The following is a 72089-nucleotide window of genomic DNA, read 5'->3' on the forward strand; positions in this document are numbered from 1 at the left end:
AAAACAAGTCAATAACAACAAAGGATTCACATTGGAGAAAAAACACAAGGGAGAAAATGGAAAATGAAAATGCCTACCTCACAAATCTAAACCTTTGGAACAAGATAACTGAAGTGAATGACATTTTATTTATTTATATGAGTAATTTATTTGACTAAAAGAGGGGTAAAAATTTTATTGAATACCAAACAGAGTAGAACAACACAAGAAACAAAGAGAACTACAAAGCTTTATCCTGGTCCACAAGTTGAACTAGCATCTAAGATAAATCAAGGGGAAGCATCATATGATCAATAATGTTCCAATCCAGTCCATGCTCAGAGGCCCATTTAGCCAAACAATTAGCCACAACATTCCACTCCTGAGGGATATGCATAAAAGACACAGAACCCAAAGAATTGCATAACTGAATGATCTGCTAAATAACTAGAGCCAAATGCCAATCCATATGCACAAGGTTCCGACTATTCAATAAATTCACAACCACTTGTGAATTAGTCTCACAAATAATTCTTTTCCAGCCATGTTGATAGCACTATTTCATTGTAACTAGGATAGCTAGTGCTTCCATGAGGTTATTAGTATGGTGGCCCTTGTATATAGAAAATAGAAATTGAATATCACTAGAACTATCAGACCCAACTCCCTCAATACCAATTGGACTAGGATTTCCCCGAGAAGAGCCATTAGTGTTGATATTAAGAATGCCTGCCTCAAGAGGAGACGAATGCCCCTCACAATTAACATGCTGAGAGTGTTGCCTAACTCTATTCCCAAAGCAATTGTGGGGGACTGAGGGAGTGTTACCCTAAAGAGGAAAGGATAGGCATGAGTAAATACTAGCATCTCTAAGATCCAAACCTCCACCAATGTCACATTTAGCTAGGACTATTCCATGAAGAGAATTAACATTTTTCCCCCATAGGTGCCTGATCTCAAGTTGCACATCATGAAAGATCCTCCTATTCCTCTCAAGACAAACATGCCATAATATAAAGGAAGGGCCAATAGTCCAAGCAACCCAAAGAAAAGAAGTCTTGGAAGGGGGATGGTCCAAATGGTCCCCGAATTTAGATAGAGAGGATACATGCCAACATGTGCAACCCCACACACTCCACCAGAAGTGCCAAATCTGTTTGGCAAAGGGGTACTGGAATAAAAGGTGAGAAATAGTTTCTTCACTTTTGTGGCATAAAACACAGATCGCAGGCCCCTAGAAGCCTTTCTTGTAGAGATTCTCCCAAGTAAGACAATGATTGTAAACTAGAATCTAGAGGAAAAAGTTAAACTTAGGCCATGAAAAACCATTCAAAACTTTCTTCCAGCAAGAGACCTCCACGTTGCCAAAAAGTTGCTTCGTTAGTACAAGGTACCTTGAAGAAACATAATACTTACCAAAAGAAGCACCTCTCCAAGCCAAAACATCAAGGTCCTACAAAGAGCTGTACTCCCTAGAAGCTAATATCTGAGATAGTTCCAACTGATCTCCCAAAGAGCCACCCAAGCAGCCAATCAAAAGAATTCTTCCATCTGTAACCCACAACAACACCTGGATTATAAGCCTCCTTATAATGAGCCACCTTATTCCATCCAAAAAAAAGGAAACAATCACAAAGAGAATACAAGTGTGGATGAAAGGATAAGAGAGGAGGATGCCCATTCAAAGAATCACTCCAAAATAGAGCCTGAGTGCCTCTGTTACAGATCCAAAATAAACTTCTCTTCACCAAGTGAGCACCAATCTTGAGGGTATTCCACACCGTAGAACCTCTCCCCCAAGAGAAAACCTAGAAATATCTGAAGGTTCAACACTAGGTAAATACTTGTGTGACAAGATATAGGCCCAAAGGTGAGACTAACTAGAACACCATCGCCAATAAAGCTTGGCAACAAGAGCTTGACTGCACAAGATAGCAAAATGAATTCCAACGCCTCCTTTCTTTTTGGCCTGCAAATAGTATCCCAATTGATGAGGTTCCATTTGGTATTTTGCAAATTGCCACTCCAAAAAAATTGGCAAGAGAGAGCATCAAATTCCTTAAGAAAATACACCGAGGTAGCCTAAACCATGCTTCTGTATATGAGAAGGGCCTGAATGACTAATTGAAGGAGTGTCACCCTACCAACAATAGAGAGCCACCTATGCGTCCAATGATTGAATTTTTATCAAAGTTTGTTGAGCAAGCTTTGCTAGAAAAGCCTAGGCTATCTACCCACCATAATAGGGACCCCCAAGTAACTTAGAGGGAGATACTTAATTTGAAATCTTAGTATATTAGCAATCCTCCGCTAGATAGGCTTAGGAGTGTTGAAGAAAAAAATAGAGGACTTGTGGTCATTAATTTTCTACCTAAAGGTAGCCAAATAAGTATCCAAGGTGAGCAAAAAGGCTTTAGCTTCTCGAATCTGAGCTCTCCAAGCAAGGGCCATATCATCAAAAAAATGGAGGTGGGAAAGAGATGGCAAACCAATTCCCCATTGCGATCCTTGAATCGAATTTTGGGTAACATGAAACTTGATAAGTCTACCAAGTCCTTTAGCCATAATGATAAACAAATAAGGAGAGAGGGGGTCTCCCTGGTGAAGACCTCTAGATGTCCCAAAAAACTTTGTTGATTCACCATTGAGAAGGATCAAGAAGGAAGGAGTAGTAACATAGTTAAGAACCCATCTAACCCATTCTTGACTGAAGCCAAAAGCTAGAAGAACTTTATGCAAGAAACCCCAATTGACTCTATCATAAGCCTTAGCCATATCAAGCTTAATGAACATGGCCAATTCCCTAGAAGTAGACATAGAGTGAATAGCTTCAAAAACAATAACCACCCCATCCAAAATTTGTTTTCCTACCACAAAACCCCCTTATTCCTAAGAGATAACCATGGGAAGCCAAAATTTAAGCCTCTTTGCTAGGAGCTTAGTAATAATTTTATAGACCACATTACAAAGAGCAATGGGCCTAAAGAAGTCCAACTAATTAGCCTCTTCCTTCTTCAGAATAAGGACTAAGAAAATAGCATTCAAGGCCCAGAGCATTTCTTTGTTGCGATAGGACTCCTAAACCACATCCAAAAGGTCATGATTGATAATATCCCAAAATTCCTAAAATAATTCAATAGGGAAGCCATCAGGCCTTGAAGCTTTGCCCTTCTGCAAGTTGAAGACCACCCCCTCCAAGTTAGACATACTAATAGCCCTCATAAGAGAGTCATTCATCTCCTTGATCACAATAGAGGGAATACAAGAAAGGATTGTAGTCACCTCAATCTCTACTGGAGGTAAATCATGTGAAAAGAGAGTAGAGTAAAACTAAATAGCTTCCTTGGAAATAGCTTGAGAAGAGGTCAGATGCGTCCCATCAAAAGTAACAAGAGAAGAAATGTAACTACTATTATGTCAAGTCTGCATAGATTTATGGAAAAAAGTGGTGTTCTTGTCCCCTTCCTAAAGCGAGTCAACTCAAGCCTTTTGCTTCAAATAAATTTCTTCTCTAAGATCTCACTGAGCTAAATTAGTAGAAGCCCAAGATTTTTCTATGCCAAGAGCTTTAGAAAAACCCAGATCCCAAATCTACCTGGTAATAACATCAAGACGATCCTAAGCCCTCTTCTTCATAATGTGGAGATTACCAAAACAATTCCTGTTCCACTGCTTCAACTTCCTTTTAACATAGTGAAGTTTTTTAGAGAAGGAGAACATTGCAGCACCATAGGCAGGGCCTCCCTGTCTCCACCAGTGAGCCATTAAGTCATGAAGAGAAGAGTCTCGAAGCCACATCAGCTATAACTTAAAGGGAAGCTTCTTGGGGACAACAACATAACTAGCTATGAGCTTAATAGGCCAGTGGTCAAAACCTCTCCAATTAAGAATTTTAGAAGAGAGCGAAAGAGAGCCAAAATTCCAAAAATAAGAAACAAGGAACCTATCCAAGTGTTTTGCGATAACATCATTACCAGTCCTTTGATTTTTCGAAGTGAAGAGCCCATTAAGAGGTTTGACATTAGAGAGATGTAAAAGATCAATATTTTATCGAAGAAGCTCACAAGAAGGACCCAAGCAGGCCAACCCACCCCTCTTCTCCTCCAGACTGAGAATAGAGTTGAAGTCTCCAACCACAATCCAAGGCAAGAAAGGATGATAGCTTTTGAAATGCCTAATATGATCCTAGAGCTTAATCTTGTCAGGGAGATCAATAGGAGGATACACATTAGTAACAAGAATCATCTCTCCAATTTCTAGAGAGGAAGCAACCATTGAGAGAGCCGAGAGGCAAGTGACCCAGTAAAGTGGTGTAACTTTCCTTGGATTCCAGCAAATGGCAAGACCATTAGAGCTCCCCAAAGCACCAATATATTGACATTGTCCTAGAAACCAAATGTTAGGAGCACATCTAAACATGAAGCCCACTAAAATTTTGGTCTCTTAGATGCAAAGGATATCTAGAGAATGCTCAACTACCAGCTCGTGAATAGCTTTTTGTCTAGGGATGCTATTCAACACCCTCACATTCCATGAGAGAATAATCATTGAGTAGAGTGGGGGAAATGCTCATCCAAGGTCCTGATAGCCCCAAACTCTACCAGTAATCTCCTATAAGTTTAATTTTTTCCTAATCCTACTTTCACCCAACTCTTGAGGGAGTAGCAAAAGAGACTTTCTTAAATGGTCTTTGCATCAGTCCCAAAGCAAGAGAAGATCCCTTTCCTTTACAAGAAGCAAACACATCTTTAACCAAATTTGCTAGGAGAACATCCTTTTCCTATGGAGCAAGAGAAACCACAAGGGCACTAGACTTAGGGCCAATAGAAGTCTCTGGTAACTGTTGAACTACAACATCCTGGTTGCCAATAAGAATAGAACTCCTCCCCTTTGAGCCAATAGCTGCACACTGAGCCTCTGCAGGAATACCTTCTTCTATGACCATGTTGTCAAGAACCTCAAAATGATTGAACCCTAAGTCCACTTGCCGATCTAGATGACATCGCTTCTAACCCCACCCCTTAGAATGGTTTAGAGCTGGGATAAAACCATCCTTATAAAGACCAATAGTACTAGATGGTCCTTGCTGCTGACTTGAAGTGTTTATTTGATAGTGTGTTTTGTAATGTAAGTTTTTGAAAAACTTACATATTATTTAACATGCTTTATTTTATCACTAAACAATAATATTGTAATGATCAATCAGATATTAGGGTACTTTTAACTATTGAGATCTTTCTTATGACATTTTATCTTATATGGTCTTAATGAAATTGCTCTCTTTTTTTGTATTGAGTAATGATTGGAGGGTTTCTTGATGTGTTATTCCCTCCATGAGCCCTTGAATCAATGTTTATTAATATATATATTTAGTGGTTTGCCACTTTGGCCAAAACAAAAATTCAATGAATGAAAAATAAATGACATCTATTTATTTATATGAGGAAACTTATTTAACAATGTATATTTTTAATTGCAAGATCTCATTAGCCCATTGCCTCATTCATATTCTTTACAAGATTACAAAGAAAATTGGCAATTTTTTTTTTACAATACTAGATTATATGTAGGAATTCATTAAAAAGTAAATTATATTTGTAGATCACACTTAATTCTTTCTTGATGATAGCCATGTTTGTCTAGACTCAGAAGGGATCTTGTCACATATCTGCCATGTAAATATTACTAGTAGTCAAATAATATTGTTATCCAATTATTATTTTAGTCATTATCATTTTTCCATTGCTTTGTAACATTTGAAATATAGGAAGAGCAACTTTAGTTCCTGTCTTTTGTGACTAGTGGTTTAAAGGAAATATGGATAAAATAGATATTACTGAAAGCATGGCAACTCAATTGTAAGTTGTAAAATCAGACATTGTGTTGGAAAGTAGATCTTTCTTCATATTTAAAGGTCTATTTTACTTGTGGTTATAAATATACATGGGTGAAGCATTACTATTTACATTAGTATGATATTATGAATTTGTTGTATAATTTCTTGATTGCTATCATGTTTCAATTGTTATTTGAAATAAATTTTCTATAATTTTTCATATTACTAAAAAAATTGAAATCAACATTGTTTAGATTTTATATTATTTATTTAAAAGAGCTAGCAGCTATAATTGATATTTTAAGAATAACTTTGTATAAATAATTAATGATATAAACATATAGATTTATATATTGCATTTAGATGGCTAAGATAGACGAAGTTGAGAGCTAAGATCATGGTGGATTGTATGTAAGAGCCATTCTACTAACTTGCAGTCATATAACATAAAAAATAGTCTTCTAAGCAGTAGTCATAATTAGATGTATGACTGGAAAGGAAAATGGTAGTACTATTATAGGAGAATTAAATCTAAAAATTGATAGAAAATGTTAAAAATGAATGGAGTGAGCTCATAGAAATTGTTTATCAATACAAAAATATTCTGGTCAAGGTAGAATTTGTAAAGAAGACTGCTAAGGATATCAATAGTATTGCTACATCAACTAAAACAATGACATGACCCTAATGCTTTATACCAAAAACTATTTATTGATGGCAGTCAATCAATGTGAGCAATTATTAATATCAGTAGAGAGAATGCTCAAGTTACAAATATTAGAAAGGAGAAAAATATAAACCATAGAAAGATAACTGTAAGTTTGTAGTTCTCAATTGATGGATTTGTATTTTCTATCTCTTAGATAGCATTATGATCTAATACAAAATAAGTTACGATTTTGATTTGCTTGCAAATTTATAGGAAGTTTTTTGAGATCCATTTTTCAATAAGTGCTTTGATAATATTTTGTGACAACATTGATGCAACATAGTGTTCTGCTAGTTGTGAAGTACGACATCTACAAAAACCTAAATTGTTTGATATCATAAAAAATGTTTGAATAGATCCATGTCGAAACTAGTATTTGGTGAAATGGTATAGTTTTCCATAGGCTATCTGATTATGTTGAATGTTCTTTTCTATCTACCAGGACTGATTTTTCCAAAAATTCTCATCTATAGTTTGGGAAGCTCAGAGCGTTACATCACTCGCATCAGGTATCAAAAAAAATTGCTTTTCTATTTATTAACATTGGTATTTTAATTCTTTGAGAAAAAATGGACCCACTTAATAGATAGAAGCAAATCACCTCTAAAGAAAAGAATATACAAGAAACATACATATATCTTTTATTTCAAGAAAAGTCATTGATCCAATAATCATGTTAAATAGCAGCTTCATGTAACCAAAAGTTCAAGTCATGATCTACCAAAAATTCATGTCAAGATCTCAGCAAGGTGTTCAATGAAGAAATTGGTATTGTGTTTGTTTTAGTTTTGTTTCAAGAAGAGATAGAGATAAGTAGGTTTTTTTTTTGGTTTTTTTTAAGGTTATTTGAACTTCCATCTGAAGTTGTCTTCTACATTTCTATATTTTTTTCAGTAAAATAAGGATATTTTCCAAGCAAAAAGAAGGTGAAGTAGAATCATATTTTTGAACCAATAGGCTTATATGTGGGAGCTTTGCTTCCAATTTTTACAATTTCTCACCGAAAAATTGTTAGCCTCACCAGAAAATTGGTTGAAATATGTAAAAGTTTGAATACAAATTAAATAGAAATATAGATTTTATGTCTACATTTTTTTAGAAAGATTCTCTATATATCTAGATTTTAGTTTTAGATTTATATACTAACTGGATTTTTTTTTAGAAAAACAATGTAATTCAATTTTGAAAGTTGAATTTATTTACATGCAAAATGGTAAATAGAATAAAGTGATTATTTATATATGTAGATTAATTTCTATTTAAAATTTCACAATTAAAAAAATATTGTATCTATTTAAAGTCACTAAAATTAAATACCATTGTATAGTATAAGTTTCGTCATAAATGTATTAGTATAAAAAAATATAATAAAAAAATACTAATCACTATTTGATTTTTTTAATGGTATTTATCTAATTCTTTATTCTCAATTATAATAGATATTAAAAATTTACATTTGAATAATCTTGACTTAATGAATTATAAGAAAAAATACATATGGTGAATCTATCCTACAATTTGAAATAAAATATTGTTATATATAAATTGGACAATTTATAAACTAAATACCAAACTTAGATATGGTTATGATGTCAATTTAGGTTATGGTTTTTAGAGAGAGGATTATGGATAGTGTCAAGGTTTATAGTTATAGTTATGATTAGAGTTAGGGTTTACATCATGCTTAGGGTTAGTATTAGGTTTATGGTTAAAGCCAAGTTAGAGTTATGCTTACAATCAAGGGTTAAGAATATGATTAGTATTTACATCATGCTTAGGACAAAAAGTAGGGTCAATGTTAACATTAGGTTTATTGTTACTCTTAGGATTAAGAGTATGTTTATGTTTATTTTTAGGTAAAGCTTGGGATAAGGGTTAATATTATGCCGAGAAATAATATTAGAGGGATACAATAAAAATCAGCATAGTTTTTTTCTCTCAAGATAGTAGTTAGGTTTTTTATGTTACAATGGTAATTACATCAAAAACACCTGTACCGGCATCTCCGTCTCGGAATCAGCTTTCCGGCACATTTTTCGGATTGAAAAAATACGTCCGTATGCTCGAGTTACGGAGAAAAAACCTCCAGAGCCTCTGAAAATGCAAAATTTATTTATTTTTTTTAATAAAAAAATAATAAAAAAAGCAAAAAAATCCACCACCACCGCACCGCCGGCGGAGCGGAGGCCGGGTGGTGGGAGGGCGGAGCGGAGGCCGCCATGGGCGGGGCTGCGGTGGGGCCGCGGCGGGAACCGCCGGCGGAGGCGCTGCGGGCCACTGGCGGACCGCCAGCGGTGACCGCTAGCGGCTCCGCTGCGGTTTCTTAACCGCGGCGGCTTAAAACAGTCGAAAAATAATTTTTTTTTGCAATTTTTTTTATTTTCGCCTCGTATTGCGTGCAGGGGGCCGTACGGCCTTGTCGGACAAAAAAAATTTGCCTCCCAGACCAACGGTGTCCAAAATGGACAAATTTTATATGGATTTTGACTGCAAACGGCCTTCCGAATCCAATGGAAGCATCCGTTTGAGCCCAAAGTGCTCCAAAATTTTTTTTTTTTTGCAATAAGTGCAAAAAAGTTGTCCGTACAGCCTCCCACTGATCTGAAAAACGCAGCTTCTGAAACGCTTCAACAAACCACGAACAGCAAGCAGCAAGCTGGCTCTGATACCATGTTAGATTAGGTGAAAAACCAATCTCCCAAGAACACCTGCATGCATAAATCTGTCACATGGATGAAGCAAAGAACAGAGGCAAGGAAAAATCAAGGAGGCCAAAAAGCCAGATCCATCTTATGGACATGCAAAGAGCAATATCTCATATAATCCAATAAGTGAATGAATAAAATACAAAGAGGTGAATCCTTATAAAGGAATCACGAAACCCAAAAAGGGAAACTAAAGCCTAAGAAAGCTAGGGTTGCACAATATAATTAATAAAATATTAATTATATGCACCTACAAGATAGCTTAAGAAAACTAGAGTAATAGGCAACTTAATTAATTAAATCAAAGTGATTTAATTAATAAGTTAGAACAAATAATTACTCTAACAAACCTATGCTTAGGATTATGATTAGTAATTTTGCATCATTCTTACCACTAGAGATAGGGTCAAGGTTAACCTTAGGCTTATTGTTGCTCTTAGGATTAGGACTATATTTTTAGTTATAGATGTGAAAATCTTTATGTTTATTATTAGGTAAAACTTAGGATAAGGGTTAATATTATAGTTAGAAATAATAATAGAGGGATAAATTAAAAATAATCATATGTTTTTTTCTCAAGATCAGAGTTATGTTTTTTAGTGTCAAATGATAATTTTTGTTAAGTTATGAGTTTGATTAGACTAATAGTTATGGTAAATGTTATGGTTATAGGTTGAGATAGGAATAATCTTATGGTAAGCTCTTTATCAAAATGCTATCAACTTATTAAATCTTTGGGAAGTTATTTAATTATGTTCTAATTACTATTTGTGATCAATTTTTCTCATTCAATTTAACAAAATGAATCACTCTTATTGGCTCATCATTGGACACGCAAAATTTAAAATGTGCAATTGCTAGTATATCATTGTTGTACATGTTACTATAATGATGGAGATTCTCAAGGAAATATTTTATGAAGAATACAAATGATGCTTCAGATATGGTTGACAAATCATATGTCAAACTTTACAATCTTAGCCACATGACTTCAGAAATTATGAGGATTTTTTTTTAAAAATAGTACACTAGATTTCATAATGAGTTCAAGATAGTTTATGTTCTTTGAGAAAAGAAAAAGAGGAAATTGATTATTTAGAGTTTGGAAAATATAATTTTTATAAAATGGACATTAGAAATTCAATCTCTCCTCTATTAGGTGTGTTTGAGATAAAGTGATAGTGGTGATTCGTTCTTTCATTAGTTCTCTACTATCAACCTAGGATGGAAATATCTTATCTTTGACTATTTTCTATTGACTTTGTGATCATCCAAATGTAGATTACATACAAGGCTAATATTGTGTTGATCATCACTTTCTTTTTTTTATTGTGTTTTACTGTATGTTATGGATGCTAGCTTTTTTTTTTAATGGTTTATTTAATTGTTGTATGTCTTAGCATATTCTATGGCTAACAATTTTTTTATGTATCAGTTGTAAGGTACTTTGCCCCTAGATAGGTTGTTGTGGTCTTCTTGACACACCTTTAAAATTGTCCTGCAATATTAGGTTGGACAAAAATAAATACACAAATATTTAAAGAAAATATTTTGATAATTTAAAATTAAAGAGAACACTACATGTAACTAAATTGATATTATATTTTATCAGATGTTTCATCTGAATTTCTTCTCATATGTTTGTAGCAATTAAGTAGGTGTTATCAATCTTCTCAATGAATGTAGAATAATATAACTAAGTTTAAAAAGAAATTGTATTGTGATTTTCTTTAAATGTATTGTTGCAACATGAAAAATGCTACAAATTAACATCATTTCATATCTCAGATTTTTACTCCATAAAAATATTTTCCTCTTTAATGAAAATTAAAGTGTGTATGTCTAATTTTAGACTTCTTCAACTAAAGAGACCAAAATGATGGTTTTTTATCAACCCATGTATGACTCTTACATCAATCAAGATATCTTACATAGCAGCATTTGAAAGATATTTTGTTTCCTTGAATGGCCTATACATAAGATTACACCATTGATATTTTTAATGTCAAATTAAATTTCTTGAAAATGTGGGTAACTTCCATTCTGATCCTACAGTCCAACTCTTTGTATAGTTCAATTTATTTTTTGTATTTTCTATATTTCTAGTGTATAATTATTGTATTTTGTTTTATTAGTGACACTATCATTGCATGTTAGATCAAAATACTCACCCTTTATTAAAGAAGATAATTAATAATAATTGCATCTTTATTGTTATTCCAAAGTTGATGCCAATATATAACTCTGTTACACTAGTTGCTAATATCTACTTGGGGTTACATATTAGAAATATCAAGCATTTGAGGTTCCAAAACTAACAGCTAAGGAATGATTGATAATCAAATTTAGTTTTCTATTAGATTAGATAAGTTGGTGTTGTAGTAATGAAAATTTTGATAATATGGAATAGGAACAAAGTGATGTTTTGCTCAACTTAGATTATAGAAACCTAGTACACAAAAATGAAGAGAAAATAAGAGATAACAAAGAAAGGAGGGGTACCCTTGATACCCTAGGGGCTTGTCATGCACGCAAAAATATCATGACCAAGGATTCATCAGATTCCTAGAAACCATTGAGGTGAAGACAAGGCGGCAGTGTAGATGCAAGAAGTCTATTAAATTCTCCTAATGTGTAGTTTGGATGGATAATAATGGCCTTATCTAAGTAATCATGAAGGAATGGCCTATAGATAATAAGAGCCACAAAATCCTCTACTTCATTCACATTTATTTTCTTGAAACTAGTTTAGATTAAGAAAATATTGACATATTGTTTTAATGTAGTCACTAAAGACAAAACTTGTTTTAATACTGACAAAATTTTAGGTAATCATGCAAATATGCTAAAAAATGTAGACTTTACATATAGAATTGAGTACAATTATTTAACTCTTATTTATAAATATTTTACCATCTATCTTTTAATAGTTTAAATCTTCAAAGTCAATGGTTGAATACTAGTTTAATAAAAAAAAAAATTGACTTCATTCTTTATGTAAGATCTAAAAATGTGATCTTTAGTTAGTATGATCCAAATCCACTGCAACAATGAATAACTTGGAGTATTTTATCAGAATGAGAACTATGGAAAGGAAATAGAGATAGCATAATATGTAGGAAGTAGGGATTACCTTCGAAAATGTATATGGTGGAGTAAAAAATTTTGGATGGAGGTCTCTTGCAATCATATATTCTGTAAGTCAAACAAAAGAACATTAGAAAAATCTAAAATTGATAAGCAGGAGATAATTTCCACAGCAACTCAATTTGTGATATTGCCATCAGGATTTTACTATGTGATTTTGAGTCAAACTCATTGACCCATGTTTCACGAGTAGTGATTCAACATGAATTCATCTCTCATGATAATAAATGTAACACTTAGCACTCATTGGATCTAGGTGATGCTCATAGGGGTGAAGCATAACTATATTAGTTGGTGGATGAATACTAGAACTTACATTATCATCTTCCATTGCAGTGCTTTCTATAATATCATTCCTTGCAATTGTGAAAGTGTCATAACTTTCAAATTGGAGTAACAAGTTAATAAACATAGACATGTCTTTTTCATAACTTCAAAAGAATCTTTTTTCAGTTTTAGGAAATGTTGTTCCAATAGTTTACCATTCATGATGCAATCAACAATTTTCTATTCATATTCCACTATACATTATAGAGAAGACTAATATGTTTAAATGTTGTGTCTTTTGTACATGCAATGCATTTCACCATATTTTTTGTTGGTAGAACTAGTGAGGCAAGTGGTTCATGGAAAGTGTTACATAACAATTGATATGGTGGGAGATGTGCAATTTTTTGCCTCAAGCTTCCACAACCCTAAATTTTAAATCAAGATATTAGAAAGATTTATTTTGTGCTAGGCTTTTTAAAATAGAAAAGTAGTTTGAGTTTAGATATTATGTGAGTTTGATACTAATCTATGTACAAGTGGAGACTAATGTTTCAAAAATATCTTTTGAGTTCTCGTCATTGAGCTGATTGATAACTACAGAAGGTGTTGAAACCTAATGATATATTTCTCCAACAAGTTTGCTTCTAATTACTTTTTTGAGAAATAGGATGTGTTTTCATTTTTAGGTGAGTATTCACTTCGATGTTTTGAAGGGTTCATAGTGGTTATATAAAATATCACCTATAATAAATTACAAATGATAAGGATGGACATAAACAGACAATGGTAAATATGATAGTATTTAGACATGATTTAGTATGTAGTGGAAATACCTTACCTTAGTTTTGTCCTATATCCTTGCTCCATCTTTCACATGTAGCTAAATTTCAGACAATGATCAGTGATGGGATGAAACAAGAATGCCTATTTTCCCAAATGGGAAGGAATTTGTTGATTGAGTTAGCTTATAAAGTTTTACATCATGAATGAGCTTAAAAATTTTGCAAACTTTTATACAGGTTTCTATAGTTATGAGGAGATAGTAATCAACATCCCTTCTTTCAAACTAGATTTTTTTATTGATAAAGAAATATGTGAGTTTAATGCTTGAACTATGGCAGAGCTTGGGAAGATTTTTTTTTAATTAGTTTGTTAGTTGCATTTTCTATGATTCTTTTTTGTCCTTGGCTATCCATGAGGTCAACATGGACTATTTGCATTTTGGTTGGACTATTAGTATTTTTGGAAAATGTGGGCATGTAGGTGACAAGTATGTTACCTTTAAAAGTGAGAGAAGGTTGGGATGTGCAAATCTATAATATGTTAGATGGGGAATATTGCTAGGGTTTCTATCATTCATTGATAATTTGCAATATATTTTTGGGGAATAGATCTCCAACATTGCATGATTATATTCTTGTTTCTCCTTTATCTGTTGGGCTATCAAAGGTGCAGGCACAATTACATATTCATTCTCAACATATAATATTTTTGAATTTCCAATTAAATCAATCTGTAACTTCATCAGACTTTTCCATGCATGGAAATTCTTGTTTAACTTGGGTATCTCCTTCATGTACATCTTGATCTTTAGCCTTGAGTCCCTTCAAACCTTTCTCTACAAGAACCAATGCTCTAATACCAATTGTTAGAATGATTTAGAATAATTCAAAGGGGGGTGGGGGGGTGAATGAATTATCCTCAAGTCTAGATTACCAATTAAACTTTTCAACTCTTCAAAAAACTTAGATCTAATCATTAAGTAGTTCAGTCTCTATAGTTACTTATCAGTAACATAAACTTGCAGTACATTGTCCCAATAATAACAAACTTGAAAAATTTAAAACATTAAATACTAAACATCTCAAATAATATCTACACAAGTAATGAACTAGGATTTAATGTGGAAACCCCATTTAGGAAACACCACTAGTAACATGTCATGAATTTTTCACTCTTCTAAAGTGAAGTCTATTAGAAACCAACCCTATTAAAGGTTACAATACACATTGTTAGGTGTTACATTGTTAAAGGATTTAATCACACTATTAGGAGTGCACTTGTAAGAGGACTTAAGAACATTCCATTAGAATGTCACCTTGATTAAATGATTTCGACTAATACAATGGTTTGAAAGTAACAATAGGTTGATCAAAACAAAAATAACTCCCTTTGCAAATATGAATCACAATTTAGTTCCACAACTAATTCATTGACTAGCCTACATTATCCTCTCCATCACTAATTTTTTTGGAAACCCTTCAAGAAAACACTCTTCACCACAATTCTTTATTTTTTAGCCTTCTACTTTAAGTTCTCCAATCAACATAATCAACAACTATTCCAACCTCTTTAGGTTTGTTAACCTTTCTAGGTTAATCCTAATGCCTTCTTAAATAGGAAACTTTGATCCTTTTTTCTTAAACATTATCATTGATATTAGGGCGAAGTTAGATTCATCAAATCCATCCATCTTTTCATTTCCCCCTTCTCATCCTAGAAAATTCTCAAAAGAAATGTTCAAACGTGGTTTTTCTTGCATTAAATGATTTAATTCATCAATTTCTATCTTCAACACTGTTTATATAGTTCAAGAATTCATCTATGTCAGCTATGAATCTAAATCCTTAATAAAATAATAGATGCTAACACTTAGCAAAAACTATGTTCCTCAGCCTCAGTCATCACTATACAACTAAATCGTCACTAACTTTCTCTCTTTACTTACACTGACTTCACTTAATCGATCTACTAGCACTCAAACCAATTTTTTGATACTTTATATTTACTTGCACTCGATCAACACCATATTTTCTTGACTTCCACTATATACTCAATTGATATGAGCATAGCTTGACTTCAACTATAGGGTCATTAATATTCTATTTTGAAGCTCAGTTAAGAAAATGTACTTTTTCCTACATTGATCATCTCTTTTAGGCTTCAACACAATAATCTTCTCCATATAATTTTATGAATAAACAACACATTATCTTGCCAAAGTCTATCTGACCAAGTGCCTATTGTAATTCCTGATAACTCAACCTTTTCACTAGGTCCTCTTATTATATCTTCTTAAAAAATCTTCTTCATCAATCATCTTGATATGAAACTCTATGCAGGTAGCACTTGTCTCACCATTAAGATTTGACATCAATGACAAAATAACAATTGTTCTAATTATAGTTTTCAATAGACAATACATGAAAGCTATTGGCTATAGAAGAGAAAAGAAGATGTACCCTCTTTGATATTAGGTATGATTTTTTTTTCAGCACTTAAACAATCATTGATTATAGAAGATTAATAATTAGTGATTGTAATAGGAATTTTCATAGTTAGTAAGCTATACTAGGTTTTTAACCTTGCAAAAAGATTGAAACTTCATGCTTTTTTCAGGATTTAAGAAAATAAAAAATCTTGTTGGAAATTTTGTCTAGTCATGAATGTTATAGCTACTACCAATTCAAATGCACTTCAAGTTATACTTGATCAAGGCATTGTTTAGGTCTTGCATAATTGGTATATAATAAAATATGTCTAGAAAAACCCTAGGTAATATGCATGTCACTAAAACTTTAAAAATTAAATTATCTTTGAAGAACTATGAATCCTCAATATTCCAACATGACAAAGATACAATTCTTAGTGGCAAAAAACCTAAACATCTAAATGCTTTGACCTTCAGGAAAACCTTTCGTATAAATGTTAGTTAATGTCTTCCTAAATTACCTCAATAAGGTATCTTAGTGAAGACAAAAGGATGCATACAATACACAAACCAAATAAAATTGTGACATAATGATTTCACAAGCATGCAAACATAAATATAAGCCCATAAAAATTAAAGAAAATGCTTTTGAAAATAAAATTGGAACTTACATATTATGGGCACCGTTAATACTAATGGTTTAGGGAGAAAATATGAACCATAAGAAAAAAAAAAATTGGAGCATAAATAGGAAGCCAAGTCTCAAATTTACCTTAGATTACATTCAAATCAGGACTTCAAATCCACAATGCACTTCCTGCACAAAAGGTTTTTATCATAATAGGGATGTAGACTCGAAGAGGTCACAAAATTTATTAAAGATTATTTTTAATTTCAACTTACAAAGAGATCTGAAATTTCTAAGACAAGAAAATTGAGGTCTCCATATGGAGAATACAATTTAGTAGAAACAATCAAAAGTGCCTTCTCCAATTTTAAGAAAATGTACACCAATTTATGCACCATTTTTCTCATTCTACTACCACATCAATACGTGCAAAGAAATATTTTAGAACAAATTGACTTCCTCTACAACTATTATATGGAATAGAACTTGAAATGGATGTGTAGGAAAAATGAAAATTCTTATTTGATGCATGACAGATGTATAGTTTACTTAGATATGCCAAATGTACTTGGGTAAAAGCACAAACATTTGCCACCCGTTTATAAAAGAAAAGGCTAACAAAGTTATAATTGTTTATCTTCAATGACATAAAATTGGCAGTATTATTTCGAATTTGGTAATGAAGTAAACTAATGAAATGTGTAGAAAAGGATGAAGTTAAGGAGTGTAATTCTAAATAATTATTTGGAATAAGAATCCATATATTTTCCTATTTTTTAAAGACAATTTTTACTTGTTGAAAAATGCTAAAATTTGGGATCTAGTTCCCACCACAAAACTATATGGAAATAAACTTATTTCCCTTCGATTTTATATTTTTTTATGGATAACATATACAGCTAGAACAATCAAAAATAAAAATTGGCTTTAAACATATATTTTATCTTTTATAACGATTCAAATTTCAACTCACCTAATTTTCATCTCCCGCCACATTTTTCAGAACAAAAGAAAAGTTATACATTCTTGAAGAGGACTCTCTCCTCTAGAAAATCATGTCTTTTTAATTTTTTTATATGATTTAATATTTTTTCCCTTCTCAAAATTGACAACTTCTTGAGTGTTAAAATACATACATATAGATTTTTTTAATTATAATGTACTATATCTAATTAAAAGATTATAAAATCTATATGATAATATTCTTGACTTTGAGCTCTATAAAATGGTGTTTATATGTTATTAAAAAAATTCATAAAAAATAGTAAGAGTTATTGAAATGTCAATTTTCTGAAATAATTTTATTTCTTTAGTAATTGGACACAAACTAGTATAAAACATACATTTAATAGACATTTCCAATTGGAAATGTTTGAGACCATAAATAACTTAGCTAGAATGAATTTTTCTAGATCATATATTTGAATTTAAAAAAATTAGATAGAAATGCTCAAATTTAGTCATTTTGATAAGTCAACCTAAAAGATGACAAATCTATACTTTTACACACTCATAATATGTTTTGTAAAATTCTTACTAACTAAAAGAAAAGACTCTTGAAAAAATAGCTTTAGCCAATAAGAAAAGTACAATTTAAAATTAATATTTTTGTGAAAATACAACATTCAAAAACTTTGGATTTGGGAAAAAAAATTACTCAACACATTTTCCAAGAATCTAACTAATATGAAAGGGTGTAGTGAAAACTATAGTCTCATGCATCAAATGACAAGGACTAATCGTGACAGTGTATCATTGTTTGAAAAATCTCTTTAAGAATGGAAAACTGATATATAGATGTCATACTTTTATCATAGAGTAAAAATATATAAATGGTGGTAGCTATATAATTATACATTGCACACTTAGTAATTTTATTGTTTATGATAAAAAAGTGTGTCATGATTTCAAAGATTGATGTCACAAGTGATACAAATGAGGATTAATATTAATTTTTCTCTTCAAAATTAGCATAAATTAATTGGTTTTTAGTGCCATGCATAGACAAAATTTATGACATTTTAGCATCAAAATGATTTTTTACACTCAAAAATCTAAATAGGCATATAATGAATTTCCCCCTATTAAATTAAATATACTTTCCACTCACTCTCAAGAGTGAGCTGTGTCTCCTACTAAACTCCTTATGAAAAAGTTCTTTGGTCTTACCAAATTCAAAGATCAATCTTATTAATTTTAGTTCTAATTCATCCATTTTTTCAACACCATAAGTGATGAGGACAATTGTAGTAATGCTCTCTTGTTAGGTATACTCATTGATATCCATTGAAAATTTGGCACTTGTATGATTGGTATATTGCCTAAAATTGGCATTGGTCCTACTAGTCTTGCTACTTCATTTGTACTCTTTCATGGATTTGATAACACTGGGGACCAATGTCTAGCTAAAATAAATTGTTTGTTTTAAATATTAAAACTATTCTAATTTATATTAATTATTTTTCAATTTAATTCTCTTAAATATCCAATGATTAAATCTTTCTTTTCATGCTCAAGTATTCTAGATTAGTTGCCAATAGTTAGAAAACAACTAAATGGTTAACTTTGTCACCAATTTTGGTTACCCAATGCTAAGGAGATTGGTAATTCAACAATAATTAAATCATCCATTAAATTAGTAGCTTTAATATTGTAAAATTAGTACATTTTGTTGATCCCTATAGTGTGTTATCTATTAGTGTTAAACACTTAGTCATTTATTTGGTAGAATTGATTGGTCATCACTATGACCAAGTGATCCTACTGAGGCCAAGAAATGTATATATAGAATCATTCATATTTTAGTTAAGGCCAAGCAATCATTATTGTTGAGCAATTTTGTGGTCAACAATGTTCTTGTACATGCCAAGTAAGATAGATGTCAACTTGTGTCAAGCAACACAAAGTCAATTCATGTTGAGTTATATAGTGAATGTAGAGCATTCATAAGCTAAGGGACAACATGAATATTAGTCATGATCCACTATCACAATGTTCATGTGCTGAGTGAACTAGTTTTATCATATGTGTTAGGAATTTCATAAACACTAATCTAAATAGTTTTTGGCCAACTTATTGCATGATCTAATGATAAAGGAGTAATTTAAGCAGTTGATTACATGTTTTTTAATGAATTATTAATCCCTATGCAAGGTGTTTAACCAATCAAAAAAATGAAATGTTTAATCAGGAAAAGGGAAAAATATGGATCATTGATCTTGATCTAGAATGTTTTCTAGTTGGTTAAATAAGGAGGATCTAAACCCTAATTTTAATATGTTAAGAGTGTATGCACGAGAATAAAATTTTGGGTGCTTGAAGACAAGTTTGAAGGTAATACAAGGAAGAGTGAGCAATAAGAGTAATGAAGTGTAGAAAAAAGGTATATTAGATCAGAGAAGGATCAACTAGTGGAAAGTGGAGATTTGTAATCAAGCATTATAATGGTAATTGAAGGATCAGGTATTGATACATCTTTTAGTAGAGTGAATCAAGGTAAATCTCTTAATAGAGTGGTCCTAACAGGCCTATGCAAACTTCTTAATAGAGTTCTTATTTTTTTGTAAATTTTAAATCCTGTAATCAAGGTAGGCTATACAAGCCTTGTAGCTCTTTATAGGGAAGACCCCTAATAGGGTAGATCATCAGAAGTGGTCAACATTATAGCCCTAACTAGTGAACTTGATTGCTGTAGTAGTGAATATTTGTGGGTATCATCCCCAACCTATTTTTACCTTCATCTTGGAGGGTTTTTGGGTTACCAAACCTTTATGTTATGTGTTGATCATTTAATTTCATGTTTATGGTTGTGATTAGTAGATTAGATCTATTAGATCTAATACATCATTGCAATGTATGTTTATGTGATTTGTGATATTGATGAGATAAGAGTTAGTGGTAAAAGATACTACTTTGATAAATGAATAAAAAGTTAAAGTTTTATAGATCTTGATTCAGCCCTTGAGTATCTCACTTTCCCAATACACTTGCAAAACTTTGTTGTGGTGACACAATTCATCACAATGTTAAAAAAATGTTCTTTAATCCAAACTTCTTTAGAATAGCAGCCATAAATTGCCAATTAACTCTATCATAATTCTGATTCATATTTGTGTCTTCCTTTTATAGCCTAATTTCCTTTTCCCTTATAATTGAATTGTTTTATTAGGAGATTCTAGATGAATTTTTTTAGTTGAAACAAGAAACTTCTTAGTCTTGCTAGAAAAATATGTAATTTCTTAAATCTTGTTGGCAAAATATTCTCATGTTCTTTCTTTCTCTTTTGAAAACCCATGGATTGGTAGTTGATCCTATAGAGATAATTCAAAACAAGTTCCTTTTGATTAGGAACATAGGATTTAAGAATCATATGGATTTAGTAAAATAGAATAAGGTGTATACACCTTATAAAATTGAGGGGATAGAAGTAAAAGAATTAGGTATTTTAACAAAGTTCTTATTGCAAACAAGCGATGACTTCTTATGGAAAGAAAAAAGGAATTGGCTATTTTAATAAAGGTGGATTATCTTTTTAATATAATTGCTAATTCTAAATTATGTAAAAAAAATTCTCTTTGGGTTCTTCGTTATAGAAAAGTATAATCAATGTTAAGAATATTCTTAAGGAAGGTGGCATATTGATCATAGGAAATGGTAAAAAACCTAGATTCTAGGAGGATATATGGTAATAAGATATTCTAAATAACAACCAAAAAAGTGTATCATGAGTATTCATAGAGATAATATTATATATAATAGACTTATCTTCATATATACATTATAATGATAAAAGAAGCTAAGTATAAAATTTAATACAACCTATGGCAATAGGGTTAATAGAGCTCGTAACATAGCTATCAATGAAAAATGAATATGTAAACAAGATGTGATATTTTTCTTCTCTATCATATTAAGTCTATGATTGGAATTAGGTAATTATTAACTATCCATTACAAGAACATAGTATGCTAATGAATTTAAAGTAAAAAAAGTGCATTCATTCCATGCAACATCAATAGTAAGTTGAGCTAAGAAGAAGTAAATAGGTACATGTGTGTTGTAAATAAAACATAAAATTACTCAATAGTAATATAATTTATTTATTTTCAATATCTCATCCCTAGCAAAAATAATAAATAACTCTTCTATTTTTATTGACCAATTATCTAATTTTGATTAAAAATTATCTAAAATAACCATTAACACATACAATGAAATCTTAGTCTAGGGTTTTTATAACATGTAATATTAAATATCAATGAACAATGAAAATGTAAATTATTTTTAATCTTTTTTCTTTCTACGATAATAGGTCTATCACCAACATTAGGTAAGTATTCATATCAATTACAATAATATAACATGCTAATATTTTTAAAGTCACAACATCTCATTCATTTCATAAAACAATACTAGTGGGTAAAAGTACAAAGTTGTGTCTCCTTTCAGGCTGACTTATCAGAATGACTCAGTTTGAGTATTTTTCTCTCAATATATATTTTTTTAAACATATGATCTAGATAAATTCATTCTAGCTATATGTTATATATGGTCTCACAATTTTTCCAATTGAAAATGTCTATTAAGTGCATGTTTTATACTAGATTGTATCCAATTACTAAAGAAACAAAATTATTTCAAAAAAATGGCATTTCAATAACTCTTACTATTTTATATGATATTTTTTTAATAATATAGTAACACCATTTTATAGAGCTCAAAGTCAAGAATATTCTCATATAGTGTTTATAGTGTTTTAATTAGATATAGTATACTGTAATTAAAAATTTCTACAACCACATATTTTAACACTTGAAAAGATGTCAGTTTTGAGAAAGAAAAAAATATTAGATCATATCAAAAATTCTAAAAATTATACGACCTTCTAGAGGAGAGAGTCCTCTTCTAGAATGTATAATTTATCTCTTGGTTAGAGTAGATTTGTTTTGAAAAATGTGGCGGGAGATGAAAACTATCAATTTCAAGTGAGTTGAGATTTCAATCCTTATAAAAGAGAAAATATAGGTCTAAATCCAATTTTTATTTTTGATTGTTCTAGATATATATGGTATCTATAACATAGTTTGAGAGAAAAGGGAAATAAGTTTATTTTCATATAGTTTTGTGGTGGGAACTAGACCCCCAATTTTCAGCATTTTTCAACACCTAAAAAATTATCTATAAACTTTAGGAAAATTTATCAATTATTATTCCAAATAATTATTAAAAATTATAATCCTAAGCTTCATCCGTTTCTACATGTTTCATTAGTTTACTTCATTTCTAAATTCAAAATAATAATACCAATTTTATGTTATTGAAGGTGAACAGTTATACTTTTGTTAGCCTTTTCCTTTACAAAAGGGTGACACAAGTTTGTGCTTTTACCCTAGTAAGTTGACTTAATAAGAAGTAAATAGGTATAAGTGAGTTCTACTTAAAACATCATATTACTCAATAGTCAAAAATGAATAATAATTTAACATATTACTCCTACCAAAATTGATAAATAACTCTTTCTACATATATATTGAAGAATGAACTTTTGATTAAATAATATTTAAAATCACCGTGCTAAAATATATGAGAAAAATGTAATGCAACCCTATGCCAATAATGTTGTTTGATGTGTAATATAAATATCAATAAATAATGAAAACATAAATAATATATAATCTTTTTTGTAGCTATCATAATAGGGTTTCCACTATCATTAGGTAAGTATTTTGTATCTATTTCAAGAATATATTATGTTTTTGATTAGATTAACAAGTTTTATAGGGATTTCAAGAATATATTATGTTTTTGATTAGATTAACAAGTTTTATAGGGATCCTGAAACCCAAGTTTGAAACAATACAAAAGGCTAAAAATAAGCAACTAAAGCCTAGCCAAAGGACAACGACCAAAAAAAAGGCCAGAACAATAGATCAGCAAAAAAAAGGTGATCAAAGTGGCAACATAACAACCACCAATACAGGTTTTGTCTAGCCTCCTGAAACCAAAAGAAGATAAGGGAAAAAAGTCCCCAACCATGATACACAACAAAATACAATAGGCAAAAAGCCAGGGGACAAAAAAAGTATGATAGGCTAAAAAGACCAGTCATGCTTTGCCTTTAGATCCCTTCTTTTAAGAACGTAATGCTATATCAAAAGAGGCAGTGGACAGTCTAATCTTTTTTCCTTTTACTATAGTCCATCCATCCTCCACCAAGCCAACAGCCTTTTTCCACTATAAATCAACAACACTAGAGCCAAGCCCAAAAATCCCTAAGAGTAGGGAAGAGGCTGCAACAAGAATATCTACAACTAGGGAAGAAGGGACAGGAAGGTCCGAGCCTAATAAAGAAGAAGTGGAGGGCATGACCATATTTTCTTTTACTAAGGTCCTTCCAATCCCCACCAAACTATCAACCATCTGGCTCTGAGAAGCAACAATGTGACAACCAAACCTTGAAAGCCCTAAAGCTAGGGGAAAAACTACAGTAGAGAAAGATACAATAGAAACAAGAGAAGGAACATCAACTTGAGAAGGAGCCAAAGAGGTGGTTGCCCCTAGGACACCAGAAGACAGAATAGTTGCATCCACAGAAGGAGCCAAAGGAGGATCCTCCATCAAATTACTAGAAGATGGGACAACAGAAACCAAAGACTGATTTGCTACAACCAAGGTGCCAAAGGATGATCCTTTGCCGAAGATCTAGGAACAGTAGACGAATCCTCCACCAAAATATCTTGAAGAGAGTCATCATCACCTATAGAGAGGATGATCCTTTGCCGAAGAGCCAGGAACAATAGAAGAATATATTATGTTAATGCAACAAGCATTTCATTCATTTGATACAACATTGATATTGAGTTGAGTTAGTAAGTATATAAGCATAAACTATGTACCTTACTTAAAAATATAGCATTAGTCAATTGTAAAATAATAAGGATTTTGTACCTTATCTACCAAACACTATTAACAAACATTCCTTGTTTTATTGACCAATGTTATAAAATAATAATACTAAACTAAAACCCTAGTCATGTCATGAATGAAAATAATGGATAAGATAAAACTATTCAAAATGACAACATCACCATTTTAAGTAATAATTGGACTTTATTCAAGCTAGTGTGGAAATGAAACAAAGAAAAATCTACATTGTCTAAAGATAAAAGGTTTGTTAAAACATTAGTCTTGAAAGTTGACTAATAGAAGATGACCATTTACATTGAATTAGGTAAAGCATAATGAAAATACAAGAATTTCTATGTTATGTAACTATAGCATAACTCTATAAATGAAGTAACTAGATAAAAAAAGTTTTTAAAAGTGAAGTATGAAATAACTTGTTAACTTTAAATTAATTATAAAACAAAATTTAATTACTGCAAAAAAACTTTTTAAGTAAATAAAATCATGTTTTTTTGACTTAAATAACTCTATAAGTAAATAAAATAGTAAAATGATGTTTGAAAAGAGTTTGAATATTACATTTTATATTAAAAAATGATATTCAAAATATTTTTAAAATTATATTATTAACCATAGTTGAAATACATGTTAAAAATAATTAAGTGCACTTGTCCAAAAAAGTAGGCTTCCAAATGTTGCAACTATTCCACATATACGAAAAAAAAACTAATGTTTTAAACTTGAACTTTAAAATCAACATTGGAGCACTGATAATATGATATTATTATTTAAATTCCACCTAGTTAGTAGAGAGGCTTAAGGTTGTTGGTAATTCCCCATGGTCTTGGGTTTGAATCCGATGGTCTGCTTCAATGATGCACTGGTTCTACTGGTGAGTAGGTGCACCCTCTGGGTGAAAAATTAAAATTAAATTAAATTAAAAAATTGATGATCATGTATGCTCACAATAACTAAGAAACATAAAATATATTTATTAATAAAATTTAATTTTGGTGGATTAGTCATGGCAAGAAGCACTGCTATTGAGGTTGTCTTCTAAAATTGTATGGGGAAACTGGTGGTTGCTTATACTAGGGACTATGGAGGGGGTTCAAAAAATGAAGTGGAAGCCCTGGCTCTTCTATGGGGAATGAGAATTGCGAGATCTAGAGGAATTAACATGTTATCAGTTGAGGGGGATTCATTGTTAATTATTGAAGCAGTTAAAGGAGAGGGTTGGAGTAGGTGGAAGATCAAAATGATAATAGACAAAATTTGCAAGTTAATGCAAGGGTGTTAAGAGATCCACATGGGCCACATTTACCATGAAGGAAATGGAGTATCGGATGAGTTGGAAAAATTTGGTCATAATGTCATACAAATAATTGAATGGGAGGATGTTAGCCAAACTCCATCATCAACTCAAGTGATGATGAAATGCAAACATACTTCTCATAATGTTGTATGAATTATTACAAAAGGTTGCACATCTTGATGAATCCATGTGGGCAGGAAGGCCAGTGGATGTGCTTCCATAAATTTAAGTTTTGGCAAGATTGCATGATGATTTTCTTTTGTGATCCTCTTACTGCAAGCCTCAATTATTTCTAAGAAAGGACAAAGGAAGTGGATTTGTCAAGATATAAAAAATTGACAAAGATAGATGACAAAGACTTTAGTCAAACCCCACTCCAACTATAGTTTGCAAGGGTTAATTACAGAAGGAAAGGTACTGATCACGCATGGTGCTAAGAGAGGTTTTTCAATTTTTGGGAAACCTTGCAATCTTATGATGGGTCTTTGTTTCCTTACAAATTTCATCTTGGGTGCAATTTATTTAATCGACCGTGAACACCAAATCTATAATCAAGAGATGCTAGAAAATTCTAAGGAATTGGTGGTTGAGCTAGGTGGAGAAGTGGTTGCAAGTGACTACATTGAACCAGTGGGGATTGAGGCTTTCATCCAAAAGAGTGAAGTTGTGATGGTTTATCTTTGGGAAGGTGGTTTAAGTACTAATATTCATGGAAGGAATGGAAAAACATGACAAGCACATCTCGATGCAATTCTTTAACTTGTGGAATGATAGGAAAGTGAAAATCAATGGGATGGCATTCAAAATCATAGAGGATGTTATTGCTAGGGTTGGAGGGTTTTCCTTGGGGGGCAAGAATTGGCACAACCAAACTAGGGTGAGTCATGAAACTAGTCTGAGGAAGCTATTTAAATTTAATAAGGAGCTAGTTTGCATGTGTGGTGGGTTTTTCAGAGAGGATCTTTCAAAGCCCTAGGATGTGATTTTCTATGCCATTATGAGGTATATTACCCTTGAAGATTGGTTCTAAGTACTATATTACTACCATTTCCCCATTCTCAACCTTTCTAGGAACTTGGATCAAATTTGTTTTCCATATCTTATTTTGAATTTCATGAAAGATTGTGCTTATAAGGCTAGGAAAAAGAAAGAGGAAGGTAAACCATTTTATATCATTCACTAGAGGTTCATGCACAAACTTTACAAATACCACCTTGCCTTAAATCCTCCACTTATGATCAACCTGCTAATTATTGTTACTCCCAAATTCTCCATTGACCCTAGCCCTGGCTCTAAGGTAAAAATAACCCTCATTGAGTCAAATAAGGACACAAGAAGGAGCAAGAAAAATTCTCAGAGAACTAGTAAATGACTCTAATTGGAGAAATTCAAGTCCCCCCTCTAAATATGACTTTAGCTTTGAGTCTACCAAGAGTGAGAAAAATCCCACCAAGAGGAAGAGGCCACACCAAGACATTGGAAAGAAGCCTATCTCTAGCCCACTTAGTCCCTCACACATCTTAGATACCCTTAAAGTTGTCCAATCCCTAAGTAGAACCAGGGGGAGGACATCAACTCCCCCATGAAAGACACTCCCAAAGGTGGGGGGAAGAAAGGGAAGCATAGCCATGGCCAAAGCCAAAGAAAGGATCGATTGGAGAGGCTAAAGGATTTGATGAGGCAAATGATGGATAACCTCATTGGCATCTACAAAAAATTTGACACCCTTACTGAATTCTCCATGAAGTCATGCATTCAGTTTCCACTACATTATATTTCCTACAACTGAATAAGGATGAGAAGGATTCAGGCAAGAAGAGTGAAACTGCTTGCTACATTTATGGCTTCCTCATGGAGGATTTCCTAAAGGCACTCCTAGACAAACCTTTTAAAGAGGAGGGGGTGGACATAAACATGGAAGAGCTTGAGGAGAGGAAGAATGAGGAACTAGGAAAGAATGCAGGCAACTAGCCCTACCTATGTTTTTCTATTTTTTTAAATGTTTACAATCACTCTGAACTTGGTTCCTTATGAGGTTATATATATATGTGTGTGTGTGTGTGTGTGTGTGTGTGTGTGTGTGTGTGTGTGTGTGTGTGTGTGTGATCAAGTACTGGACTGATAGAAACAATATGTCCCCTTGCTACTAGTATGTTTATCCATTTTTTTTGTTGGTTAGTAACATGACTAATGGTAAGGATTGCTCTATTCTAGATCTTGTCTTCATTATTTATAGGGAAAGTAGAGTTCAAAGAACTCCTTCACAATGAAAGATGATAGAAACCTAGATTAAAAATAATTCTTCTTCACCTATAATCATTGTCAAGGGCTTTCACTTCAAACTTAGGCAACCATTTTTGAGGCATCATGGTGCATGGTGGAATGGGTCTCATGTTTCTTATAAACAACTCATCAACCATTTTTTCTTGACTCACATCATTTTACATATTGAACAATGAATTTATAAATGAGTGTTGTGGGGTCAAATAAATATTTTCTTAATTTATTTAGTTAAGTTTTAAACTCAAACAAAAGATTAATTAATCAAATAGAATATTGCAAATTATTCAATTAATATTTGCAAGAAGTGCTAGACAAGCCAACTAAATAATTATAATGTTTTTTAATTAGCATCAAAAGAACAATTATAAAAAATAATTAAATTATTTTATAGATGATGACAAGGAGAGTACATGAATTAGTTAATGAATAGATATATTTGTCTTTATCTCTCACTATGTAGTGTATTCCTTAGAAATTTGAATTAAAATTATGAATATAATTGAACTACCATTATATATAAAAGATGGACCATCATGTCATACATATATGTAACATGGTATTTGTATGTGCTAATTGTGGGCCTCTATATAAACCACACACTTCAACATGATCCTTACATGCTATAAATATCCCAAAATGAACATGAGATTGTTCATCTAGAATAACCCAGAAAACTAATCTGCAACCTTCTAACCAGATGGATTTTTCTATCCACTCTCAGAGTTGAGAGATCAACAACCACACCACTAGTATGAAGGATTTTAATCTATATGAAATGAAAGATTAAACTAGACGAGCATATGAATCTAAGAATAAAATAAGAAAATAAATCTAGATGTATGCATTTAAAACTATATGGAATTGTAAATGTGAAAGCAATAAGCTACGAATGCAAATGATTGAGTAAACAATTTGGCATTAGTTCAGTACTATTCATGTGCATCCTCTAAAATGAGGAGTTGAAGGTTTCTTAAATAGAATCCTAGAATTTAATAAATGGTCAAAGATCAAATAAAATGAATGGTCAAGATTGAAGATGAGATTTAGTCAGGATGGAAAATTCCTTTATGAAAAGGGAGTTAACTACCCACTTCTGAATGTAATAAGGAGTTAATTGATCTAAATCCTTTTCTAATCTTAGTCCACTCAGTGTTTCCAATTTTGAATTGGAGAGAGAATTTGGAGAGGATATTTGATTTAAAAAGGTTAAATATGACCTCATAAATGAATAATTTAGTTAATTGAATAATTAAATTCAATAATTAGAATGAGGATATTTAATTAAATCAAATACATTTAATTCCTCATGTATATTAGCTAAAGGGGTGAATTGAATTTAATTAAAGTACTAGGACTTGTGATTAAATTAAACTCAATTAATAGGTTTAATTTAGCTAATTCGAGTCAATACTTAGGAATAAAATATAGTATGTGATTAATGCAGATTAGGAATTTTCTGCATTTGACACTTAGGTCAAGTAGAGATTATTGAAATTAGAATTGCCTAGTACAATAGGACTTTGAGTAGAATTGATAGACCAAAATTGGTTCATCATACCAATGTGCCAATTTAGGGGTATTACATTTGCTCCTCTTTGAATAATTGTGTGAGCAACATGTTTGATTCAAAGAAATTAGAAGTCTAAGAACATTGACCAAGAAGTGAGATTGGTTCCAAGATTAGTGACATAGAGACTGATTGATGAGATTTTTAAGGTTATCTCTAGAAGGAAGCTTAGCCTTAGGGAATCCAGATAGAACAATTAGATACCGATATAAAAGAACAAATATCATCAAACTTCATAGAATTATTCCTAGAACGAGACTCAATTTTTAGGAGTCAAGCTTAGATTGCCTCAATACCTATCCATTAGAAGTTGACAAGATTAATCATGATTCATAGAATTATCCCCAGAATGAGGCTTAATCCTTGGGAGTCAAGGTTAGATTGCCCCGATACCTATCCATTAAATAGTTGACAAGATTACTCATGATTCATAGAATTATCCTTAGAATGAGGCTTAATCCTCATGAGTGAAGGTTAGATTGCATTGATACTTGTCCATTAAATAGTGATTGAATGAAAGAATTTAGAATTATCTCTAGAACAAAGCTTAATTCTTAGCAGGAATTAGGATTATCTCCAGAACGAAACTTAATCCTCTAGAGCCTAGATAGAATAGATGAATACTAGTTGATAAAAGATATTAAGCCTTAATCACAAGGCATAAAATCATTCTTGGAATGAGGCTTAATCCTTAGGAGTCATGGTTATATTGCCCTGATACCTATCCATCGAAATTATGACAAGGATAGTTATAAGTGTGATCAGTTAATCAAAAGATGAGATAGATGACATATGATGTCAGATAAAGGGAAATATGATGGTCTAAGTGATGAGATGCCCCTATTGATTAGGACATTAGATTTAGATTGAGTTGAAGAAAATTTTGAAAGATTCAATGATGTAATCATCCTACCCCTCGGGAGTGAAATTGAAAGATGACACACCAGAACAATAATGTAGAGCCATAGATTGGAAGACACTGAAGTGATTAGAGATTCAGAAGAATGTAGGATAGATTGAAAGAGCATGAAGAAAATTTAGAGTTGAGTCTAAGTGATTGCGAAGTCTAGAAAACCAAGTTTGACTTTGGTTGACCAAAGTTGATTAGAGTTGACTTTTATTAGAAAAGTTGGAAAATTTGAAGAAATATGTGATTTGAAAAAATTCCAAGATTTGAAAACTATCAGTAAAATGGACTGCACAAGCATTTGGTCATGTTGGTCCCAAAAATTTAAAGTGTGGTTTTGAGCTAAGTGTGTCAGATTTCAAATTTTATTCTGAAAATGAGTTTAGAGAAACCAAATTAGCCAAGGGGGTAATTTTAACGTCAATTGAAACACTTTGAAAAATTAGATCAAAACCTATGTAAGGGCCCAAAAAGTCATTTTCAATTCATTTGTGCATTTTGTCTTTTCTGAAGAAGAGAGCTTTGAGAAGAAAGATGGTGATCATTGTGTATACTAATATATTCGAGCATTCTAGATGACATAGCCAGCTGATGGACTATGAATTTCTGATGAGTAGTCAAATAACTTCCTTTGCATTTTAAATTTTACACATTTCAATCATTTTTTTGACTATTTTAAAATTTCACTGTCGTCGGGTCTTGCACATAAACCCTTTTTTTTGCATGAACCTGTAGGGAAGCTCACATGAGGAAGTACCAAAAAGGTACTTCTTCGCATAGGGTGCTAGGTTTCCTCATGTAGGAGGAACCCATCTCTCACAAGAGAGACCCTAAATTGTGTTATTTTCTCACTATCTTCATTAAGGTTTCTTGCCCAAGGAAATGAAATCTCATGCAAAAGACTGAAATTTCATGTGAGAAAGTAAATGTGTTACAGTATTATATCAAAAGAAAATGACTATATCTCAATATAGCTACCAAGACATGTATGATGAATATTAGTAAAACATGATAAGTAAAGATGATGTAATCTTTTATTGTCTATTGTAATGTGTCTACCCTAGCATGACGTAGGATTTCACTATCTATTTAAGTATTGTAAAATGTTAATCAATTTAATATTTCAATAATCTTATTTATTTGATTAAATATATATAGGAATTTGAATTTGTCCAACTTAAAATTTCAAATTGTGATATTGCTATCAAGATTCAAATGTGTGATTTTTTGAGTCAAATTCATTGACTCATGTTTTATTCATTCTCATGAAATATGGGTTAACAAGTTAGACTCATAAAACTACACAATTAATTCGTTATAGTAATATCACAATTTGATATGTTAAAAAAAAATCTCCTAATTATTAAAACATCATATTACTCAATGGTCAAATAATTAAATAAAAGTGTATACCATTCTTACGAAAAAGTGATAAGTAAATTTCCTACTTTTTTTGACAAAAATTTACATATTGTCCATTAAAATTGATGACATTGTGAAATTGTCATACAAGAGGACACAAACGAAATCATACTGTTTGGTTGCAAGCATAGGAATTGACAATAGGAATTGCTATTTCAATAACAACTTTTTTTTGAAATGGACATAAGCTCATTTTAGGGACAAAATGAGAGTATGTATTCCTATTCCCTATTCCCTTTGGCGCACTGAATGAAAAATAGATAACATATTTTAACTTCCTATTTCTATTCCAACAGCCAAACAGATTGAGGGCCCATTTGGTTGCTGGAATAGGAATAGAAAAGTTGGAATACATTTTCCATTTTCTGTTTGGTTCGTCTCTTGTAATAGGGAATAGGAATAGATATTCCCATTTTGCCTCTAAAATGAGCTTATACCCATTCCAAAAAATACCTGTTATTGGAATAACCATTCCTATTCCCAATATTACATGCCCATTCTCCATTCCCATGCCCGTGACCAAACGGCCCTTTGAAACGGCCCTTTGAAAGAATTCAAAACAAGGAAAAAATGGCGTAGATATATGAAAATAATTTATTCAAAATGACAGCATCACCATTTTTACTGATGACTTGACTTTAGTTCCATGTAATTAGCATGCGAACGAAAAACACAAAGTTATGTGCTATGCGGAGGTGAATAGTCGGTCAAAAGATTAATGTGGAAGCTTGAACGACAGAAGAAAGACCATGTTCATGGAATCTGGTGAATTTCAAAATGTCACCATCTCACATTGGAGATTACATACGAGGAGTGCTTTCTTTTTGGACCTTGAATATATTGTCCACATATCACTAGAAGTTTCATTCCTGTTTACCCAACACTTCGTCCACAAGTAATTGAACACATTTATTTCAAAGAGACACAGCTTAGAAAAGTTGTATAGTTGGTAGGAAGGCTAAGAAATTGTCAGATAACACCATGAAGAAAAGACAAGTCTATGACAAGGAGCAATTGAATTGATCTGTCACATGCTCTTTTACAACCGTGACAAGTGAGGTTGCTTCTAAAGTCCAACCCTTAATTTTCCGTGTTTGAATAAAATTCAAACAAATCCCTCCACTCCTTTAAGAAACTTCCAAGAAAATCCAATTGAGAAAACACATCTCTCTTTCCTCCTCTAGTCTTTATTAAAAAGCCCATTAACCTCATCATTTCTTTAAATTCACACCCTCTGGAGAAGAGAGAATAATTCAAAAGAGAAGTCATCCAGATCATTTTGCTTAGATATATCTTTCTTCTTCCCCTTTGTCAAACCTTTCAATCTTTTCCATCTCACTTTGAGGAGTAGTGATATGATGAAAATGTGGGTACACCTATTATGTTTGCTTCTTGTTGGGTTGAATGTGTGTAGAGCAGCTAGGCTTGTGCCAGAGGATGAAGAATTGTATATCGCCCAACCACAAAATTGGAATTCTGAAAATCTGTTGGAGTTTCGAGTTGGGATGATTCGAACCGGGGGCGATGCAGAGCATGAGTCTGTTGTGTTGAAAGTGCAGGGACTATCGACATCAGAGTCCAGCTCAGCGGTGGGTCACATGGAGGTTTCGAGAGGAGGAATGAAGGAAAGGATTCTTGGATCGAGTCCTAGTCCAGGAGGCGGTCATTAGCCCACCCCAATTCATATTCTTTAGTTGGATTACAGAGAAAATTGACATTTTTGGTACAATACTAGATTATATGTATGAATCCATCGTAAAGTAAACTTATATTTATAGAAGGCTCTCATTCGTACATGATGACAAACCATGTTTTTCATTTTATAAATGGTCGAAATTTTAGACTCATACATTGATTGAAATTTTACACTCATACATTGCACGCTTAGCAATTTTATTGATATGATAAAACGTGTCTCATGATTTGAAGATTTAAATTTCAGAAGTGATAAAAATGAGAAGTATTATAAATTTATCTCCGAAAAAATTGTAAAATTTTGTTGGGTTACAATGCCATGTGCAGATACATATATGACCGTTCTAGCAACATAATGATTAGAGACAACAAATTTCTACAATTCATGAAGTATGGACAATTGCTACTATGCTTCTGTAACACCGCACCAAGTGATCCAAAATTCTCTAGATTGGTAATGGCGAATTTTGCCTTAACATTACTATCAAAGTCCTGCATGGCAAAAATCCTGTCAAGGGCAATAAGCCACTGTTCGGCCACATAACCAAAACCCTGCCCATTAAAGGGCTTGACCTTGGATCTCGAAAGGTCCTTCATCTGAGTAGATACAATGGATCTCTGACGATCCCTCCAAGGGCTCCTAGACTTGGATCTATGCTCATGTTCTGCTTGATGTGCTCTATGTTGATCATGAACAGGAGGTAAGTGATCAAGAATGGTTTGCATCATCTGTCTCAAGTTAACCTCCTCAGACTCAGCTTGGTCCCCTTTAAGGCTCTCTTCCTGCTCCTCACTAATGTGCTTGCCCCCACTCTCTTCATGAGCAGGTCCTCCATAGATAGACTCATGAACACTGGTAGCTCTACCACGACCACGACCTCTTCCACGGCCTCTACCACAGCCTCTAACAGAAGACCTTGTCCCAGATACAATCCTACAACAATATCCAAGATACAAAATACTATTACAACATATTGCATGCTATTGTATAGCATAAAAGGCACATGTTTTGCAAATAGACTAAGTTCAAAACCAGTTTTCCCTATGTTTAAGTTTAAGCAAAATTTTCAGTTTTGAAAGCTAAGTGTTGCAGTGTGAAACATATGCAAGTAATAGTTTTAGATTTTGTTCCAATTCACCTAGTTTCAAGTTTGAAAGAGATACACATAACAATTCAAATTCCTTGTTTTGTTTCAAAATACCCAGAGCTCCCAATGTAGAAACTCGGGCTCTAATACCAAATGTAATGCCCCACCAAGGGATCCAAAATAATTAATCTAAAGTCTCACTAAGTTTGGTAGCATTTTTTTTTTTTGAAATATGAAAGTTAAACCATTCACAACATACACATAGTAGCAGAAGCAATATCATCATTCAACTAAAAGTATACATAAACATACATAACAAGTTACATTCCTTAAGGATCCCTTAATGTTGAATCAAAATTAAATTAACTAATATTAATTTCATCTAATACCACATTCACACGAAATAATCATAAAAAGTCCAATGTTCTTAAAATAATATACTTTGTTCCATGTGTCCCTTAGTAAATTACATTTCATAATGCTCAATCATCCACTGTACATGTCACAGAGTATGAAAGACTTAAAAGAATATACATGTGTGAAAATAAAGTACATCATCCTATTCTAATCCATGATGCAAGTGCAATAAAGTAAATGAAAACATATTCCATACATCATAAACACAACTAACTAAGTGCACAGTTCCTCCCAACCATAAATAGCATCATTAGACCATCATGGGCCCTAGCCATCCCTTCATGTGTAACATCCCATGTCATCGAAGAGATCATTGGTATTATCATAATAGGAATGTCACTCCTAAAACATACTACATCATATGCAAAAAGAAATCTAACATGCTACAACATATGCATAAGAAATCTAATCATGCAAAATAAGGCATAAGATAACATCATCTATCATATGCTAATCATCAATGTAAGGATACGTGTCCACCATCATAATCTGATAACAGAATGAAGATAGATGCCAACAAGAATGCATCAGCCATGGTGTCTCAGATGGATCTCAAATGGTAAGAGTGAAAAAGCACTACCACCCAACCACATGGAACCTAAATGGTCCACTCCCACCGTGCTGAGGAGATAATCTCAAATCTCAAACAGGCTATCAATCACATAGTACAAATACTCTTTAAGTCCAAGAATCCTAAAAGTATACTAACTCAAAGGTTCCAATACAAATCGACATCTAATTCCAGAGGCACACAAGACATGTAGGAAACCTACTCTATAAGTGAGAAAGTGTCATTGCATGGATCACGCTAGAGTTACTTTGGTAGTCTCTTTATAGACCCCAGCCCCCTAGTGATCCCTATACGGCCACTAGTATCCTCTCATACTAACGAGGCATACTACAGAATGCAAGGTCGCAACCAAGCATTATCTCTACTCCCATCCTAGTATGTACTAGCACTCGAGGCATGGGTGAGAACAAACAATTACCTTATTAGGTTCATTTAAGTCAGTATTAGGTGTAATGTATTCACTTATTAAACAACTTACAATGAGTTACCCTGACAGCCACTTAGGGCCCCGACCCCTATTGCAAGCCACTTCCTGACACTACAAGTAGATAACCTACCCTAGGCTCATGGAATCATAAATCACAAAATCACCACAGTCCTATATAAGCAACTAGAAAAATACCAAAAGATAATCCACAATAAGAGCATCAAATCTCCATGAGCAACTAAAAAGCATCCATTGATAATCATGACCACAACAACTCTTTATTGGCAACTGAAGGTATCAATCATAATCACAATATCCATTGGTTCTCAACAAGAAACCAAAAAGGCATATGAAGCAAATAATACTGATCAAAGACTCTAAAATGATCGAGTCAAAACATGTCACAACATGACATCATCAAGATTAGACAAACACTTCAGTCCCATTAAGGTGACTGGAAAGTAATCCAAATACAACTGATCGATAACTTATAAATGGTTACATATATCACAGCTTACACAAGAAGACTGGAAACAATATCAATCAGTAAACCACATACACCATAGAACATGCCATCTCATAACCATGGTTGGGTTTTAAAAGACCAAAATCAAAAGACATCATCATGACATCACAATCATAACCCCCGAGCCTCTGGTAGATGTCCTATAACTGGTCAACAATCTAGTCAACCCCAAAACCCAAAACATATAGCATAGAGAAAACACAAAATGCAAGCACATGTTTTGGTTCGCTAAAATAACTTAGTTAAAAGAAATATGGGGTTTCAGTTTTTCGTTTCAAGTATATTTCAAATGTATAAAATTCTTTGTTTAATCTACAAGTCAACCCATTTATCTCTTTGAATAAAACCTAAAATTATCATCTTTCAAATAAATAGTTTACAATCATATCAATTAAAAATCTCCATGCATAACTTAATTATCAATTAAATTTAATTAATTCTACAATTAATTAATTAATAACTAACTAACTTTATTAATATCTCCTTTACTTTAATAATAATTAACGAATTATTAATAATTTAATAATTCATATTTATCAATACTTACAGAACATTAACAATAATTTATATTAAATAACATTAAAACATGTATTAATGTTAATTAATATATATACTAATTAATAAAAATGATTATTAAAACAATATATATAAATCTAAAACTTATCTAAATTGTACCTTTTAAAATAACATATTATTATCACTTAATAAAATTTGAAACTACACAATATATTTAAAAAAAGGCAATTCATTTTTATTTTTTTAAAAAGTGATTTTGAATCACTTGTTGACTTATTAAAAGGGTCGTGCGACCCTACACCCTATCGCAGGGCCTGCGACAGTGGTACGGGGTCATACGACTCTTTTAATAAGCCAACAAGTGATTCAAAATCACTTTAAAAACTACTTTTTTTAAATTGCCTTTTTTTAAATATATTGTGTATTTTTAAATTTTATTAAGTGATATTGATATGTTATTTTAAAAGGTACAATTCAGATAAGTTTTAGATTTATATATATTGTTTTAATAATCATTTTTATTAATTAATATATATATTAATTAACATTAATACATGCTTTAATGTTATTTAATATAAATTATTGTTAATGTTCTATAAGTATTGATAAATATGAATTATTAAATTATTAATAATTCGTTAATTATTATTAAAGTAAAGAAGATATTAATAAAGTTAGTTAGTTATTAATTAATTAATTGTAGAATTAATTATATTTAATTGATAGTTAAGTTATGCGATGGAGATTTTTAATTGATATGATTGTAAACTATTTATTTGAAAGTTGATAATTTTATGTTTTATTCAAAGAGATAAGTGGGTCGACTTGTAGATTAAACAAAGAATTTTATACACTTGAAATATACTTCAAACGAAAAATTGAAACCCCATATTTCTTTTAACTAAGTTATTTTAGCGAACCAAAACATGTGCTTTCATTTTGTATTTTCTCTATGCTATCTGTTTTGGGTTTCAGGGTTGACTAGATTGTTGACGAATTATAGGATGTCTACCAAAGGCTCGAGGGTTATGATTGTGATGTCATGATGATGTCTTTTGATTTTGATCTTTTAAAACCCAACCATGGTTATGAGATGGCATGTTCTATGGTGTATGTGTTTTACTGATTGATATTGTTTCTAGTCTTTTTGTGTAAGTTGTGATATATGTAACCATTAATAATTTATTGATCAATTGTATTTGGATTACTTTCCAGTCACCTTAATGGGACTGAAGTGTTTATATGATATTGATGATGTCATGTTGTGACATGCTTTGACTCAACCATTTTCAAGTCTTTGATTAGTATTATTTGCTTGATATGCCTTTTTGGTTTCTTGTTGAGAACCAATGGATATTGTGATTATCATTGCTACCTTTAGTTGCCAATAGAGAACTATTGTGGTCATGATTATCAATGGATGCTTTTGAGTTGCTCATGGAGATTTGATGCTCTTATTGTGGATTATTTTTTGGTATTTTTCTAGTCACTTGTATAGGACTGTGGTGATTTTGTGATTTATGATTCCATGAGCCTAGGGAAGGTTATCTAGTTGTAGTGTCAGGAAGTGGCTTGCAATGGGGGCCTGGGCCCTAAGTGGCTGCCAGGGTAACTCATTGTAAGTTGTTTAATAAGTGAAAAATTACACCTAATATTGATTTAAATGAACTTAATAAGATAATTGTTTTTTCTCGCCTATGCATTGAGTGCTAGTACAGACTAGGATGGGAGTAGAGAGAATGCTTGGTTGCGACCTTGCATTTCATAGTATGCCTCGTTAGTATGAGAGGATACTAGTGGCCGCATAGGGATCACTAGGGGGCTAGGGTCTATAGAGAGACTACCAGGGTAACTCTAGCGTGATCCATGCGATGACACTTTCTCGCTTACATCACTAGTACATTAGGCCCCCATTTTCGACCAAAGGCCTATTTAGGTTGTTAAATTCATTTTTTTTTGAAAAAATGGGCCTGATATGGTTGAAATTTTGACCTAATTTTGACTATAGTAAAATTGTTTGAATTTTGACCTTCAGAACATAAGAAAAAAGGTCACGACAGTGTTAATTTTGTTTTGGGATGTACCGTGACTGCAACGGGTGGGAGTTTGGTGTATGATAAACATGAGAGGAGAAAGGAGATAAGAATCTGGTCATTAGATATCATTCCAAGTTTGTTATCTATCAAAATGTTGCAGAGATGGATTCCAAAGCTATTCAATGCTTTTACATTTTATCTTTCTCTTCTACTCATCACAATTTAAAAAACAGAGCCACTATTAATTCTTTCAAGTCACAAAGTTGTTTTATAGATGATGTTTAGGTTCAGGGTTAGCATATATTTAAGTGCAAGGATAAAGCTGTGGACAATTTATATTTTTGATATAATGCACTATTCATTTTTTGTATTTCTTTTGCATGTAGGGAATCTTGAGATGTCTTGGTGTTGGAAAACTCAAGATCAGAAACAAAGAATGTAATATTCCATAACTACTCCCATTTTCTTTTTCACTCAAATTAGTAGCATTACCTCTGACAAAATTTGTTCTAGACCCATTCACACAGCTTTGTGGCCATTTTACTATAGATTCCTTTGCAAGACATTAAACAAGAACTCAATCTTTTGGAGGATTGATATATTGTAGAACATCTGTATCTGCATTCCTTTCCTCTTCATTCCACTAGTTTATTTTCATCTTTCTGTATGGCTTGCATCCACAACATGACCTTGTTGAGTCAGGAGTCTTTTTCACTACTTTATTTAAAGAAGAAAGGAAGCTTAGCTTGCATGTTTTCAAAAGAACTTCATTGTAGAGTTTGGACCCCAGCAATGTAAATACTATGAGGAAACTGTACGAGATGCATTGTTATAAGTTACATAAGCTTTCCTGGTGCAATCTAGAAGTACCATTTTAATGAACTATTTCTCCAAAATAGAAAATGTAATGTAGTGATTCTAGTAGATGACGTGCAGATGGGTATGCTTGTGTGGGAGAAAAAAGAAGAAGAAAAGAAGCGATTTTCTTTATCATCTCTGGCTAAAGACGTAGCTCATACTCTTGAAGCTATGTTATATTCTCTCATAGATAGTCCTGCTATAAATAATTATTCATTTTTTCCCTTATGCTTGTGCTTTGAATGATTAGGAGTAGCATGTATCTTGTTCGTGTTTCAAACTGCTAAAACTATCAAGCAACAAAATGCTTAATATCACAGTGAAATAACTCACACAATCTAGGGATTAGCCAATTCCCAATATCAACTATATGAATCAATCACTATAAGCCAACTTCAACAAAACCAAACGATGGTTTCCTACTCTTTTGGCTCTGCTAAACCAAGGTGGGTATACCTAGGGATAATTCTAATGCAACTGTCTATGAAATTATCTTAGTTTCATTCTGATTCTCATCTATTACCTTCACATACATACACAGCTCACTTCAATTCTTCAATGCTCTCAAACTTATACACATCCCTTATCAGTAGATCTTGTCATAATTCTCCTAAAATTTACAAATATTCTTGGAAATAGTAGCTACTTAAGACTCATGAATTAGATATAAATGAGTTGAGACCAGCATTTATAATTCTTGAACAAGATTGAAATAATTTTGATTTTATAAGATGACTTGATATCTAGTAGCAAAATTCATCCTTGTTTACTTCTGATTTATAGGACCGGTGCTTTATCCATTGGGCAAGAAATTGACTATTAGCGGGAGATCTAATTCAAATAATTTGTATAAGAATTAATCAACTACAATCACCCATAAAACTAGCATACAACCCATCCAGATTGCATTCAGCCAAATAAACCTTATTTAAATGACTTCAAAGTAAAAAGACCCATAAACTGGAGACATAAATTGATGAATTAGGCAGGCTTCAAGATTTAAGTTTCTAGGTATTTATTTGACACCATTTCCCTATAGCCTACTTCCACTATCCCAATTGCACCTAAAAACTACCAACTGCACCCTTTAGGACCCCAACTACACCATGGATGTAATATTCATTTTCTAAGCACCATTGGGGACATCTTGAGTCATTTTGGTCTTTTGGGGTGTAATTTGCTCTATCAAAGCTCATTTGGTTCACAGAAAGCACCTCTTTTGATCAAAATTCACATCTAGGGTTTCAATTTCATGTTAGGACCTAGAGTAGATGACTTTTTGTTACTAATGATCTATTTACAATATGTGGCAATCATTGGGAGAACACATTCATTAAAAAACTACTAATTCTTGTTTGCATGCTGTTGTTGAAGACTTGTGTGCTTGTTCAAACTCTATGCATGGTTTTTGTAGATTAGATAACACTTTATTTGGTTTACCAAAATTAACTTTCTCTACTACTTGGTTTTTATGCATTGTTTAGAACCTTGGGAGTTGCATGGACATATCATCTCCCCTCGTTATTCATAGATCTTGGGTGCAAGAGAAATTTGTGCAATTTCTATGGAGAGGCCTATCTTGGACACAACTCGTCACTTGGTGAGCCCCAAGGAGTGACCTTGAAGTGGTGATGGGCCAAAACTAGGTTTCAACATTCCAACCACTATAATAGACTTGATACAATTAATGTCATGTCAATGGTATTGTTGTGTGATAGTTCTCCTCCAGTATCTGTGTGGTGTATCAAACCCTAGTTCTTAGGGCTTGGAGACCTTCTGAGGAAGTTTACCATTCACTTTCCAAATGAAATGACCACACTAAATACCTTGTTTTAGAGACCAAAATTCTTTCTACCCACTAGCTCAAGGGGTCACTAATGCCCATGAAGACATCCCATATTCTCACATCCTTAGTAGAGACAATAGTCCCTAGGGAAGTAATGCCCCTTGGGAACCAAATCTTGGTAGCCCCAAGAAGTGAGTTCACTATAAGGGAGAGCCTATGGTGCCAAGATTCTAAGTTGTCCACTCTAGATAAGCATGGATGAACTTTGGTTCAAGTGGGAATTCAATGGAATATACAGTCTTAAATCCTAGGTTGTGATGTAAAAATATTCTTGTCTTATTGTGCCTTCTGTGTGTGTAAAACATTAATCAAGATAAAGAAAAACTTGCAAATTTACACCTTGGATACTATTCAAACACTCGTCAAAAAATTTCAACATTGTCAAGACATTGTAAACTTTGGTCCAAAACACTTGAAACCTTGAAAATATGGAGACTTGTAACCTCAGGAGTGCTTGACATGACTTAGATTACACCTTTGCATAGCATCCACTTACATTTATCATTCTTTGAGCTTCATGCTTGCATCCTATTAGTAAACAGATTTGTCCTTTGGATAGAAAAATAAAAAAGAACTCAACATGCCCAAATACGAAAGCCAAAATACACTAATAGTTGGATCGGTTATCATTGATTGATAACTATCCTCTAAATTAAGAGGTATAGCTCCATCATTTATATATTTTCAATTAATTTAATGATAGGGTATACCTTTAATCCAAAGGTACTAAGGTTTTTTAACATTTATCCATAGACATAGGATGAATACGATTGCTAGATTTATAAACTGAATAGGAAGAGAAAGCCAAATAAGTAGCCGCAGGACTATCTAACTAATGTTTTGTATTATAGGAGAGAGAGAGAGAGAGAGAGAGAGAGAGAGAGAGAGAGAGAGAGAGCGCTAAACTTGTTATATTCTGAAGACAATTTTTGTATACTTACTTTTATTTGTTTTTGTTATGTATGATATCATTTTGGGACTTAGAAAATTTTTCCTAAATGTTTCCATCGATGCCAAAGGAGGAGACTATTGGAAATATGGTCAGCTATATGTCTTGATGGTTTTCATTTATGGAAACATACATTCAACATTTCATTTATGCATTTAAAGATAGAAATTGTTTAAGTATTAAATAGTTTGCAACAATTAAGAGAATAGATCTTAAGAGTATGGATGATGCGTTGAGAGTTATCTTATGTGTAGTTGAGGAAAGCTTCATGAAACTATCATGATGATGTGTTCCATTGCATAGATGTGTATGAATAGTACAACACAAGTTATAGTAAGATTAAAAGTGTGGGTATTTAATAGTGCAAAACATAGCATAGCAGTAAACAAAGTTGTATCACTTAAAGAATTATTTTGGTTACAAAATAATTACTAAGTTATGTTGAGCTGACTATGTGGATATTATTCCATAAGCTATTTTATATTATGTCAAGCATGTGAAGACATGAAGGTTGCCAGTGCATAGTTTTGTTAATGTGAAAGGTATAAGTAAAGATCTTATCTTGCGCAGAGAAGGAGGAACTTGTGTGATTAGATGTGACATGAAAACTATTATGAGAAATATCTGCAAGTTTTATGTGATGTGAAATTTGATGTAAGATCAGAGCAATTTTGAGTTATAGTAGCCAAGAAAGTATTGTATGTATACCTATTTTGTGAAGGAATTGAATTGTATAATTGCATGTTATGGCAGTGATATATTCTTGCGTGTAATAGTTATACCAAATCTTAACAAGGTTGTAGAAACTCCTAATAGGTTTGAGGCTTCTAACAAGGCCTAGTCCTCTATCAAGGATGTGAAATAATATATGTACTTCATAGACTCCTAATAGGGTCAATACCCTTAATAGGATCCTATTGTTTAGTGAATCATCTAGTGGGTACCGTCCCCACCAAGGTTTTCCCTTGGCCAGGGTTTCTCTAGTTAACAAATAATGGTGTTATGAGTTCTCTATGTGCATGTTTATATTTACTATTCAACAATTATGGTTTACTTCCATATGCAAGTTAGAAAGTAATTAACAATATCTTGTTGTGTGCAAAAGTTTGTAGAATATTGATTCACCACCCCCCTCTTAGTATTATCTATTTCTAGTATAATAAAGATCTTTCCAAAAACATAAATAAGAATATATATTTTGAATATATATGCATATATTCCATTTTCATTAATACATAGAATATATTAAACACAAGATATATATGTTAATATATATACTCCCACACATGACATTAGAAATTTTTTAAATAGAAATAAGGAATGGGAATGATCATTAGCAATAAATTATGCATTTATACCTACCTACCTTTAATGTGTCTAACTTATTTCCTTCTCATGTATGGGCACACCACTTGGTTAAACACCTAGTGTACTTTTCTACTAACATACATACACTTACGTCACTTTTAGAATGGTCTACTTTTTTTTAATTTATATGCCCAAATGCTTATATTCTAGGTGATAAGGACCAATCAAACATGCAAACTTGAATTATGTACATCATTTGAATATAACACCAAACCCTTAAATGGGTCCAATCCAAGTGCTTTAATGTGCCTTGATTTTCACCATCAATATCAATTATTATAGTTAGAAGGCCTCCCCTTGTCTTTACTAAAAATATTAATGATGACACGTCACTTATTTTATAACTAGCTAGAGAGTAAAGTGATTCATCCTTATGTGTCTCTCATAATATAGGAGGAACTAATACATCATCTAAATGAGTCATAAGTGTGCATACAATAAAGATTTTCTACATCGTATTCAATCACAGAGCATGATAATCTTTATGTAGAGGCATCATCTTGGTTTATATAGAATAGAGAAAATTTGTAGAGTATTTAAAGTGATTCTTATTGCTTTCCACTCTACATATTATTAATTTACATTTGCTAACACTGTGTGTGATTAGCAGACAACCATTATATATATATATATATCCCTTATTCATTTTGTTAGAATTCTTTAGAATAACTGAGAGGGGGGGTGAATCAATTATTCAAGGTCCAAATACCCTATTAATAGCTTTTTACTACTTTTAATAAATCCATACACTTTTCATTCATCCAAACTTAAATCAATCATATAAGCAAGTTACAGTAAATCAACATGTAAAGATAAAACATGCAAGATCAACACATGACACAATTATTTACGTGGAAACCCAATTTGGGAAAAAACACCAGTAACATGCTACTTGATTCTCACTCTTCTGAAGTGATGCCTTGTTAAAGGCCTGCCCTGTTAAAAGCTTACAACAGACTGTTAAATGTGACCTTGATAGAGGATTTGACCAAAGTGTTAAGAATGGGCCTGGTTAAAGGTCTTTAGAACATTCTCTTGGAATGTCACCCTGTTAAAGGATTTATCTTATGGCTATTAAAACAACCTAGGTCCATAGGATTTAAACTTACTATTACAATTGTTAGAAAGTAACGATAATGGTCTTTTGATCTAATATAACCTACAAGATACTTTGCAGATTTCAGATCACACTTTCAGTTCAATCCTTATGCTTGGCTTCAATCACTTCAGCTCAAATTGCTTGTCTTCCTCTCAAGCTTCATCTCCTTGAGTCTTCTTACTCATTCTGGCAATGCAATCATCCTTATGGTCGTCTATCCAAACAGAGTTCCTGTGCTTTCTTCTCCTTAGCACCTTCTTCAGTACTTCATACTTTTATGCTTGACCACCTCTCTCTCTCCTCTTTTTTTATTAACTTGTGTCTTCTTAAATAGAAAACTAATTTACCTTTGCCGCTTAATTCTCCCTCTCCAATTTTAGGGTTTCAAAATGGATTAGGTAGGATACAATGTATCTACCCCATATCTTGTTTTCTTCTAAAAACTTTGCCAGTTGTATCCTTAAAAACATTCTAAATGGTGTTCTGTGCCACCAACTCATCATTCTTATCTTCCGTTTAATTCAGATATTTCTAGATAACAACCTTGTCGACTTAGATTTGGCAAATCTTTGATTTCCAAAATAATCCAGCAACTCGACATTATTGAGTTATTGGTGCTCGGCACCTCTTTGTTACTCGGGACTTATACCTGCTCGACACTTGGTTTTTCTTGGCACTTGATTCTACTTGGCACTTGGTTAACTCTGTGTCACTCGGCATCTGAACTTGCTTGGCATCTGAAGTTTACTCGGCATTTGAAGTTTACTCGACATTTGATCTTGCTCGGCATCTGAAGTTTACTTGGCATTAACTAGGAATTTTCTCGGCTCTCACTAGCTTGCTCAACTCTTTCTCTCTAATGAACTTAGTTGAGCTTTACAAAAGACTTAGCTAAAGCCTTAAATATTTGATATGATCTAGTGTACCCATTCTTTGTATCTTATAATATGTCATCAAATACACTTTTTCATCAATGGCTTAGCTGATCCTTTTACTTCATTACAACATCATAACTTCAACCTTTCTCTAGGTGTTCTAGTTACATCTTATTGATTGTCTCCTCCTTGACAATTAACTAATTAATAGTATTTGGATCACTAAAGCAATTGTCATTCCTACAAGTATCAAGTTTGATATCAATGCATAAACAATGATTGAGGACATTCTTTACCAGTTCCATATATTATTCCAATAAATTTTCTTATGATCATTTCAATCATTTCCAAAAATCTCCCTCTTTGGCATTGATGGCAAACCAAACTGATTAATGAATCAACTTAGTTACCACCAAGATTGTATAAGTTGTCTTGCTTCATTTTTACTACTGATCTCATATATCTCCATCTTTCATATATATCTCCTTCATTCTTTGTATTGATCAGTTTTCTGTATAATTCTCCCTCTTTGACATAAATGCCAAAGATGTAGCATCTGTATCATGCAAAATATAAGCTTTGGCTTCTTATTGATTTTCTCCCTCTGTCACCATGCTTGTGACTGATTTGGAGTTTCTGCTCTTGCTATCATCCTTTGCATCAACCTATTAATATTTCAATGATGTATTCCTATTGATGTGGGGCAGCTTCCTTGTTGCCTTACATTGCTTGAGTTAGGGGTATTACCCCCAACTTGCCTCTTAGATATTCATAGGCATCCTTGGGCAATGGTTTGGTGAAGATATCTGCAGTTTGTTCTTTTGTGTGAATGTATTCCAACTTTACTTATTTGTCTTCTACCAATTCTCTGACATAATGATACTTGATTGCAATATGCTTGGTTTTTGCATGCATCACTGGATTTTTGGATATGTTTATAGCACTTGTATTATCACAATACAATATCACAAGTTTTGTTACCTCTTCTTTCATTCCTTCCAATAGATGTGTGAGCCATACAATAATTGTGCAATTGACTGCAGCTGCCACATATTCTGACTCTGCAGTGGACTGGGATGTACATGTTTGTTTCTTGCTAGTCTAGGTGACCAGCCTTTTGCCTAGAAATAATGGACCTCCACTTGTTCTTTTTTTATCATCAATGTTACCTCCCTAGTCTACATCTGTATATGCATTGAGCTCAAATTTTCCATTATTTGTAAAGTATATACCAAAGTCATTAGTTCCTTTAAGATATCTCATTATTCTTTTCATTGCTATGAGATGATTTTCTTTAGGATTAGCAGAGAGCCTAGCCACTATTCCAACTGCTAATGCTATGTCTGGTCTACTATGTATAACATATTGTATTTTTCCAATCATGGATCTGTACATTGTTTGATTGACTTCAGCTGACTCATCATTTTTGGACCGCTTATTTCTCGTTGCCATTGGTGTGCTAACTGGTTTGGATTCCTCCAATCCAAATGTTTTAAGAATTTCTTTGATGTATTTTGATTGTGTAACAAATATTCCATGTTTGAGTTGATGTAATTGCAACCCAACAAAAATTTTGATTTCTCCAAACGTAGACATCTCAAATTCATGTTTCATTTTGTCAGCAAAGCCTTTGCAAAGTACTTTCTTACCACCAAACACTATGTCATCCACAAAGATTTTAGATACAATAATGTCTTTACCTTCTTCTGCTTTGATGTACATGTTGTTGTTGTCATCAGTTCTTTCAAATCCAGTTTGCACTATATACCTATGAAGTCTCTCATACCATGCTCTAGGTGCTTGTGTCAAACCATAGAATGCTTTATGTAGCTTACAGACCATATCCTGTTGTTTTCATCAACAAATCCTTCTGGTTGTTCAATCTAGACTTCTTCTTCTAGTATACCATTTAGAAAGCAAATTTTACATCCATCTGATAGACTTTAAAATGTTTGTAGGTAGCATATGCAAGTAAAGTTCGTACTCCTTTGATTTTGGCAACAGGAGAAAATGTTTCCCCGTAGTCTATTCCTTCTTCTTGAGCATAACCCTTGCATACTAGTCTAGCTTTGTTTCTGGTAATCTCACCATTCTCATCAAGTTTTGTTTCTGAATACCCATTTGGTGCCAATCACATTCTTGTCAGTTGGTCTGGGAACCAAACTCTAGGTTTTACTTTTTCTTATTTGATCAATTTCTTCTTCCATAGCTTTATACTAGTCATCATCTTGTAATGCACCATATACTATCTTGGGTTCAGTTTTGCTGATTAGACATGATTCTTGTCTTAGTCTGTTCCTTTTCATTGGTCTTGCATCTTTGTCACCAATTATCTATTCAACAGGGTGATGTCTTTTTACATATTTGGATAATCTTGGCTCTATCCTTGTTTCCATGTTTGATATTCCAGATTCAAGATCACTATGCACTTCGTTGTCAGGTTGTTCTTCATTATGTGTACTATCTTCAGAATCAGATTGTCCATTTCTTTCATTCTGCAACTCAGTTTCTGAATGCAACTCGGCATTCACTGGTTGAGACTCGGTTTGGACTAGAGTTTGTTGTTGAGTTTCAATTTGATTGACATCATCCTCATTAACAATCATTCCTTCATAAGAATACACAAAGGTTCTGTACTCTTCCATTTTCTTTGGCACTTCAGCTTGGACTTCTGTGTGCTCATCAAAATTTACATTTGAACTTTCCACAATTTTGTTAGTGTTATATTAAAACACTTATATGCCTTACTTCTAGTGGAGTAATCAAGAAATATACCTTCATCACTTTTTGCATCAAATTTTTCATTTCTAGCATCTTTAAAGATAAAGCATTTACAACCAAACACTTTGAAATGTTTTACATTGGGTGAGTAACCATATCATAATTCAAAAGGTGTTGTATTTGTACCTTTCTTGACTTGTACTCGGTTCAGTGTATGAACAGCTACACTTACTGCTTCTCTCCAGTATTTTAGAGCAATAGTCTTTTCCATCATTAATGTTTTGGCATTGTCAATCATAGATCCATTTCTTCTCTCAGTAGTTCCATTCTGTGGTGGAGTTCTAGGAGCTGAGGTTTGCCTTTTGATTCCTTTATCATTGCAGAATATCTCAAATTCATTTGATGTAAATTCACCACCTCTATCTGATCTTAGGCATTTCAAGCTTTTTCCAGTTTCTTTTTCAACTCTAGCCACATACCACTTAAACATTTGAAAGGCTTCAGATTTAAAAAAAAAAACATAAACGTCATCATCCTGGAATAGTCATCAACAAATAGCATTGTGTATTTATCTCCTCTATAGCTTTGTATTTCTATTAGAACACATAAGTCAGTGTGAACTAACTCTAGTATCTCTTTAGATGTATAGTTTTTGCTTTTGAAACTTGACTTTGTCATCTTTCCTAGCTGACATTGTTTGCACATGATGTTATCAGGCTTCTTCAATTTTGGTAAACCTCTGAGTTTCTTCATTTTATTGATGTTGACTAGATTGTCAAAGTTGACATGACATAATCTTCTATGCCATAACCATTCATCATCAAATTTTGCAAATAGGAAAGAAACATCATCCATATCAAGGTAAAATAAATTACTCTTTGTTTGATCTCCTTTTCCTATCAGTTTACCATCAGTATCATAGATTTTTACAGTTTTGTTTCCAAATTATACTTTGCAACCTATATTGCGTAACTATGAGACACTCAGTAAATTGTAGTTTAATCCTTCAACATAGTATACATTGTCACATGAAATTTGTTCTGTGAGCTTAATGGAACCTTTTCCTTTGATTTGACATGGAGCATCATTACCAAATCTAACACTATTTCCATCATATTGAGTAAAGTTAACAAACTTACTTTTGTCTCCTGTCATGTGATGTGAGCATCCATAGTCTATGATCCATCTGTCATTCTTGTTTATACATGTTACCAGTGCTGTGGGGTCTTCTTCATTAGATTGGTCCTTCATGGCTACATAAACAACTTCATCATCATTGTCATCAGAATTTTCTTCAACAATATAGCACTTTTTACTTTTTTCTTTGTAATCTATCTTGTCATCATCTCTTATGTACTTGTATTTGTTGCCTTCCTTGGAATTCTTTTTCTATGGACACCTTGCAGCAATATGACCTACTTCATTGCAATTGAAACAAATGATAGGCATCTTACCTTTGAATTTTCCTTTTCCCCTGTGAAATCTTCTAGTGAGCAATGCTTCCAATTGTTCCACATCTTCCTCATCAGTGCTGCTGTCACTAGATACATACTTCATTTTTCTTCCTTTCTTTGATTTCACCTGTTCAGCATCTTTCAGTGATAACTTGGCCTTAAAAGTAGATTCAATATTTTTAGGTTTGTAGTTGTCAAAGTTAGATAACTCAAATGCAATGAGTCTACCTATTATACTTTCAAAACTTAGATTGTTTCCTGGTATACATCTTAGCTCTTGTATTGTTGATACTCTAATAGCATAGATAGGGAGCAAAGTTCTTAAGAACTTACTATTAATAGTATCTTCATCCGGTTGACCACTCAAGCATCTTATTGCACTTACCACTTCCTTTATTCTTGCACCATACTAAGTAGCATTCTCATTTTCTTCCATTTTCATGTCATCAAACTTTCCTCCGAGACTTTCTCTTTTTTCTCTTTGTACATTCTGATCTCCTCCATAGATGTCTGATAGGGCTTTCCACATTTTGAATGGAGTGTGACATCCTTTGATATCATCAAATTCAGCATAGCTAAGTGCAAAGGCAATTTCCAGCATTGTCTGATTGTGTTCTTGCTTGTTTTTCATGTCTTCTGCAGTAGGAGCACCTGTTGGATCTACATGTTTAGTGATAATTGAATTTTGGGCATAATCTCCTATGGATCCAAGATGTAACTTCGTCAAACTTTTCCATACAAAAAATTTGTCTTTTTTGAGCTTGGGGACTTCTCTTTTTGGCATTTTGATCTTTTCTACTTGTAGTCCCTTTAAACTGAATCAGTAGTTAAGCTCTGATACCAATTGTTAGAATTCTTTAGAATAGCTGAGTGGGGGGGGGGATTAATCAGTTATTCAAGGTCCAAATGCCCTATTAATACTGTTTTACTACTTTTAATAAATCCATACACTTTTCATTCATCCAAACTTAAATCAATCATATAAGCAAGTTACAGTAAATCAACATGCAAAGATAAAACATGCAAGATCAACACATGACACAATGATTTAAGTGGAAACCCAATTTGGGAAAAACCACCAGTAACATGCTACTTGATTCTCACTCTTCTAAAGTGATGCCCTGTTAAAGGCTTACAACACACTGTTAAATGTGACCTTGATAGAGGATTTCACCAAACTGTTAAGAATGGGCTTGGTTAAAGGTCTTTAGAACATTCTCTTGGAATGTCACCCTGTTAAAGGATTTATCTTATGGCTATTAAACTAACCTAAGTCCATAGGATTTAAACTTACTATTACAATTGCTAGAAAGTAACGATAATGGTCTTTTGATTTGATATAACTTACAACATACTTTGCAGATTTCAAATCACACTTTCAATTCAATCCTTATGCTTGGCTTCAATCACTTCAGCTCAAACTACTTGTCTTCCTCTCAAGCTTCGTCTCCTTGAGTCTTCTTACTCATTCTGCCAATGCAATCATCCTTGTGGTCATCTATCCAAACAGAGTTCCCGTGCTTTCTTCTCCTTAGCACCTTCTTCAGTACTTCATACTTTTATGCTTGACCACCTCTCTCTCTCCTCTTTTTTTATTAACTTGTGTCTTCTTAAATAGAAAATTGATTTTCCTTTGCCACTCAATTCTCCCTCTCCAATTTTAGGGTTTCAAAATGGATTAGGTAGGATACAATGTATCTACCCCATATCTTGTTTTCTTCTAAAAAATTTTCTAGTTGTATCCTTAAAAATGTTCTACATGGTGTTCTGTGCCACCAGCTCATCATTCTTATCTTCCTTTTAATTCACATATTTCTAGATAACAGCCTTGTTGGCTTAGATCTAGTGAATCTTTGATTTCCAAAATAATGCAGCAACTCGGCATTTTTGAGTTACTGGTGCTCGACACCTCTGTGTTACTCAGCACCTATACCTACTCGGCACTTGGTTCTGCTCGACACTTGATTCTGCTTGGCACTTGATTCTACTCGGCACTTGGTTAACTCTGTGTCACTCGACATCTGAACTTTCTTGGCATCTGAAGTTTACTCGACATCTAATCTTGCTCACCATCTAAAATTTACTCGGCATTAACTAGCAATTTGCTCGGCTCTTACTAGCTTGCTCGGCTCCTTCTCTCTAATGAACTTAGTTGAGCTTTACAAAAGACTTAGCTAAAGCCTTAAATCTTTGATATGTTCTAGTGTGCCCATTCTTTGTATCTTATAGAATGTCATCAAATACACTTTTTCATCAATGGCTTAGCTGATTCTTTTACTTCGTTACAACATCATAACTTCAACCTTTCTCTAGGTGTTCTAGTTACATCTTATTGACTGTCTCCTCCTTGACAATCAACTAGTTGATAGTATTTGGATCACTAAAGCAATTGTCATTCTTGCAAGTAGCAAGTTTGACATCAATGACAAAACAATGATTGAGGAAATTCTTTACCAGTTCCATATATTATTCCAACAACTTTTCTTATGATCATTTCAATCATTTCCAACACATTTCACACCCCATCATGATCATTAGGTGAGAGTCTTTCACTGCAATCCATTTGGTGTCAATCTTCCACTGGGATTCATTTGGTATGAGTATTCATTTGTTTCTAACCCACATTATGATGCATAATGTCACATTGCAGCACACCAACGCTGCCACAATACTCTTTGTAAATGTTGGAGATAGACCTTTTGGACCTGAATTATGGAGATCCAATATCATTCATTAAAAAATATATTGAAGGAACCCTCTTCTTAAAGGAACAAGAAAGTGGTTCATTGTCCATCCATTTACTAGAGCTCTGTATTGAAAAAAATGGGTTTGTTCTTCATATAGAATATTGCACGGAACATCCTTTAAGGTAATTTGTAGTGAAGCACTCCTAAGCATCCTTGAGTTCACACACTTGTGAGTTGGATGGGAAGTCTAGAAAGGATACTTAGAATATTCAAGGTATTCTTTTATTTTCTTGCATTTATAGTTAGGCTTTGATACCATGTTGAGTAACATGGATCATTTTCTATAAATGTAATAACATTGCCAATGTTATTAATGATTTGAAAATGTAGATTTGGATCTGATATAAATATGAGAGGAGGAGACATGTCTCTATAGTTAATCATCATTATATTCATAATATAAATAACTATATTTATAACTCATCTTTAAGCATGTATGTAATGTATAAATATCCTATATATGTTATTATTATATAATAATATATAATGTATATTACATAAAAAATATATTACATTACATATAAAATATATAGGATATTTATCTTAAAGATGTTTTACCATCAAATAAATCTGACAGAAGCTACAACCTTAACAAAATGAATCATCACCTCATCACCAACTTCAAAAACATGATGTCTCTTAGACTTATCAACATTCACTGTATACTTTTGATTACTTTTTTCCAAGTTCAACTTCACTTCTTCATGAAAAGACTTCATAAAATCAGAAAATTCTTCCCCTTTTCTCTTCTCTTCACTAGCAACATCCCTCAAATTTGATATACCTCTAGGTTACACAATCTCAAAACATGTTTTTTCTGTACTCCTATTCACAAAATTATTATATGCAAACTCATCTTGTGCCAATACAATATCCCAATCACTTGGCTTATCTCCAAATAAACATCTTAAAAAATTGCCCAAGCTTCTATTTACAACCTTTGTCTTTCCATCTATTTGTAGATGGAATGTAGAACTAAATCTCAACTCAGTACCCATCTTCTTCCACAAAGTCCTCCAAAAGTAACCAAAAAACTTATAGTCTCTATTAGAAATAACACTTTTTGGGAATCCATGCAATCTAACAATATCTTTGAAGAAAATCTTAGCAATATGCAAAACATATCATGTCTTCTTACATGGTATGAAATTTTCCATCTTAGAAAATTTATCCAAAACAACAAATATGGAATCATACCCTCTTGCTATCTTAGGTAATATAAGAACAAAATTCATACTAATGTCACTCCAAGCTTTCTCAAGAAGAAAAATAGGTATATAAAAACTAGTATTCTAACTCACTCCTTTTGTAATTTGACAAATATCACAAATCCTTACAAAATTCTAAACATCATTATACATATTTTATTGATATAAGTTATCCTTAAGCAAAAGTAAACTCAATGTCTTATCAATTCCAAAATGTCCATCCAAACCACCACAATGTTTTTTGTTAATCAAATTAACTCTCATAGGACTTCTTGGTGTACACAACTAATTATCTTTGAACAATATGCTTTCTTGAATAAAATACTCATCATACTTACTTATTTGATCTGATAGATTTGGTGCTCCGCACTCTCTCCACACCTTAGAAAAATAGGGGTAATATCAAAAAATTCCTTCATTTCATCAAAACCAATAACTTTAACCTTCATTTTGATCATCAAAGAACATCTTATGCTCAATGCATTAACAACTCAATTAGTAACTCCACTCCTATGCTTGATCACAAATGTAAAAATCAGCAAGTATTCAACCCACTTCAGATGTCTTTGATTCAACTTATATTGACTTCCCAAATACTATAAAGCTTTATGATCAATATACTACATAAACTCCTTAGGAATCAAATAAAATCTCTACTTCTTCAAGGCTTTAACAATAGTATACAACTCTTGATCATACACATAATACTTCCTTTTAGCACATAGATATAGTGTAAATACCCTGTTGTATTATCCTTTTCATATGACTAATACAATAACCAATAGAAAACCAATTGAATGCCCAGAATAGATTGCCATTTCTATCATTTCAATTCACTTATCAGAAAGTACAATGTAAGCAAACTCAAAACCCCTGCATACTATTGGACCGACTGTATATGTACTCTTCTTGAAAGAAAACAAAAAATTACACAAGTCTCGGACCATCACAATGCCTTGAAAACTCATTTATATAGATATGAGTTGCAACAAGCAAAGGAAAAATGTGATTGAGAGGTGTCTAAGGAACAAAACATTACACAAAAGACAAAAAGGTCACAATAGAATGCTAGGTGTATCAAATATTCTTTTAGGTAGGCATGTTCATGTTACTGCTGTACTTATCAACTTTTGATTTGTCTCTCATTTTTTTAGATCCTCAGAATACGTGGCTGCTAGGCTAGCCAATGAGGGGTGATCTTGTGATGCCTTCATATTAGTTTGTTCATGTGGGTTTTGATTGCTTTCACCTTGAGTAGGCACTATTTCCTTTTCACTTTCTTCTTCCTTCAATTTTGGTGCTAATGTGTCAATGACCTACACCTCATCTTCCTGTTCCCTATCATTATCTAAACTGCCTTCCTCCAACTACTGGTTCGAAGGAATATCTGCCATCCATGTGTTAAACAATATGTCATCCGACCAGCTGAACCATAGGATATCATCTTGTTTCTTTAATATATAATCAGCCTCCTTGTCAAAACCAACAAATTCTTGCCTCAAAGAATCAAAAAATAACTAGACTTTAACCAATTCCTCTTTCGTGGTGGCCCACCAGACATGCCCCTTTTCATTAACAACTTTATTTATCCTTATGCAGAAAAGGTCATCTAGTTCTTTACTCCATTCATCCTTATTTTTCAATTGGTTCTTTCTATCCAAAGCACAAGGAAACAGATCAAATTTTTTATTCTTGTATTTATTCAAATAAGAAACAATTTTTAGTTGCAAAGCAACTCTCCTGTTATCAAAATCTGTCAAGTCATTAGCAATATCATATAATTTTTCAATATGGTCATTTGAAGACCTTATAACTGAATAACATGAAAGGGTGATTTCTTTTTCCCTTTTTCACCACTTGTTAACAATAGGCTTGAGGATTTCATCATGGGTTTTTATTTGCTCCTATATACTTATTACTCTTGCCAAGTGATCAAAAAACAAGCGCCATTCAATCTTATCTACCAAATACATTAGGGCCTTTCTAAGCTTATCCTCATATTGTGTATTTAACTCTACATCTAAAGCCCATAGCTTTTTTTTTTTCTTCAAAATCATCAGCTGTATAATATTTTGGCCTTTGAGGTGTGTCTGGTAGTTCTGCAAGGGGGTGGATTTAAAAGGTTCCATTGGAGGATAGGGGTATGTTATTCTTGGCCTTGTGGACTTCCCCATTACCTTGTTTTCAAGTTCAATTCTCGTTTTTACCTCCCTATTATAGGCCTCAAGAAATGTTTCATATTTACCCTGTAACTCAGACATGGCCTATTCCTCCTTCTTTGCAATATCCAAAAGAAACTTGGAAGATTCCACATTCCAAGATGCTGCCTGCAAATGTGAGGTATCAACAACTCTTCTCACAATTAAGCTTCCCATCAAGCCAGAGTCATCTAACTATGATGATGTGGCTCTAGATCCTCTTCTCAGTGACCAATTGACCAATGCAGCTTGATTTTCAACGAATGTAATGCCTTGAAAGTTCTCTTTATTCTGGTCTTGCAAATTCAATTTATTTGAAACAGAACTAAAAACTAAAACATCAACAATATCCCAATTTGGCAACAATAAAATGTTAGATGCCTTGACCATTTTCCTCCCTTCCTCAGGGCTTATATTCTGTAATTCTTTTATCATTTCTTCTTTAGTTTGGTTCTGAATAGAAGTTTCTTCCATTTTTGGATGCTCTATTTTCATCTTTTTACATTTCTCCTCAAAAATGTTCATTTTTTCCCTCCATGCAAACTATGAAAAGCCCTAGATTTAACAAAACTGTCATCAGTCAAAAATTTATGACTTGCCTGCTCTAACAAAGGGTCCAATTCCCTACTACTATAATCTGCTATAGTTAGATCCAAACTTGGGAGGGAAGGTTCTGGAGGGTTACCCTCATCTAATTTTGCTTGAGTAATAAAAATACCTCCCTCTGATCCAATCTGTTTGATTTGTTCACCAGTGAGATGTTCTTCTCCAATCCTCAGAGGGGACTAAGTGGGTGAATATTCCTCAACTTGAGGCCTTTCTTCTATTATTACCTTCTGCCTCTTAGGACTAGGCTCATCAGGTCTCTCCTCTTGGGCTATACTAGTGGATCCTTTTATTTGTTTTCCCTTATCTATATGAACCCTTTTATTCTTACTTATAGTAGACCCAGGCCTCTTTTGTACAATTATTTTACCATCTCCCACATTTGGGGTGAAAGCCAATCTCCTTATGACCTCTCTGACCTTATCAGGATAGGAATCAATAAAAATTTGTTTCTTTTCATTCATGACCTCCATTATTTTAGGGAAGGTATTCATGAGTTTACTTATTTTGTCAGCCTCTGTAACAACATTATCTAAAGGATCATATTTATTATCAAAACAATGAATGAATTCTAAGACCTGGAAATAAACTCTACACTTTTCCTTTTTAGTTTCTTGCTCCTGCAATGAGAATTCATTCCTACTTGATTCTATACCTCAACATCTGATTGAATAATCCCTTAGAATCACAAAAATGGGGATGAGAGATAGCCATCATATACTGCTCCAAAATTTTATGCAAAAAGAGCCATCCCCCTTTTTTAATCACAAATTGATGGTCCACTATACAGATAGGGAAAATTGCCCCTAATTGCCTTTTCAACAAAAAAACATTTCTTCAACTCCTCCTAACTGCCACAAAACTTTAGCCACTCCTACCTTCAAAGGTACTTGGTAAGGCAAAACATGAGGACTCCCTTTAAAACCATATATTCTAAAAATAGTAGAAATAGAGTAAGGGATGATATCTCCCCAATTATGTGAAATTTTCAAGTCATGGGGGTTATCCATAGGCCTAATGAGACTCATTAGTGCTTTAGGGATTTTGGGATTGTCACTCAATATAAGGCACCTCAGCTTAGAAGCAAAATATCTACCAAATCTAACAAAACTAACATTACTTGCATCCCAGGTCATATCTGCATTCCACAACTGGACTGGCAGTATTTTCCCATTCTCCTCTCTTTTTAGTTCCATCTCATTATCAAAATATGTCACTCCTTTGAACAAAAATATATGCATTAATAGAGAGTAGTTATCAAAAGTTTTTTCCACCTTGCCCTTCATAATCCCAACTAAACCAATGTGAATTTCTTTAGCCAAAAAGGAAGCAAAATAAAAAATAACATCTACACCGAAGGAAGCAATCTAAACCATCATGTACATGAAACCAATGGGCATAAGTTCTTGCTCATCTTCACCAAAAAATTGACATAAGGTCCTATATATCTCTATAGCCCAGGAAGTAAAAAGACTCTTCTTAAAAGGCTCTCTAGAGGCTGCAATAATTACTGGCAAAGTTCCTATTGTACTAATATGTGCCCTTAGTGCACCTCCCTTGATTACAACCTTCTTTTCTTTATATTCATTCTCTAATTCTAGCAGATTGATTGGCACATGGTAATCTGATAATGGTTCTAGGTGAAAAACCTCTCTAATTTCTTCAGGAGTAATCTAGACTAGAGGCACACCATCCTTTCTTCTTACAACCCTAATGGCTTGGTCATAATTCTTAGCAATGGCTTCAAGCAAATCATAATCCATGAAAACACTGGGGACTACTAACTTTCCCAAATCAAAATTCTAGACATTAGCATGCGAGGCAAACAACTTCCTTTTTGAAAACCACTTTTTAAATAGGATAAGACCAGTTTGAGTAGTTGTTGCATCCGTTACCCAATTCCTCTTGTCATATAGGCCATCCACAATTTTAAGCTTAAGGTTTAAGGAAATTAATTTTTTAACTTGTGTAGGCTCTACAGTAGACTCTAGGAGTTATTCTAATAAATCATCATGGACATTCCTATCCATATAGTTAATTTTCCCAAAAAATGGCTTCTTAGGAAGCATTTTGACAGTATTGAGAGAACTAGAATGCCAAAAGGTTATAGTATGAGTACTTACTTGACTTGCTAAACTTGTTCTTCTTTGAACCTCTGTAATTGATCTCAAACAACTGAGGAATAGTTTTTATGTTCTTATCAAGCTTAACACAACGAAATCAATAGGCTCTTATACTCATAAAATCTACAATCTTTTTTCACGTGGGACTAGAATTAATGAAAATATCCTATATTATACTCTATTTTTTCCACACGCGAAGCTTTCATTTATCATAAATGCACAGGACAAAAAAATAGAGTGGCATCGCATTTCCTTTTTTAAACTTATGGCATTTATCAATGAAAAATCATACGACCTGGGAATGACAACTAGGCTAACTCAACTTTCTTCCTAACACATTGGCAGTCAAACCAATGAATAACCTCCATCTGTACCTTTCCTTCAAGGTTGGCGCTTCAAATTGGGCCCATAGATGACGACGGACATGTGTCATCAACTCGCTAACTCGTTATACATAACTCTTGAGCACCTTTCCATAGCGAGCTAGCAATAACCACTGATCTTACTTTAATAATGTGGTAGATGATTGAAACAACCTTTAAGAACACAATGGTGGGTCCCTTTCTCATTAATTCGCTATACTTATTTATTGCACATCTTCTCATAGCGAGTTAACGAGCGTCGTCAATCTAGATTTGATCTTGCCGTCAGTAATTTACTGCAATAGTGGTGGGCCACCACTTGCCAACTCACTATACATAACTTCCAAGCACTTCTTCATAGAGAGCTAATGATGGCCTTTGATCTTGGCTTGATCTCATGATCATAAATCTTTGTACTTTATACACAGCAAGTTGGTCCATGATACTGTTGTCGCTGAGCTGGCTCAACACACTAGCACATATATATTTTTAAGTCTCTTGATGACATTACATGTCTTAGGCCTCACCATGTTTATGACTTTTAGGTGGGTCGCTATGTCGTTACTGGCAAAAAAAATAACAATCCAGCTAGTGACATGGCGAGCTCTGATGAATCAAAGTTTTTCGGCTCAAAGATATTTCAACAGGATGTCACCATGTAATTTGATCTGCACAACTTAGCCTTATCAGGTCACTCATTCGGGGCCCACCTTTGAGGATTTTTCAGTTACATTACCATTTTCTAAGCAATCGCTACATCACTACCAGCATAAAAACCACAAATCTGGCTAGCGATATGGTGAGTTCCGGTAAGCACTTTAAAAATAATGCCCAGAAAAAGAAACAACAAAAGAAAATAACCTGCATAGGGACAAAAGTGAAACGTGCAACATATCTTCCTCAGGGTCCTGAAAATTTCTTCTGATCTCAGAAAGATGTCATCTTTGGAAAATTTGAGCATTCGCTATATCGCCACCTGCAAGTCGCAAGTGTTTTCAGTTAGCAACTTGGTGAAATGGCAGATAAAATTAAACTTCGGTGACACCACTTGCAAATATTTCCACGTGCCTTTCTTAATGAAACTGACTAGTCAGGGACATAGTACATGGTCAATAGATCTACCCACCAACACATTTTGCAGCACCAGACTCCACTTTTCAGTATCACACATAATTCTCTGATGGTCACTACCTCGCTATGTGTAACATACGAGCATCTTTCCATAGCAAACATGTGACAACTGTAGATTCAAATCAGATCAGATGACAAGATTAAAACCCCTTTTTCAAAAGACTTAACAATGGTGATCAAGCAGGCAGGAAAAGAATATTCACTCCTTGTTGTTTGTTTTTTCTTTTTTTTAAAAAAATTTTTGCGTTAGGAAAAACTTAAAAGGACAAACCTAAGGCTTTTCACAGATTTTTCAAAGGTATCGAAATATACTATGGCAAAACCTAAAGCCCTATGAATTATCAAAAACTTCTCATTTGATTTTTTTTATGATCCTAAGAAAATTTGATTCGTAAAAAATCAGACCAACATATTTGATGTACTCATTAAAAGATACTTTGTCCCCAATTGAGGGATCATTTTTGTACAATTTAATGTGAATAGCACACAAATTGTATTGCACATTTATCTGCTAAATGTTGGGTATGTTGATTTGACATAATAAATTTCTTAGAGGATATAGAAACTTACTGACTATAAACAACATGTATGTTCTTAGAAAAAAATCGATACTCATTGTAAACAACAGGTATGGATTTAATGCATATTTCATGAGTTGTGGTTCATAAAAACCCATACTCATCAGCTTAAATTGTTTGTTTAATACCCAATGCATTGAGGTGATGCTTACAATTTGAATTCATAACAACTATTTCTCATCAACTTAAATTGTTTGTTTAGTACCCATTGCATTGACCTGACACATACAAGGTTGAAGTATTGCAACTTCCTAGAAGGTCTACCTACTCAATTCCATGATGATCCAACTTTCCTTGATCCTTGGTAGAATTATCCAAGAGCATCAAGGTCAAGGTTGAAGGCATGAGAAGACATTAAGGTCTCAAGATAAACAACATGACCATGTTAGAACAGTTGATGTAATAAGACCCTGTGAAAGTCCTTTTTGATATGTTTGTAATCATTTTAGTTTCATTTGAAAACATTAATTAACAAAAAACCATATGTGCAAATATAAACATTAATCACATGTCCAATTTATTTGTAGGTATATTTTCCTGTGAAGAAAGACCATGCCTGACAATATGAACCTAGAACAAAATAATGAGACAATGGCTACATTGTGGGCTCAATTCTGAAGAAAACCTAATAAATGTTATTGTCCTTGCAAAAAGTGTAAGGGCTTAAAGAATCAAAGAATTCTAATCACAACAGCCCAAAGTCATTGTAGGAAATATGGTTATGTTGAAGGGGGCCACAATTTTTGTCCATTGATGAATGTGGATTTCCTACTGGAGGAACATGGAGGTGTGAATATCTAAGATGAGGATAACACTCGCATGGAAGAAGATGATAATGTGCCAGAGGACATGATTGAAGAAGATGGTATTGAGGCAAGTGATGAAGAGGCTCACAATGATGGTACTAGCGAATCTGATAATAATGATGAAGATGGTCTTGATATACCTTTACTTGAGAAGGCACACGAGCCCTTATATGAAGGCTCCAAAACAACTCTACTGTCGGCTATAGTGTTGTTGGTGAACTTAAAGGTTATGAATAGTATATCCAATGTAGCAATGTCAAGTATGCTAAGGTATGTCATTTTTGTCATCGTCAATGTTAGCATACAATTACTATTCATTATATTAACAATGCATATTTGTTGTTGTAGGTTGATTAGTGAGTTTTTGTTACCACCATCAAATATTTTGCCTCGTTCGTACCAAGAATTATCTAACATTATGGATTAGATTGGAATGAAGTATCAGACAATACATGCATGTCCCAATGATCTCCCAATCATGGATTTGTTTGATGCTATGCATATTAGAAAGAATGTTACAGAGACACTACAGAAAATGTTGGATGGAAGGTGTGATAGAGAACAAATTGCAAAAATTTGTATTGACATTCATAAATCTAATCATGCACTAAAAGTTTTCATTGAATCAAATAGGAATGGAGACCACATAAATACAAGTGCCCTTCCTTGGTTATTAACAGAGCAACAAAGTGATGCATTAAAAGAAGTCATAAAAGAAAAAAAAATTCCAACAAGATTTGCTGCAAATATAAGCACTCTTCTATCAAAGAAAGGTGATTTTGGGCTAGGGTTGAAGACACATGATTGGCATACCTTCCTCAAGGTAAGTCATGTTTTGTATTTATAGTATGTTTGTAAGATTGAATGTAGTACTAGTTGTATTATTTAATAATATATTGAAATGATCATTTTTTAATGATTACAATTCATCCTACCTCTATCCCTTCCACAATAGTTTGACAATAGTACTAAACAAGTTATATATGATCTTGGAAAATACATGAGGTTAGAAGAGTGTTTTTTCAGATTTGTAGCCTTTTATTTGAAATCTATTGTATAATTTTATTTGAAATCTCCTCTATGTGTTTTTGCATGTTGAATCTCTTTTAGGTGGTTATCCTCTAAAGAAATTGATAAAAAAGATATAAAATATTGGAAGAGAAAAATTCCACAGCTTATGTGTGAAATGCAAAAGTGTTTACCTCCAACATTTTTCAATGCTCAAGAACACTACCTCATACATCAAGTTGAGGAGATTGAATTGTGTGGACCTGTACAAGCTAGATCAATGTGGATGGTTGAGAGGCACTTGAAATTTATGAAGGGCTTGCTTCAACAAAGAGCACATCCTGAGGGTTCTATGATAGAGGGATATATGATATACCAGACCATGGTGTATATCAATGAATATCTTCCAAAGTTTGCAGCAGGTATCCATGTAGATCGTATTTGGGATCCCTACTGTAATGACAAATTCAAAGTGGAATACCTGATAGGGAAATGTAGATTGAGGAGGGTGACAGGTAATTATAAGTTTTTTTTGGTAATTTAACAATTCCTATCCATCATCAATATATATAAGTTGTTTCTAATTGGTGTAATTATCTTCTTTATAATTGGTCGTGAGTGGGATGCACTACACTTGTACATTGCAAACAATCTTGATTGGATGACAGTGTGGATTGAATAGTCTCAAGAAAATGGTCGCTCGTTAAGATGGATGGTGTTGCATCGTTGGTTAAAGAAGCTCATTGTAACGGAGATCCCAATGTTACGCTAATGGTACTTGATCTAATATATGGATTAAGAGATACAAAGGTATGCATAAGATTACTAATCATGAGACATAAGTTTAATATCAACTAATAGATCAATGAGAAGATTCTTGACATGTTTGAATAATTTCAGGTCAAACACCACAAAGCTATGTACTACCATGGCTATAAATTCTGCACAAAAAAATTAGATGAAATGAAAAAAATGTGTGATTCCGGGATAAGTGTTGTCTTTGCAATCACCAATATTTCATCTAGAACTGACATACATCTTCAAAAATCTAAAAATTGATACTATGGCATTTTGGATGATATACTTGAGTGTGACTTTGATTCATTCAAAATAGTTCTATTTGTCATCAAATGCTTTAGGTTATGACTCAATCAAAACGATCCCGATAGGACTACTATTGAACATGACAGTGGATTTACTATGATTAATACAAGGTCCTTTGAGCCAGTCGGAGATGAACCCTATGTTCTTCCAAGTCAATGTGAGCAAGTGTTTTACTTTGGCATTCCAAACAATCCAGGTTGGTCATTTGTTGTTAGACATGACCCAAGAGGAAGGCCAGTAAAGTATAATGTGATCGAAGAAAAAGACATTGAAGAAGCAGAAGAGGAAGTAAATGATTATTAAGAATGACAGTTACCCAGTGATGAAGAAGAAGAAGATGGTGATGATTTTGGTCATGCTAACGATAATGGCGATAATGATGATGATGATGCTAATGACGATCATGATCATGGTGATGAAGATGGTGATGATCATGGTGATGATGGTCATGATGATGATCGTGATCAAGAGGATGATGATGGTGGTAACGATGAAAATCAAAGTGACAAGTTCAATGATGATGATGATGATGATGATGATGATGATGATGATGATGACATGGATGAAGATCATGATGATCAACGAAATCTTTAGATACAATCAATGTCAACTATGATAGGGTCTTGTATGACCAAATATTTCTTTCCAAACCATATGTGCACATATAAACATTAAGTAGACCATGCCAAATATTTTTTTAGATATAAACATTAGTTACGCTAAATTTTTAACTTAAGACAAATGATTTACATATACAATCTACTTTGTTATTAATATTTTTTTTGGTAAGTCTATTACTTTAATTTCCCTATTGATTTCTAAAACTTACTAATTTTTTTCACAGGGCAATATGGATGCACCATCTCAAACACCTTCAATAGAGGTAAACATTAATTATTGTAAATTTTAATGTTAGTATAGAAACAAATGTCCTATTATTATGTTGTTTTCTTTATGGCTTTGGAGTTATTTTGATGAAAGTATACGAATATTTGATGTCACAAATGATAGGAAAAAGCTACAATGATTGTTGATCAAATGCAATCTGAAATACGAGCATCATATCTACATGACATTGGCGTTAGTACTGGCCCTATATTCGTCACCCAATAAATTATGCAAAGATACACTAATGAGCTTGTTAGATTATCATCAAGGGTGATAGAAGTGAGGGGAAAGAGGCACTGAGAATAGAATTGGACCGCAGAATCCAATCTTTGAAAGTAAGTAGTAATAGAAGTTCAAGAGATATTAATCTTTTATAGTATCTTATGGATCATGATCTATAATTTTATGTGTTCTTGTATAGACATATGTGCCAGTTGCGAGGTCACATGGTGAACATGGTAAGGATTGTTGTGTAGTACCTTCGTGTAAGTAACACTTTGTTTGTTTTAATCAACATTATAACACTTACCTTTTTTTTTGTGGATGTTTCTCACTAGTATCCCATTTGATATTTATCCATTGCAAATGTCTTTGCTAACAATATTCTATTCTTCAGCTCATGATGAAGTGCAGACTCCTCCTTCAATTGGCGGTCCACTATTGTTTGCTGCATTGTCAGCAACAAGGACCATGCAAACATCATTGTCTATGCCCAGTAGAACTGGTAAGACTTTTTTTTGCTATATTTTGTAATGTGTTATATTTTGTAATGTCTTTCTACAAGTTGATGAACAACGAAGTAGCATATTAGTGCTTAAATGATGTCTACAAAAGTTTGCATACACACAAACACATGCATACACACACCACACATACATACATATATACATACATATATATATATATAGCCACACATAGAGAGACAGGGACATAGGTAGGCAGGTAGACCAATAGTTAGCAATACTAAAATTGTCATTTAATTGTATGATGTTTTAGTTGATAGAGCAATAAAGAGCAGTACTACTGAAGCTGATCCATTTCCTGGAGCAGCTCATGTGATTAGTACTGGTTCGTATGGAGGGACATTGTTGCTGAATAAGAAAACTATGTTTCCATTAAGAGAACAAAAGCTTCTAGGTGCTTTAAAATTGATATTATTTAAAGTGTAAATTTAGTTTACTTTTACATTATTCATTTTGAACTGATAAATCCTTTATGTTTTTTTAGGTAATAATGCTTTCTTTGAACATCTTTTTCATATGACATTGAGACTATTTGGACCCACCATACGTAAAAGGTACATAGTTTCATATCATTACTACATAATTTGTGTTTTCTTCTATTTATTGCAATATATTAAAGTTATTAATCTAACAATCTATTTATTTTTTTAAAAGGTGGAATTTACAAGCTATGGAATTAAAAAATTAGATGATTGCATCCATTGAGGAAAAATTTGGGAAAAACATTTTTGACACTGGCCTACTTCTGAAAAGAGCAGCAAAGCATATAAAGATTGTGAGGGATCAATATGGAAGGGCTCTTAAGGATAACCAAAAGTACGACCGTCCTCCTATGATTCTATCGATGGAGTGGAATGAAATAATAGAAGATGCAAAGGAGAAAAGGCTATGCGAAGATAGAGATAATGAAGCAACACAGGGCAAAAATAGATATGTCATTATAGTATTAAGTAAATTGTAATCATGCACTAACTATTGATATTTGTAAATATATGATCTAAGATGTTTGAAATTGTTCATAGATTGCAGGACACATCCGTGGCTACAAAAGGAAGAATACAAAAAGGTTGGCCAACACAAACTTGGCTCTGGTGGCTATATGAATCTGCAGTCTCGAGTTGTAAGTAGAGCAATGAATTTTGTATTTTTTTAAAATATAATGTTGCAAACAGTTTTGTTTAATGAAACCATACATTGAAAACTGACGTTATCAAGAAAAAAACATAGGGCATAGATTTCAATGTGGAGGTCATAGATGAAGATAGAAAAATTACCTTGAAGGAAGGCTATAAAGTTGTGGTTGCATGCCTATGTGAGAATCTATAAGCCTTGCCCAACATTCTTTTTTGTATTAGTTTTAAATGTAAATTGACTACATAACAATGTGCATAACATTTTATTGCAGGCTTCATATCCTATTGTAGAACTTGCTCCATCCAAGGTCATGATGTGCATTATAATGGTGGAGGTATTAATTTGCTATTGGAAATTAATTATGTAATTATGAATACAATTTAACATCTTCAATTGGAATTCGACGTGTATCCTTTTTTTGAATATTTTAGAGCATGTTGAACATCGTGCTGAAGCAGTGGACCATGTTCCAAGTGTTCAACATGTTGACATGGTGGTAGATCAAAATGTTAATGTAGATGATGTGGCATTGTCAGGTAAGAAAAATGCATTTTATGTTGTACTCGTACTTAATTACAAACTTGTAATAGCTAGAAAAAGAAAAAGAGTATGCCAATTTATCACATTCACTTGTTCTTGCAATAGAGCCCCCTTTAGGGCAGCAACCTCCTGCTCCTCCAAAAAAAAGGAGCCATCATAATTTGACATTTCACGTGCCAGAAGAGGAGGAGAATAAAGCAGATATGGATGCTCCTATGAGCACTTTTCTTAAGAGAGCTTAGAAAAACCAAAAAGAGAAATGATGTTTTAAAAATCTTCTTTTATAAACCTTGTTGGCTAATGAAAGAAATTTGTTTTAAGTAATTTTTTATGAATGATGTGTATTAATAGCGATTTTTAGTTTATGTTAATGAATATTGTTATGTGTTAATGAATTTTTGATTAGTATTGTGTATTAATGAATTTTATATCATATTAATGAATGTTATGTGATTGTATTGATTGAATGTTATAGTTCATAAATGGATGAATGAATGAATGAAGCATGTAATTAAATGATAATAGGTACTTTAGATTGGTGTTAAGGGGAGGGGGGTGAGGCCAGATGAGCTTCCACCTTCACGTGGTTGGCCTTGTTAAGTAGAGAATATTATAGTATTCTTGAAACCAAGTGAAGCTCAAATATGTTAAGTCTTCAAACACACATCCCAATTCTCTTTAACGAGACTGAAGTTTTTTTGCTTGTACTAGTCTCATTGCAGTCATCTTTTGGTTCCTTGAACATATAGTTCTTTCTTAGTTTAAATCCCAATTATTAGATATTTTTCCACATTGGAGTTGGTTTGGCATAGAAACCTACATATTTTATTATATATATTTAGTCAACTGAAAGCAATATAGAAAGCATTCACATAGTTGATGTCTAACAAAAGAAGACAAGATGCATATACTATTTACCATGGAAATCCTTGTAGGTGAATTGTGTGTGTCTGTACACACACACACATATATGTATGTATTTATATAACTTCAAAAAAATGTGTAGACTCAATTAGCAAGAGACACCAACCTCAAATCCTGCAATGCAGAAGGAACTGACCTTTGAAATGCAAAGTGTTTATAATGTAGGTAGATTTGCCTTAGATATGCTTTGAGGTCATCAAAAAATCTGCCTTGTACTTATGAATAATCCACCAAGATTTAAAATAGTGTTTTTCAATAAATTCTCTAAACTTGGAATATGCCTCCATACAAATTATGCCTTAGATCTAGTCATCATATTCAAAATCAGCCTTCACATGTCTGTTCACTTAGGTCTGATTTAGGTCTTCCACAAATTTGGCTTAGAATTATGCTCTTGAATCTCTTAAAATCTTCTTTGTATTCAAATGATATTTAATGAATTGATTGATACAAATTTCCTCATACTTGAATCCAAATATCATTATCATTGTCAAACATAACACAAACATAAAATCATTTTGGTTATTCGCTTGTTATACAAGTTAGTCTTATCTTTTTGGTTTTCACAAGTCATGCACTTATGCAAATTTGGGATATCCACAAGCTATTAGAGATGTTTGGATGTTACATGTCCTTATTTTTGTGTGTTGTTTGTAGGGCTTTTTCCATGAAGTCTAAGGAAAAACATGTTGGATGTTTGTGATAGACATGCCCACCTATAAGAAAAGTATCAAATGTAAAAAAAATGAAAAGAAAAGCTTGTAAGGGTTTTAGGTGTCTTTAGGCCTAGTATAGCTTGTAAGGGTTTTAGGTGTCTTTGGAAGGGTTAGAGAAGTTATAAAACCTTTGAAAAGGTTAGTGAAATATAATAAAGGAATATATGATTGTAAGTTGTCGAAGTTGACACTTTGTGTCAACTTAGACAACAAATTTACGTTTATAACTAATTGGTAATAGTCAGATAGTTAGACATTAGTGTTTGTTTATTGTTGTTTCGTCATTTAGAAGGGATTTTTTGAGTATTTGGGGGGAGAAGTAGAGTTGGTGTGGTGAGACAAGGCATTGTGAAAAAAATTTAATCAATAAAATAATCCTATTCTCTACAATTCAGTATCTGTCCCATGGAATAGTGAGTTCCTATGATGTATCAAATGCATTTTGACTAATATTTAATGTGAGAACATTTTATTATTATTTTATCTTGTCCACACATTGTTTTAATTTTCATTGCAGGTTGAGTAAGGAATAATTAACTGGTGCATTCAAACCAGTGATTGGTTAGGCATAGTCAACTGTACTTATTCCAAAGTTTCCAATGTAGATTCTCTCCTACCACTTGTAGTCATTGTTATTGGTGGGAGACAATGAGACTGTGATAATTTATTTGTACTATATTAACCAAATGAAGGAGAGTGGGAAAACTTGGTGTAAGTGCAGTGTTGGATGGTAATTGTTGATGGAGGTTTAGCCTCGATTAGACACCAGTCTAATAGACAGTGGATCATTTCATGTTTGAAGATGTTTGGGGGGTGAATCCTTCATGTTTGGGGGGTGTCTCTATTACCAAAAATGAGATAGGAGAGCACTGCTAGTGTTAAGATGGGCAAAATATGTCTTTCATTGTGATAGACTATTTCTAAGTCATCTATGTTGTTTCTTGCTATTGTGAGGCAGTCTTTGTTTTCCTTGAGACCATGAACAAAATTATCTACCATTTTTGCTAATGATAAACTTTTGACTTGAACAATGATAAAGTTTATTATTAATCATTATAGTGGAACAACTTTTGACTTGTTCAAAAATTTTAGTCGAAGGTGTTGCAATTGATAGTGAACCCCAAGCTCCTAGAAATCACTTGCAACCAAAATGCATGTTACATCTATGTCTGAGAGAGAATATGATCCAAAAAGCATGCCTACTATGGTGATTTGGTAATTATTGTAGCACTACAAGGTGTCTTATAGTGTTTCTCATTTTCTTAAATAATAGGCAATTAGTTCATGATTTCATCATATCTTATAGTGGAACAACTCCAAGAATCTTGGGTAAATTGCTTGCTATAAGAATTTCTTGTATAGGACACTCAATAATGTCAGCTAAGTGGTGGGAACAAAGAGGAAGAAGAAAGGATCTCTACAAGTGCATGGTGTAGTAGAATTCAAAAATGAAATTGAAGTGCTCTCATATATTCATTATAAGAATCTAGTCAAGAAAATTGGCTTTCATCTCCATTCATGATGGAACTTATAATGATGCATATCCACAACAATCTTTAACTTCCAGCAAACAAGTTAAACCTGAAGATAAGCTGTTTGAAGACCTGGTTGACTTTGCCAAGGCAAAAAGTAAAACTTCACTTAGTAAAAGTGAAAGTTTTTAAAAATTAGAGGTTGTTCTCTGGGATGGTTTGTACTACATATCTTCAAGTAGCTTGCTACAAGTGATGGTTTAGGTGTAGCATCAGTTTTATTGAAGCCATTGTATAGTCTTTTGTTCAATTGAGGTTTAGTATTCATTATGTGTTATATTATTCCTAGTGCACTGCAATTTAATTTATTTCTTGTTACTCTTTTTTTTTTTTATGAAATTCCTTTTGAAGATTTGTATATTGAAACAAACTTATGTTCTTACCTAGAAGGTAAAAGATTTTAGTAACAGTGCCAAAAGACACACACACACACACACACACACACACACACACACACACACACACACACACACACACACACACATATTGCAATGTATTGCTGAAGCTTATTCTATTTTAGATCTCAAGTATAGTGTGTGAGCTGTTGGTGTTTCAAACTACTGAAACTATCAAGCAACAAAATGCTTAATATCACAGTGAAATGACTCACACAATCTAGGGATTAGCCAATTCCCAATATCAACTATATGAATGAATCACTATAACCCAACTTCAACAAAACCAAAGGATGGTTTCCTACTCTTCTGGCTCTGCTAAACCAAGGTGGGTATACCTAGCAATAAATCTAATGCAACTATGTATGCAATTATCTTAGTTTCATTCTGATTCTCGTCTATTACCCTCACATACATAAACAGCTCACTTCAATTCTTCAATGCTCTCAAACTTATACACATCCCTTATCAGTAGATTTGGTCATAATTCTCCTAAAATTTACAAATATTTTTGGAAATAGCAGCTACCTAAGACTCGGGAGTTTGATATAAATGAGTTGAGACCAGCATTTATAAGTCTTGAACAAGATTAAAAATAATTTTGATTTTGTAAGATGATTTGATATGTAGTAGCAGAATTCATCCTTGTTTACTTCTAATTTATAGGACTAGTGCCATATCCATTGGGCAAGAAATTGACTATTGGCGGGAGATTTAATTCAAATAACTTGTATAAGAATTAATCAACTGCAATCACCCATCTACGTTCTTATGCAATATCCATTTTTTGAACTCATAAACCTTACTGATTTACTAAAGCATTTATATAATTGCTTGAATTAAAAGCAACAATAAAACTAGCATACAATCCATCCAAACTACATTCAGCCAAATAAACCTTATTTAAATGACTTAAAAGTAAACAAACCCATAAATTGGAGACATAAATTGATGACATAGATATAGTGTAAATACCCCTTTGTATTATCCTTTTCAAATGACTAATACAATAACCA

This window comes from Cupressus sempervirens, chromosome 3 (genome assembly GCF_028749045.1).
Source record: "Cupressus sempervirens isolate cs-2001-9-10 chromosome 3, ASM2874904v1, whole genome shotgun sequence".
NCBI lineage: Eukaryota > Viridiplantae > Streptophyta > Pinopsida > Cupressales > Cupressaceae > Cupressus > Cupressus sempervirens.